This window comes from Helianthus annuus, chromosome 8, assembly GCF_002127325.2.
Source record: "Helianthus annuus cultivar XRQ/B chromosome 8, HanXRQr2.0-SUNRISE, whole genome shotgun sequence".
In the NCBI taxonomy this organism is placed as follows: Eukaryota; Viridiplantae; Streptophyta; class Magnoliopsida; order Asterales; family Asteraceae; genus Helianthus; species Helianthus annuus.
In genome coordinates this window covers 23,806,882-23,878,970 of record NC_035440.2, presented here as the reverse complement: position 1 = coordinate 23,878,970, position 72,089 = coordinate 23,806,882, and the positions used below count along the sequence as shown (strand labels likewise).

Genomic DNA, 72,089 nt, shown 5'->3' with positions numbered 1-72,089 from the left:
TACTCTTCCCACGAAACTCCAAGATCTGGGAGCGCCTATTATTTCTATACAAGTTGGTAATTTTAAGATAGACCGGGCTTTATTGGATCTTGGAGCGAGTGTTAGTATTTTACCGGGGAGTTTATTTGATCAGTGTGATTTTGGTTCATTAGAAAAAGCTGACACAACTGTGGTTTTAGCTGATCAAACTCCTACAAGTCCTAGGGGGATTGTGCGGGATGTGATAATTAAAGTTGGTGATTTTTATTATCCGGTAGATTTTCTTGTTCTTGATTGTGTTAAAAATTATCAACCAACAGTTATTTTGGGAAGACCGTTCTTAGCCACCGCTCATGCTAATATTAATTGTGTTGAAAGAACGGTCAAGTTTAGGTTTGGGTCTCAAAAGATGACAATTAAAATATTTTCCAGTTTGACTAAACCTAAAGCTAATGACAAAAGTGGACCTTCTGAAGAGAAGAGTCAGAAAGAGTGTTTTATGGTTAACGGGTTAGGCGAAAATAAAAGGAAGAGACAGAGAAAAAGAACAAAGAAGAGGAAAAGGAAAGGATCATACCCGTCGGATGAGGAGGAGGCATACATGTTATTCCTTGACAAATATTGGGGAATGGGTGCTGATGATAGTGATGATATGATGAAGAAGGCGTGCAAGCATCCCACTCAACCACCATGAGTGCCAGGTTAGGTCTGGCTGAAGACGTTAAACTTAGCGCTCTCGGGAGGCAGCCCGAGGATGTAGAGTATTGTATTTGTGTTTTGTTTTGTTTTGTTTTGTTTTGCTTTGTTTGGTTTTGCTTTGGTGTTGTGTTTGTGTTTTGGCAGGTTATTACGTTTCAACCCTCGCGGATGCAATGATTCAAGTGTGGGGATGTTTGGCAACATCCCCGTTGAGATATCGGCGAATCCAAGAGATGTTTATGAACCGGTCCGATTACCGCAGCTGCATCACTACCAACACTGCTGATTTACTAATCAGGTTGTGTCTTGTTCTCATTTTGTGCACCTTTGTATATATTCATGTTTAAGTTTTTGGTTGGGTGGTTGGGTGGTGTTTTGATGTGTTTGTTTGTTTGGTGGGATGTGTTAGTTGGTGGTGTGTTTTAAAAAAAATAATAAAAAAATACAAAAAGAAATTTGGGATTTGAGAGTATTAGCGAAAGCTAATGTTCTTGGTTAAAAGCGATCATCCCTTCAAAACTATACATTGGGACAATGTATCCCAAGTGTGGGGATGGGGGAAATTTTTGAGAAATTAAAAAGTTTTGTAAATCCAAGCGAAAAGTGTAACAATTTGAAAACTTGATATTGTACCATTTGACACACCGACACCCGTTCTTAGCCTTTTCTTGGTGAGAATTGAGCCACATATGAGAGTTAATTCTTTGTTTGAGTGGCGGTGTGTGTAGTGTGTAAATAGAACTTGTGTGTGAATACTTGTTAAATCCTAGAGTTCGCATGCTTTTGAAGATGATAGGGGACTTTTAGTTAAGCCTCGTCTAGATGTGTGAGAGTGCGGGATTGGTGGGTTGGACCTCATACGTTACATATATGAGCTTGGTATTGTGAGGGGTGGGGGTTTGGTCCATAGAAAGCTATGTTTGAGCCTTAAGCCATTCGATTGAAACCCAAAGCCTACTTCCTATATAAATTATACCCTATTGAGATGACCCGGTTTAGGAATTTAGTTGTGATTGTGATGTCTTTGTATATATTGTTGAGTTTTATGTGTTATGAAAAAAAAAAAGAAAAACAAAAAAAATATGAGAAAAATACAAAAAGAAGTTATTAGTGCAATAGTAGTTAGAAGTTTATGATGTTTTGGTACATAGTCGTTTGCTTTGGAAATAAAACCGGGTCAAATCAAAATTAGCTCTTATATATATGTTCCACCATTTTCCTACCTTTGCACCTAGCCCCATAACAACCCGTAAGTTTCTTTGATTCAAAAGCATGCTAAATATTTGTTAGAAGGAAACTTGATTCTCATACAAGCTTATTGTCGCACACACACATACATGCGTTGAGTGGTTTAGCATAACATGCTAATTTTTCTTGTCACCGAGAGTTGTGTGAGGGGTGTGTCTTGCGGTATGATTGAAAGTGAGTAAAAGGACGATACTTTAGCTTGGTTTGCATGATTGATCGCTTGAGGATTGAAAATAGTTTTTGAATAGGTTGCTTGGGACAAGCAACGGGTAAGTGTGGGGATGTGACGGGTGGTCCGTAGGACAACCCTTAAAATGTCTAAATACATATACATTCCATGCTTAATTCGGTTTATTGTTTGAACTTGGTAACTATTAGTTGTTTGGACGTGCAGGTGCAAATGGAGCATAAAAGAGAAAGAATTTGGAGCATCAATAAAAAATTAATTTTTGGAATTGAAGAATTAAGAGGATAGCATGATAGAGGACGAAATTACGAGAACGTAGGCGAAAACGGTGAAGAAAACGGAGTTGAAACGAAAAAGTTATGCTGAAAACAAGTTTTCAACGTTGCCTGCCGTAAAACAGGAGCTCCTGGGCGTAAGACTTCAATGACAGCCGTAAGCTACGGCTGGGAGGCGTAGCTTACGGCTCCGACTGATCCAAAAAGTGTAACTCCTCATTTAATTGCCAATTTAAGGGAATTTATGGGGACCTATCATTGCTATTCGGTTATGCTTCACTTGTGAACGAATTTGGTGAGTTCTTGGAGACTTTTTGGTGTGAAGAACACATTGGAATCATAAGTTAATTGTCTTTGATCTTGATGAACAATATTACTTTTGTTATGATGTTGCTTCAAGCCATGTGTGGCTAAATCATACGTGGCCTCCTCCAGACAGATGGTTCAGTTAGGTTTTATTTCTTTCCAGTTTTATTCATGTTTGGAATTACTTTTGGATTGACAAACCTTTATAAGTAATTTGATGTGTTGATTTTGTTTGAACTATTTGCTTGTGTTTTTGAGTCCTTACTTTACAATTTGTTCGGTTGATGACAAAACCTTGTAGCGGATTGGGTGACATAGAGTAGGTTGATTCACGCTAGTGAATAGGGTTAATTGACTTATAAGAGATCTGATGACAAAGACCCGTTTTCAGTAACCAATCAAACTAATCAACTTTTCCACACTATGTCTATGTGGTGTCAATTATTGAATTAAACTGAGATTTTGTAAACCTAGAACCTGAAGTTTGGAGGAGGTTACCTTTACCACTATTGTTTTCTAAATCACATTAGTTTAGATTTTATTTTCTAAAGAACAAAACAACCAAACCAATCAATTACTCATTTTATTTAGTTAATTTAGATAGAAAACCAATTCTGACCACATACTCCTCGTGGACCGACACCCTACTTACCCTAACTAGTTAAGGTATTTAGGAACTTTTTATAAATATTTTTTTGACCGACCAAACGACATCGATCACCCATGCACAAAGAACAGAGCAACCCGACACAAATCTCCATCACAGAAGGCTCAACACGGGCCGTGCCCAACCAACACGGCCCCGTGCTGAGCCCCCTGCAGAAAAACACCCAGTTCAGGTAACTGGACACGGGCCGTGTTCAGCGGACACGCCCCCGTGTCCAGGCTTCTGTTTCAATTCTCTAACTTTTGTTACTGGCACTTGACCACGGGGCCGTGCCCGGTCACCACGGGGCCGTGTCCAGGATGCCAGTAACAAAAATCTTTGCTTTTAAAACCACTTTTACACATCCTAATCAACCAAAAACCTTATTTTTGGACACATTGAGGACAATGTGTAATTTAAGTGTGTGGGGGAATGCTAAAACCTTGAATTTTGCAAATCCTAAACACAAGCCTTACACAAAACTCTATTGGAACCGCTAAACACCCCAAATTTTTTCAAAATCTTTTTCATTTTTTTTATTATTGTCTTAGTTTAAGTTGGGAATAACAAGTTCTAAAAAGATTATATTTTTTACAAGTTTACAACCGATAGCGTCGTGATAACAAAGAACCAACATAAGAAAATTATGAAACGGCATAACAAGTCTAGTTAAAAATTCGATTATATATACTTGATCACATTAAAAACCCATTCCCACAAAAGTGAGTTTTGAGCCTTTATTGAGCATAAAAATATACATATTTAGACTAAATGCTCATTTTTCGTTTCTTGTGTGAATAGCCGCTTGGTTCTTACAAATCTAGAACTTGCCACAACAATACATTCCCGATCCTTACCAACTTAAACCCAAGTAAGTAAATGATTGAGGCATTAGGACTAACCATTTTTCTTTCAAAACAATTATTTTTCATTTTTTTTACCACCTACCCAAAATCCCCCTAGATAGCCCCTTTGAGCCTAAACCTTTCATTTCATTACCCCAAAACCCTTTTTACCCACCAAAAACCATTTTTATTTTTCACCCTTTATTTTAGTAACAAGCTCGGTTTTTTTTTTCGTAAACTCACCTTTTTATGTGATGAATATATATATATATATATATATATATATATATATATGAAGTCAAAAACAAACAAATGCTATATAAAAGCTTGTTTGGAGAAATACTTCAAAATAAAAAGTCACTAAAGACAAGGTATTTCACGAAAACCGACGCTTTTTACGATTTTCGCCCTTTTACTAACCACTAACCCAACTACCCACCTTTAACCCAAGCCTAACCCTTCACCCCAAAAGTCCTCTTGATATTTACAAAGGTAAAAAGTTAAAAAGGAGGAGGATTGATTTCTTGGCAAGCCTATGGAAGGCGTAAGCTCCATGCCGCTCTCGAGTGATTCACTAAAAATATACACCTTCGGCCGAGTGTTGAGTGATCCCCCGCGAGGTATGTGAACTTGTATATAAATGGAATTTTAATAAGGCATGCTATGCCCGAATAAGTAATTTATCTTATGAAACGTTCAAAATAAATCATAACGAATAAGATTGTAAATAAATAAAGATAAAACTTACAAAGACCTTGGATTCCCGACACTTTAGGACAAGCTAAAAACTTTCTCTTCTACCTATTCCATTTGGGATGTGTAAGCCACATTTAAAGAGTTTTGCTTGAGGACAAGCAAAAGTTCAAGTGTGGGGGTATTTGATGTGTGTAAAATGCAACATATAAATCACATCAATTAAGGCATAAAACTAACCCTTTTTAAGTACTAATGTTGGAAAAAGAGTGTTTTTGTCTTCCTTTTGTATTTTCAGGATGAAATGAGCTCAAAATCACAAAAGAAGCAAAAAGACAACTAATTCTAGCACAAATACAAGAAAAGGAATAAAAGTAGACTGCCCGGATCCTCAACGGCACCTCCCAAGACAAAGAAGAGAAAACAGAGACTGAACACGCCCCGTGTCCAGCGAACACGGGGGCGTGCCCAGGAAGCAGCAGAAAAGACAAACCAGTAGAAGCTTCCATTGCCCACCACGGGGCCGTGTCCAGCGGGCACGGGGGCGTGGTGAAAGTACAGCAGGCGCATTAATTGTAATTGCGAATTACAATTAATGAAGAGAGAGAATGTCAGACGGGCACGGGGGCGTGTCCAGCGGACACGGGGCCGTGCCCAGCCTTCTGTTCAGCCTATAAATAGGGGAGCTTGGTTTCATTCCACTTCATCCCTTGGCACACCACATCTCTCACACTTCATCCACCACCCACCACCACCATAACACCATCATCCACCACCATCATCCATTGTCCATCATAGAGTGTGTGAGTCGTCTCGGGATCCAAGATTGATCGTAAGAGTTCTTGACAATCAAGGCCATGTTTGCCTAAGTCTCTTACATCACTTGGTGAAGACAAGTGTTTAGTATAATACTTTTTATTTTTAATCTTTTGCACTTTTTATTTGGTTTTGTATTAATGACTTTAATAACTAGTTACTTATGTTGAAGGTGATCTTTTCTTATCGTTTGTCCGTGGTGTCTTGGCGTTATTTTACTGTCTATATAAAATAAAAGATTTTCACCATTCATATCTCCACGGTCTATATGGAGGTATGTTGGCTACCTGGTCGGGGGTTAAGGGAACGGTTTGGTAAGGGTCTTGCCCTTGTTCAGCGTTTAGAGGTCCTGCTTCGGACCTGGGTCAAATTTAGTAGGATCTCCTTCAATACCCATAGGTATTGGATGGCGGGGATCCAAACTCTTTGACCCCCTCATAAGTTAACTACTATTAATACTATATCCCGGCTATTTAGGACTGTATCCCTGCTGACTCAGACTACTTAGCCGAGGGTAACGTCACCGCCAAAAGCGGGGCCTACCACAATTTGCATTAATAACTTAATTCATTATCTTCCAATAATCCGACCCTTTAGGATTGTATCCTTGCTGACTCAAACTACTGGGTTGAGGGTAACGTCGCCTTCAAAAGAGGGGCCTACTACAATAACTAAGATAATCTCTTAAACAAGTGCAAAAGTGCGAAAATAATCAAAGGTTATACTAATACACGTGTCGGATCCAAGTGATTCATCTTGTCTATCTGTTTTTATTTTATTTTATTTTTCAGCATTTAGTTAGTTTTTATTTTTCTTAGTTTAAAACATTTTTCTCACTTTTTGATTTGATTAGACGTTGAGGATAAACCGGTATTAAAAGCTCTTGTGTCCTTGGACGACCTTGGTATCTTACCAACACTATACTACGTCCACGATGGGTGCACTTGCCCATATGTGTGTTTAGTGTTAGTGAATATCGTGTTTTATAAATTTAAAACTTGGCTAAAAGTGTAAAAAGGGGCTTAAATATACATCAAAATTATAACACACTTCACGCACATCAGCAGCGTTGTCACCTTCCTTCTGCTGAATGTGCCAGAACTCGTCCTCCAGCTTTTGGCGCTCATGGGGAGGGCAGACCTCTTCGAGCATCACGCTCTTTAACTCGTCCCATGACAGACCATAGGCTGCATCATTTACGCGCTTGTTCCTTTCAGCCGTCCACCAGTCTAGAGCGCGGGACTGGAAGACGCCGGTGTTGGATCGTTGTTGGACCCGAATGAGTCGATCAGAAGAGTTGTTTATCCGAATCAAAGGCGGAATCAATGAAACGGACGCTCAAACTAATTATAATGCCTCTTGTATTGATTTAACACTGATTACAACCTGAGAACAATCTGGCAGCACTTCGTTACACAGTTCAAATTCCGTGCCAAATGAAACAAACAAGTGCACTATATATAGTGGCTTGATTTCGCTCCAAATGAACAATATACACTATGAGCGAAATCAGCACCTTAACACCTAAACTTTGATTCTCAAACCTCGTGCACTGATTATCCTAACCTATCCTATTACATGATACAAGACGAAGTCAATAGACGTGATGCACTAACAGACTCCCCCTCGGATATTGACGAAGTCTTCAGTGTCTAGTCTCTGTCATGACACCTCTTCAGTCTTGATCATTCTGCATTCTCACTCAGATTGTAACATTGAAAGCATCTTTCAATCTTTATCTTTGATCAGCTTCATTCTTTGACTTTTATACCAGAATCTCATCACTGGCTCTATCATCAACTGCTTCATCATAAGGCTCCCCCTTTCGTCAAGCTTCCGTGCTTTTAGGGATCGACACCTATCTTTCCAGTTACAAGCTCTTCCTAACTTCAAGCTTGTCTTCAGACTCCCCCTTAGACTCTGCTCTCGGGATCGTAGTCTGGACTTTTCCTGCAATCACTCATACACTTGATAAGTAACATCATTTTAAACTTCCAGATATCGTAATCTGACAAATCAAACCATTTAATCACTCCCCCTAACATCATACTATAGATAATTTGCAGTTTCAACAAACAGGATCGTAAACTGACTCTTTAACAATATAAACATCCAAATCCCCCACAGTTAATCATCCAAGTCCAACTTAATGACCTTGGAGATATCACAAACTGTTTTTGATTTTTGAATTTAATTCAAGTTTCAAATTAATGAACTTGTTTTATTTTCAGAAACACAATCAGATTACTTAGATTTTGAAACTCAGCATCTCAGACATCGGTTGTCGAAAATAAAGCAGACTTTTTGTATTTTCTGAAAATATAAAGCAATAAAGAAATATGTACAAACGTATTTACAAACAATATTTTTGTTTGAATATGCGTCAGAAGATCATATCAGTTTTGACAAGTCACAAGTACCGTTGAGCTTAAATTCACTTTAAGAATTAAACAATTCACTTAGATTGTCGATATACTGATCCACTTAAATTTTCATACAAACTTCAACTGATTCAGGATACGAATTAGATGTTTTACGAACTTAAACTCATTCATGTGTTCCACCTCTTGAATATACTTCCGTATCCAGAATCCCAAATATTCAGTCTTACAGGTGAGTATACCACAGATGATATCTGTCAGAGGTTAAATGCGAGGGCCGTGAGAGCTCAGGTTGATACTTCCATATACGCAGAGAGATGACGGCCTTGACTTTTTGGTGTGTCCCCTTTAGAGGATCTTTTAGTTACAATAGCACACGATTAGCATTTTGCAATGTTTCATCGTTTTTTATGCTGAGGGTGGTGCTATATTTCAAGCAATGCGAAAAGTATTATTCAGGGACTAGGTCAGAACTTCCATTCAGCAGAAGTCCTGGAATAATACCCCAGATATCACTGAGTATAAAGACCTAGTATCTCAGAATAAGGGACCTTTCAAACGAGATTTCAGGGGTTACCTATATATCCAAGTAGTGTTCCCCACTAAATAAGCAAGTATTTGAATTTAGGTTTATATCCCGAAAAAGTTTACTAAATGTATAAAAACCTATCGGCATATCATCAGTGAAACTGTTTAACACTATTTAATCATTACAATTCTTTAGCATATTGTAACTGTCTACTGATGTACTATCATTTCCTCTTTTTACGCAAAACTCAAATTTTTGAATTTTATCATGTTTTTGGCTTTTTCAAATTTTCTAATGTTTTTATATTTTCTGACAAATTTTTCTCCCCCTAAAATGCAAAAGCATTAAAAATTTGATAACCAATGTAGATAGCTTTGTCTCGCCATCCATTTTCTGCTGACTATGAATCATTTGCACAAAAAGCAGTAATTACCCCCGTGATTTACAACACATTGATTTTTACAGTTTGAAAACCGTTTTTCAATCCTGTGAAAGTAATCATGTTTGTTCAGCCGTGAGGGTTTCGGCGTATTCATTCAACGTATATACAAAACAAAATTAAAAACAAACATAATTTCGGTTTTTAGTTTTTCAAGTTTTTAGGATTTTAAAAATATTGTTTATTTATGTACAGAAAACAATCAAACTAAACTCCCTGTTCAACCAAACCAGGGTCCAGCAACCTCTTCCTCCTCTTCAAGTGCCAGGCTGCTCCTGTTTTTAATCTCACAGTCTTTGTTGTTCTTGAGCACCTGCACATGCAACAAATCAATCATTTGAATAATGCAACCCAAGCCTGTTTAGACTCAGGTAGTTGAACATGAATCTTTCCAGGTAAAACTGGGTAGTTTCTTTCATTTTTCTCAAAAACTTTATCAATTTTAATCTCAACTTTTTCATCTTTTACCGAATTGACATTTTTCTTAACAGACCAGGTTTGACCTGTCGGTGTTCCTCGTTTGTAAAAATGTGATTCTTTTTTAACACTTTGTTTCTGAACAACATTTGGTTTCCAAAAGTGTTGAGGTTTTGTCATATCAACTAATGTTTTCCAACTCTGTGTTGTTCTGAATCTGGGTGTGTGAGAATTCCAGGTCTGTTTTGAATCGAACCTGTTCGGGTTTGATTTCCAATTTTGATTTGAAGCAAACTTGTTTGTATTGTACCTCCAAGTTTGTTTCGAATCAAATCTGATTGACCTTGGTTTCACATCCTCAGATTTTTGTTTTTCAACAGTAACAGGCTTTGGATTTGGACACTTTCGTGCTACATGTCCAATTTGATCACATTTAAAACACACTTTCTTTGAAACATCCTTGGCCTGTTGTTGTTTCTTTTTCTTAGCAACAAACTCCTCATTAGGCTGTTGTCCAATTTTGAGTTTTTCTTCTTCTGCTAAGCTTTTTCCTTGAACAAAACTTATTTTTGCCTGAACATTCTGTGTTTCATTTTTCTTCCAGTTTTGTTTCTTTTTATAACCCAAACCAGCCTTCATGTTTTTCTTCTTAAAACCAGGTTTGTTATAAAAAGACTTATGACTTTTACCAGCAAACTTTGAAATTTCCGACTTCTCAATCTCAACCATTTTGAAAACTTTATCAACCTTTTCTGAAATCACATTCTGAATCGGGAAGACAACATCTAAGAATAGTTTGTCCGATCCAATCATGGTATAAACCAATCCCTTTGAATCATCATCCCCAACTTTCTCAGATTTTGTGTTTTTCAGATAACCATCATGAAAATTACCTTCATCTTCATCCTGTGATTCAGACTTACCTTTTGTAGACTCATCTTTCAAGACACTATCAACAACCTTACTCACCACCTCTGAATCATCAGCTTCATCAGATTCGGTGTAAGTCACATCGATACTTTCAGGTAATTGGTCAACTATGTTCAAACCCTTTGCCACCTTTTCCTCATCATAAAAAGTATAATTGTTTCTCAATGGTGGTGGTACCTGATGAAATTCTGAACCAATACCCTTTTTGTTTTTGTCAGTATCTTTATCATTTGGTGCGATGTTGAAAATGCATTCGAGAATGTACGAAGAGTTATGATAACTTTGAAGTTTAGTTACAACCTTTTCTTTTTCAGCCAAGACTTGTTTAAGATTAGCAATTTCATCAACACATTTGTTCAATTCAAGTTGCTTTTCTTTAAACTTTCTTTCATACATTTCTTTAGTGACTAAAGTTTCAGACAATCTTTGATCAAAACTTTTGACTTGGCTTTTCAAAGTATCATAAGCTTCTTGTACTCTCTGACTCGACCACTTCAAAGAATCATACTGTTTTTGTAAATCTTGAAATTTAGATTCTTTTTCGACACAATCAACACATTTAGCAGTACACTTTTCTCTCAAAATCTTATTTTCTTCTTCAAGACCATGACATTTCTGTGTTAACTTTTCAACTTTTAATTTCAAAATTTCTTCTGTTTCAACCATTTCTTTACATTTCATTTTGAAAACATTTTCAAGTTTGTTTGTTTCAACTTCTTTTGTTTTCATCAGTTCATCTTTTTCAATACAAACTCTGCATGTTTCCATGCATTTCTTGCATTGTTCAGTCGGTTTTAAGATTTTAGAATCAGAATTTACTTCAGTGATTGGCACCTCGGTGTTTTCAGCTACCTCTGTCTGCTTCAGCTCTTCCTTCTCAGTGATTGGAACCTCGGTGTTTTCAGCTGCCCCTGTCTGCTTCAGCTCTTCCTTCTTCTCGTCACCAGCACCATCATCACTAACAGGCTTCAAATTCTCAATCTTTTCCTCAATCTCTTTCAGCACGGTTCTTCTTTCTTCTTCTGTCCTTCTTCAGTTTTCTGTTCCTCTTCAGCAGCAAGCTTTGCGACAGTCTTCACTTCTTCAATCATCTTCTTCCATTCTTCTTCTTTTCTCTTCTTCATTTCTACCACCTTCGGTAGACTTGCTTCACAAACCTCTCTTATCTTGCTCTCCAAATCCGGTAGATATGTTTTATCCGATAACCTTCTTGTGTTGAAAGTAGCCTGATTTGGAAGCAAATTTGTTACAGCTTCGAAATCCACTTTTGATGGGTCAACAACTGGATTTCCCCGTGGATCCATGTAACATTCCAAATCATCATTCCATCTTTTTGCTCTCTGGGCTTCTTTGAATGGTTCATTTAATTTTTCGATTTCCCATTTTGCATAATCTGCTTTCCACCATCTATCAGAATCAGCATCAGCTACAAAAGCATATCCAACTGCATCTTCTTCAGGGCAAACTTGACTCCAGTCGTAACCTTCATCGTCATGAATAACTGCAAGAGCCCTTGATTTTTCTTCAGGCTGCTTCAATCTTGGAGGCTCAGACTTGTTCTGATGATAAATCGCTTTCTTGTAATAATCTTCTTTGAACGGATTTTCAGAATCATCAGCATAATCATTTCTGCGCTCGCGCTTAAAGTGACCTTTCTGTTTACATTTGAAACATGTCACCTTTGATTTGTCAAAGCCTAACTTGGTAGAGGGTCCACCAATAGACTTCCTTCCTGTTATCTCCATGAAGCGCTGTGCCCTCCTCCCTGCACTGGCTATGCACCATCTTATGTCGATCAATTCCATCTCCTCAGGATCGATTTGATCGTAATCTTCTTTTGTCAAGTTGGTGTTGCCTATCTTCCCTGCAACGAGACTTTCATACGATTCAAGTACAGATGCCAAGAAAACCATCTGTTGTTTAGCTGACTCTTCACTGAAATTCTGCCCATTCTTCAAATCCACTGCGATATTACACTGAAATAAATTCTTGGAAGCAGATTGACTTGAAGTGTTTGAAGAAGATCCACTGTGAAGACTTTCATTGTTCATTGAGTTTGAGCTTTCTGCAGAAAAAGCTGTTCTTGGAGACCCAGCCTGTGGTACATTTCCTCGGTAGTAAAGTTCTACATTCTGCTGATAAGCTGGATTGTTGACTTTAGATCTCTTTATCTCCAACTCATGGCTTTTAAGCCTTTCAATCAGCAAATTCACTTTTAAATCTTCAGGCTTGATTGTATTTTTCAACATTAGAGCGAAGTATTGCCAATCTTGATCATTTGGCAATGAATCAAACAATTTATCCACCAGCTCCTCTTCAGTATATGTGATTTTGTGTCTAGCCAGCTCCATTTTCAGATGTCCAATTCTTTCGATCATTTTACAAACAAATTCATTTTTCATGCAACTGAATAGATCAAACTCTTTACGCAACAATTTCTTTTTGTTTTTAACAATTTCATTACTTCCTACACACTTTCTCTCTAACGCTTCCCACAAACTCTTCGAAGTTTTCTCTTGTTCAAGTAACGAAATAATATCCTCTCTCACTGACTGTTTGATCAATGTAATCATTTTATATTCAGCCACAACATTTTTTATATCTATGTCTGTGAAATCTTTTTCATTTATCAACTCTCCTCCCTCTTTTACAGGTGCAGTATATCCATTTTTCAATTTTAACCAACTTTCAGGAGCGAAAGCTTTTACCCAACCCTCAAAACGGTTTTTCCACCAGTTATAATCTTCAACCTTCATTAGCTTCGGTGGTTTCTGTTGGCTTCCATACATGTTCTCAAACTTCAAATTCTCCGAAATCTCTCTTGAATATTCTCTCATCTCAGATCTTCTATCTGTCGATTCGGAAGTGAACGCATTGTAAAATTCTTCACCGTTGCTTGACATCTTCAATCACCTGAGAACACAAACAAACACAATCAGTTTAAACTTGTAACAAATAATCTGAAATACACTAACACTCGGTTGTCGTGAAATGATCTTGACGCGAAAAAGTTCACTTTCGAGCAAAATATAACTCTTGAGCGAAATCAGATTTTAACCAAGTATTCCCTTTTGAGCGAAATCAAAGAATAACACCATGAGCGAAATTAGACTTTAAGTCTTTAGAGCGAAATCAGTTTGAACTCTGGAGCGAAATCAGGTTTAATCTTTCGAGCGAAATAGCAGTCTTTGCTAATAGGAGCGAAATCAGATTGACATTTGGAGCGAAATAGCACTATTTGCTATTAGAAGCGAAATCAGAACAACAATTGGAGCGGAATCATCTATCTGCTAAACTTTGGAGCGAAATCAGCGAAATCCTTTGGAGCGAAATTAAGATCTCGAGCGAAATCAGAATACATTTTCGAGCGAAACCCCAAAGTTCATACGAGCGAAATAAGATCCGAGGTCAATTTTGGTCATTTTTAGGCCGAATTTTGTCCTGTAACTTTCAAGGCTTTGTTAATATCCACTTATACATAGTCTGTGAAAAATTGAACTAATTTTGACCGTTAAATTTGTTCTGTTGAAGAAAGAAGGTGTAGAAGACAGAAATCTGATGCAAATGAGCTAAACTCTTCTTCCTGAGCTCTGATACCACTTGTTGGATCGTTGTTGGACCCGAATGAGTCGATCAGAAGAGTTGTTTATCCGAATCTAAGGCGGAATCAATGAAACGGACGCTCAAACTAATTATAATGCCTCTTGTATTGATTTAACACTGATTACAACCTGGGAACAATCTGGCAGCACTTCGTTACACAGTTCAAATTCCGTGCCAAATGAAACAAACAAGTGCACTATATATAGTGGCTTGATTTCGCTCCAAGGGACCAGGTGGGTTTGGGGCGAAATCAGAACCTTCTGATTTCGCTCCAAATGACCAATATACACTATGAGCGAAATCAGCACCTTAACAACTAAACTTTGATTCTCAAACCTCGTGCACTGATTATCCTAACCTATCCTATTACATGATACAAGATGAAGTCAATAGACGTGATGCACTAACAGCCGGTCGCATTTAGTGTGCAGAGATTATCAGGACATCCGCTCTGTCGCAGGGTAACTTCGATCGAGTCAAACCATTGGAATAAAGCTGTAGGGCCTTCTTCGCTGGTGAACTCTTTCGGTCCGCATGCCTTGAATTGCTTGAAGCTGAAAGCAGCTTTGGGAGTAACCTTGGGAGTTTCGGTTCTGGATTCCTCGGATGATTTGCTCATGTTTTCGTACAGTTCGCTCACGCTCTGAGGAACAGTCTTTGCCACTTGCTTAGCGATCATGGCGGCGAGGCGTTTTTCTCTCTGTTCTTGACGAGAGAGTCGTGGGTGACGGGGTCCAGATAACGACATTGTCTGCAACAGACATCGTCATAGGTCTTAGGTACAACACAGTCGAATCTCACCTCACAATCCTAATACTGCTAAGCTTAGGAACACGTATAACACATAAACACATAGACACATAAACATGTATTCACATAGGCACAGAAGCACATAAGCACATAGGGCACAGGAAACACAGAAGGCACATAGAGCACAGAGGAACAGTCAGAATACAGAAACCTATCATTCCAAGTTTGTAAGCGTTCGAGAATAGCGATCACGAATAATATAGCGAATAGCATAGTATAAGCGTATAACCTAGCATAAGGTCATCCATAATTAGCGATTTGGTAGCGTTTTGAGATAAAGAGGCAGTGCGAGTTGTGTGTGTCGATCAAAGCGAAAGGCGAAAAGCGAATGAATCACCAAAAATCGTAACACATAAACAGGTAAAATCACATAAAACACATAAATTCATATAAAATAGCAAATATCAAAGTCGGCAGTAGCGATCTCAGAATCGAAACACATAAAAATTGAGAAATAGATTGTCTGCGGCTAGATAGACATCGACTAACCAAAGTGATTCAACTGTTCACAAGGACCTTTTGTACACACTTTAACTGTCAGGACTGTACTCTTGCCTCGAATCTGGGCGAATGGCACCTATCCTTCCAGTTATAGAGGGACTTCAAGTCGTTGGAGTCCGTCGAGACTTTGGTGAGAGTTTTGTAAGACAAAATTTAGGGCGTAATAAGTCGTCAAGGTTCGGGTTTCACCCCTAACTTAACAACTTTGCTCTTTTTTTGATAAAATAGTGACGAAAACTTGCGTTAAAGTATGGATTTCACTCCTTATTCAACACAAAGTTTCATGTTTACAGATAAAAATGCGGGTCAAACAAGCAATTTAGTCGAGAGTCTGTGGTTTTCACACCTGTTCTCGACCTAATTACCGGTTCGTTTTGAAAATTGGAATGCAGTGATAGTGTAGCGTGCGCGAAAACAACGAGAAGTAGTAAGCAAGCTCGTACACGACCCCTACAGGGTGTGCACAAGTTGGTCCTGTTGGTACTTAACTATAGACTAGGCCATTCCTAAGACATTAACCCGGACTAGGTCGAGTCATGCCTAATTCCCTATAGTTATGGCTCTGATACCAATCTGTCACACCCCAACCGATGGCGGAATCATCGGGGCGCGGCACTGAGCGAAACAGGTTGTCCAGAAGTTTCCATAACAACTATATTTACCAAATATTTAAAGTAACACGTCCCATACCATGTCATATAAGATAACACAGTTATTACAGAAAGATCTAATCAAATTGTTCTGTTCCGACAACTCAGATTTTTATTATAGACAAACGTTTATTGTTGACCTAGGTCTTTCCTAGCCTCAATTTCACAGCAAAGTAAGCAAATACGCATCCTAAGCACCTGTCACATACGTTAAAGTAAGAGTCAATACACATAGTGTAAAGGTGAGCAAACAAGTTTAATAGATATAGTAGAGTTCGAAATCGATTACGCATAACCAGCACGTACACATAGTGAAATGAGGCATGTTAGTTATCGACATGAACCTATCGATACCAATGACTGCGGGTTGACTGCCCAAGGCAGTTCGTGATACACACTCACCACTGTGAGCCATGTAACTAATTATCTTTAACAACCCCTGAGTGAACAGGTGTTGAGTCCAAACTATAGTACTATCATTGCTAAGGCAGGTACACAGCATTCCATGTGTAAACATAACAAACAAGCACTTAAGTCACGTATAACATGCGGTAACGGTTAGCGTTAAAAGTATTGCGTAGTGTGTTCGATGTGATTTAGAATAAGTAACGTATGTAACACCCAAAAGTGCATAAAGCAAAAAGGGATCGAGTATACTCACAGCGATTGATGGATTGAAGGGAGCACTAGAGAGTAGGGTTAGCCTGATCAGAATGATAGCATAATGATAAGCGACGCGTAAAACGATGCAAGTGTTAGTGGCTTGAACAGCAGGTCGATCGGATGGTAGTCCGATCGGCCGGCTGGTTGTACGAGTGGTAGTCCGCTCAGATGGTCACCCGATCGAGTGGCCTTTCGAGTGGATTGTTTCTTCCTTTAGGAAGGATGTATTTGTGTATGATGGCTTGACTTTTGAAGTTTTTGTTGTAGCATTTAGAAAACATAGAAGTATCACTACCTTTCAAGTCGGTCGATCGGACGGTAGTTCGATCGTACGACAACCCGATTGGTTGGACACTTTAGTGGGAACAAGTTCACAGCAGGACGGTCACTCGATCGAGTGACCTTCCGATCGGGTGGCAACCCTGGTGCATTGAACATGTTGAAAAATTGATTAAGTGCCAGAACATCTCATAATCAAAGTGACAAGCTGATCGGATGGGAAGTCGATCGGACAGCACTTCGTTCGATGCCCAAACCTTAAAAGTTTGAAAGTAGAAGTTAAGTGTGGGGCCAAGGTGCAAGTCGTTCGGTTGACAGCCCGTTCGGATGACAGTTCGATCGGACGGTAGTCCGATCGGACTGCATTCCGTCCTGGTCGCTCCGTTCGTCTTATACTTGGTTGTTTTGATAGTTTGTTGTTTTATCGAGATATATTGATATCATGCTAACCAACAGAACCCCATCCTAAACCCTAGTGAACCGATTGAACATGAACCACCCAGGTTCAGTCAGTCCACCGGTTCAAGACGGTTGGTCTTGGTTAACCCGGACTTGGTAATCTCGTGGATAGGATACGGATCTTGGACCAACTCATTAACAGCAAGAGTAGATGGCTAGAACAAGCCCGATTCTACCGGTTTTGAGTGCATTGAGTGTAAAAGAGTTGAAAGAAAGTTAGAAAACCATCTTTCATCCCTTTTCACCGCGAATATGTTGAGATCTATGAAAGATCTTCATTTGTTTATGTGGAAATCAGTTAGATCTAAGTGGTTCTTGGTGGATTGAGGCCAAAACATGGAGTTCCTAAGAACACCATGATGACGTCATCCTAGAACACCTCAAATCTAGTGATTTCACGGTTAAAAGTTGAGATTCAAAAGGTAGAAAGGTGTAGAATCAAGTGTAGATCAAAGATGTACAAGATTTAGGTTGAGATCTTACTGGAATTGAGAGAAATCTGAGAAAAAGCAAGGTTGAAGTGCTGGTCGGACAGAGAGTTCCAAAAGTAGAAAGTGTGATGGTGACATGGGGTATTTATAGGGTTACCCAAAGTGGAAAGGGGCTGGTCAATCGGTTGGCAAGCCGGCCGACTGGCTGGTCGATCGAACTGCAGTCCGATCGGACTGCTGGTCGATCGGTTAGTTGCCTGGTTGATCAGTCACTTGGTTTGACGAGTTTTGCTGTTTTGATTGCGATTGTGAGCGATGCGAATGCGATAGAGTTTCCTATTCAAATTACTTTTAATCCCAACTACTATATCTAACATACAATCATCTTAATTCACTTGCGTTTAGCGTTTGCGATTCGAGTTTCGATTGCGTTTCGATTGATTACCACAACACAACATATTAAACATGCACAAGTAACACATAAAAGGTACACACAAGTATAACAATACCCATAATGCATAATTCGAGCTGCGAGCGCGAGTGCGATAAGCGATAAAGCGATCAAATATGCGATAAATATCGAACAAACCTTGATTATAAATAGATACTCCACATAATACAACTAACGTTAAGCATAAATTAGGCTATCTACGAGTTAAAGAAGTCAAAACAGGAATTGAGCAAGGAGTGTGATGTGCGTGTAGTGTAATATATTTTTGATGTATATTTTAAGCCCTTTTGACACTTTTAGCCAAGTTTTAAATTTATAAAACACGATATTTACTAACACTAAACACACATATGGGCAAGTGCACCCATCGTGGACGTAGTATAGTGTTGGTAAGATACCGAGGTCGTCCAAGGACACAAGAGCTTTTAGTACCGGTTTATCCTCAACGTCTAATCAGATCAAAATGTTAGAAAAGGTTTTTAAACTAAGAAAATAAAAACTAACTAAATGCTGAAAAATAAAAATAAAATAAAAACAAATAGACAAGATGAATCACTTGGATCCGACTCGTGTATTAGTATAACCTTTGATTATTTTCGCACTTTTGCACTTGTTTAAGAGATTATCTTAGTTATTGTAGTAGGCCCCTCTTTTGAAGGCGACGTTACCCTCAACCCAGTAGTTTGAGTCAGCGAGGATACAATCCTAAATGGTTAGATTATTGGAAGATAATGAATTAAGTTATTAATGCAAATTATGGTAGGCCCCGCTTTTGGCGGTGACGTTACCCTCGACTAAGTAGTCTGAGTCAGCAGGGATACAGTCCTAAATAGCCGGGTTATAGTATTAATAGTAGTTAACTTATGAGGGGGTCAAAGAGTTTGGATCCCCGCCATCCAATACCTATGGGCATTGAAGGGAATCCTACTAAATTTGACCCAGGTCCCTTGCAGGACCTCTAAACGCTAAACAAGGGCAAGACCCTTACCAAACCGTTCCCTTAACCCCCGACCAGGTAGCCAACATACCTCCATATAGACCGTGGAGATATGAATGGTGAAAATCTTTTATTTTATATAGACAGTAAAATAATGCCAAGACACCACGGACAAACGATAAGGAAAGATCACCTTCAACATAAGCAACTAGTTATTAAAGTCATTAATACAAAACCAAATAAAAAGTGCAAAAGATTAAAAATAAAAAGTATTATACTAAACACTTGTCTTCACCAAGTGATGTAAGAGACTTAGGCAAACATGGCCTTGATTGTCAAGAACTCTTACGATCAATCTTGGATCCCGAGACGACTCACACACTCTATGATGGACAATGGATGATGGTGGTGGATGATGGTGTTATGGTGGTGGTGGGTGGTGGATGAAGTGTGAGAGAGGTGGTGTGCCAAGGGATGAGTTGCAATGAAACCAAGCACTCCTATTTATAGGCTAAACAGAAGGCTGGGCACGGCCCCGTGTCCGCTGGACACGCCCCCGTGCCTGTCTGACACTCTCTCTCTTCATTAATTGTAATTCGCAATTACAATTAATGCGCCTGCTGTACTTTCGCCACACCCCCGTGTCCGCTGGACACGGCCCCGTGGTGGGCAATAGAAGCTTCTATAGGTTTGTCTTTTCTGCTGCTTCTTGGGCACGGCCCCGTGCTGGCTGAGCACGGGGCGTGTTCAGTCTTCTGTCTTCTCTATTTTGCTTGGGAGGATGCCGTTGCGGGGTCGGGCAATCCACTTGTGTTCCTTTTCTTGTATTTATGTTAGATTTAGCTGTCTTTTTGCTTCTTTTGTGAATTTGGGCTCATTTAATCCTGAAAACACAAAAGGAAGACAAAAGCACTCGTTTTCCAACATTAGTACTTAAAAAGGGTTAGTTTTATGCCTTATTTGATGTATTTTATATGTTGCATTTTACACACATCAAATACCCCCACACTTGAACTTTTGCTTGTCCTCAAGCAAAACTCTTTAATATGTGGCTTACACTCCCGAATGGAATGGGTAGAAGAGAAGGTTTTGGCTTGTCATAGAGTGTCGGGAATCCAAGATTTTTTTAGGTTTTATTTTTATTTATTTACAATCCTAATCGTTATGATTTATTTAGAACGTTTCATAGGATAAATTACTTATTTGGGCATAACATGCCTTTTTTTTTAAATTCCATTTATATACAAGTTCACATACCTCACGGGAGAAATCACTCACACTCGGCCGAAGGTGTATTTTTGGTGAATCACTCGAGAGCGGCATGGAACTTATTCCTACCATAAGCTTGCCAAGCAATCAATCCTCCTCCTTTTTAACTTGTTACCTTTGTAAATATCAAGAGGAATTTTTTTTGGGTAAAGGCTTGGGCTAAAGGTGGGTGAATGGGTTAGTGGTTAGTAGAAAAGGGCGAAAAGCGTAAAAAGCGTCGGTTTTCGTAAAACATTTTGTTTTAGTGACTTTTTATTTTTTTAGTGAAGTATTTCTTCAAACAAGCTTTTTGTTTTAAGAGCTTTGTTTGTTTATTTCAAACTTCATCATCATTTTTTTTAGTCACACGAAAACCGAGCTTGTTACTAAAATAAAGGGTAAAAATAAAAAGGGTTTTGGTGGGTAAAAGGGTTTTTAGGGTAAAGAAATGAAAGGTTTAGGCTCAAAGGGGTTAACTAGGGGGAGTTTTTTAGGTGGGTGAAAAGAAAATTGAAAATAGTGGTTTTGAAAGAAAAAGGGTTAGTCCTAATGCCTCCATCATTTACTTACTTGGGTTTAAGTTGGTAAGGACCGGGAATGAATCGTCGTGGCAAGTTCTAGAGTCGTAAGAACCAAGCGGCTATTCACACAAGAAACGAAAAATGAGCATTTAGTCTAAAGATGTGTATTTGTATGCTCAATAAAGGCTCAAAACTCACTTTTTGTGGGAATGGGTTTTTCTATGTGATCAAGTATATATAATCAAATTTTAACTCAAGCTTGTCATGCCGTTTCGTAATTTTCATATGTTGGTTCTTTTTATCACGACGCTATTGGTTGTAAACTTGTAAAAATATAACCTTATTAATCTTAGAATTCCCAACTTAAACTTTAGACAAGTAAAGAAAAAATTGAAAATTTTGAAAAAAATTTAGGGTGATTAGCGGTTCCAATAGAGTTTTGTGTAAGGCTTGTTTTTAGGACTTACAAAATTTCAAGGTTTTAGCATCCCCCCCCCCACACACTTAAATTACACATTGTCCTCAATGTGTCCCAAAAATAAATTTTTAGGTTGATTAGATGTGTAATATGGTGTTAAAAGCAAAGATTTTATGTTACTGGCAGTCCCGACACGGCCCCGTGTTCAGGTGCCAGTAACGAAAATTAAAGAAAAGAAACAGAAGCCTGGACACGGGGGCGTGTCTGGTGAACACGGCCCGTGTCCAGTTACCTGAACTGGGCGTTTTTCTGCAGGGGGTTCAGCACGGGGCCGTGTTGGTTGGACACGGCCCGTGTTGAACCTTCTGTATTAGAGAAATTGATGTCGGTTGCCTTGTTCTTGTGCATGGGGTCATGTTTCTCGTTCCCCTTTTCATCCTTTACCACCATGAGTGTGTTTTATTTATTATGGACCATTCAAACTTTAAAACCATCATTTCATTGAAACCATAGAGAGACCTTACATAATATTCCTAAAATAAGATAAAACAAAAACTTAACTAAATAGGTCAGGAGGTACACGAGGTTATCATAAAGAGTTCTACTATTTTAAGAAAATTTTGAGAATAGTTTCCCGATACAGTAGGACTTTTGGCCGAAGGTTTTCTTCCCTAAATGTCGTTTAAAGCCATTCTTCGATCTCCCTCGGAAGGAAGAAAGCGACCTCATTTTCCTCAGTAAATTGTGGCTGAGGGGGAACATTCTCCGGGACTCCTTGCACCACCCTTTGTGGAGGCTCTTGGTGCATGGCGTACCATTCGGCCGGAATGATGACCTCGGGCACCACGTTCCACGCCCTTTGGGTTATTATAGGTACCAAGGGCGGGGAGGCGAGAAGGTTTAACCTCTGGTGCAAGAGGTTTACCTCTCGGAGACAGCCCTCCAGCCCTACCATCAGATGGTTGATACGGTCGACCAATGCTTCCTCCACTCCCGTCATTTCGTCAATAGCTTCCCTTAGGGCGTAAACATAGTTTACAAGAGAGTCCTCTGTCGTTGACGATCTCCTCCCTTGTCGGTTATTTCTTGAAGATGATCCGCTTGTTCTGCTTGCCATTTTCTGAGAAAGAAACCGAAGAAAGCTAAATTTTTACAAAACAGTGCCTCGGACACGGCCCCGTGCTCACTAAGCACGGCCCCGTGTCCATTTATCTGCAGGATTTTGGGCTAAGGAGTCTTGGAGTTTTAAATTATTTTTACGATTTTTAGCTGGGTTTTAAGCTTAGATAATTTAAAACAGAGTTATACAACTAACTTTAAATAAGAATCCTTAGCAAATAATCTTACAAACTTCTCATAGAAGGTTGGAATCATGTAGTTTCCAAGCTCCCCTGGAGGAAATGTTGAAAAATTTTGAAAGAAGAGGAAATGAATAAAAGTGGAAGGGACAAGATGGTCCTTGGGAACCTTCTTTTAGCACTTACCTAGGATGGTATGAGTGAAAATCCCAGGAATCTCTGTCTTTTGAAGTGGTAAAAAATGAGCAGGGATCAGGCTGCATTTAAAGAAAACGACAGTGCACTGGACACGGCCCCGTGTTGGCTGGACACGGCCCCGTGTGCAGAGGAAATCCTGAAACATTTTGTCCGTATTCTGACAAAATCAGCAGAGAATCTTTCAGGTGAGCACGGGGGCGTGTTGACCTGGACATGGCCCCGTGTCTGGAGGCTGTCTTATGGAGTTTTATTACTTCTAAGGATTTCGTTGATATCGGGTGGTTCCTTACTGGTTAGGACAACCCCAAAGTGCCTAAGATACCTTAATTGTCCTAGACTAAGGCGAGAACGCAAGAGGTTGTCGGTGAGGGTAATTCCTATTTTCATTCTAGGTGGACAAGTCCAACCCTTTCCCGGGCTCTCGTTAAAGAAGGTGTATGCCGAATCGCTCAGGTCTATGTATGCACCGAACGAAGTCGATGGAGAGTCCTTCACGGCATAATCGGCACAGGGACGACTATCGTCCAAGTCTTCGCTAGGAGTGAAGGTATTTTTGGGAGCAACGAGGTTGTCGGAATGCGACCCCAACATTTCTTCATGGTCATCGTCTTGGGGCGGATCAATGAAATCCTTCCTAAGCTCTTTTGACCAATTTAGAATTAGCTCTTCTAGTTGAAATAACTCGTCAAGGAGCATTTCTCCTAGAATATCTGGCTGGGCGCATTCGAGGGAGAGATAGTGCTTATTTTTACTTTCGCCCCTCTTAAGGTTATAAGGAATCGGTGGGTCTATGTAGTGGGGCCTATAATTTAGAAAGTAACATTCTAATTCCTTATGTTCGCCTCCACATAATTGACACCACGTACCATAAGAGTGCCGAAAGTAAAAAAGAATTACTATCACTCATATTTATGTCAGAAATTACCAACCGCCGGGATCTAACGGTTCTGTTTTCACTAAATGAATCTTGGGCACGGGGGCGTGTTGAGTGAGCACGGCCCTGTGTTCAGCTTACTGTCTGACTTAAAACAGGATTGCCAGTTCCAATTATTGAGCACGGGGGCGTGTTCAGCGGGCACGGCCCGTGCTGAGCTCTGCAGAAGCTGAAAAACTAAGAAAAATCCTAAAAATTAAAAAGAAAAATAAAAATATGATTAAGCCGTTGATTCCTAACTTTCTTAAAATCCTTGTGTCCCCGGCAGCGGCGCCAAAAACTTGATGTGCGTGTAGTGTAATATATTTTTGATGTATATTTTAAGCCCTTTTTACACTTTTAGCCAAGTTTTAAATTTATAAAACACGAAATTTACTAACACTAAACACACATATGGGCAAGTGCACCCATCGTGGACGTAGTATAGTGTTGGTAAGATACCGAGGTTGTCCAAGGACACAAGAGCTTTTAGTACCGGTTTATCCTCAACGTCTAATCAAATCAAAATGTTAGAAAAGGTTTTTAAACTAAGAAAATAAAAACTAACTAAATGCTGATTAATAAAAATAAAATAAGAACAGATAGACAAGATGAATCACTTGGATCCGACTCGTGTATTAGTATAACCTTTGATTATTTTCGCACTTTTGCACTTGTTTAAGAGATTATCTTAGTTATTGTAGTAGGCCCCTCTTTTGAAGGCGACGTTACCCTCAACCCAGTAGTTTGAGTCAGCAAGGATACAATCCTAAAGGGTCGGATTATTGAAAGATAATGAATTAAGTTATTAATGCAAATTATGGTAGGCCCCGCTTTTGGCGGTGACGTTACCCTCGGCTAAGTAGTCTGAGTCAGCAGGGATACAGTCCTAAATAGCCGGGTTATAGTATTAATAGTAGTTAACTTATGAGGGGGTCAAAGAGTTTGGATCCCCGCCATCCAATACCTATGGGCATTGAAGGGGATCCTACTAAATTTGACCCAGGTCCCTTGCAGGACCTCTAAACGCTGAACAAGGGCAAGACCCTTACCAAACCGTTCCCTTAACCCCCGACCAGGTAGCCAACATACCTCCATATAGACCGTGGAGATATGAATGGTGAAAATCTTTTATTTTATATAGACAGTAAAATAATGCCAAGACACCACGGACAAACGATAAGGAAAGATCACCTTCAACATAAGCAACTAGTTATTAAAGTCATTAATACAAAACCAAATAAAAAGTGCAAAAGATTAAAAATAAAAAGTATTATACTAAACACTTGTCTTCACCAAGTGATGTAAGAGACTTAGGCAAACATGGCCTTGATTGTCAAGAACTCTTACGGTCAATCTTGGATCCCGAGACGACTCACACACTCTATGATGGACAATGGATGATGGTGGTGGATGATGGTGTTATGGTGGTGGTGGGTGGTGGATGAAGTGTGAGAGAGGTGGTGTGCCAAGGGATGAGTTGCAATGAAACCAAGCACTCCTATTTATAGGCTAAACAGAAGGCTGGGCACGGCCCCGTGTCCGCTGGACACGCCCCCGTGCCTGTCTGACACTCTCTCTTCATTAATTGTAATTCGCAATTACAATTAATGCGCCTGCTGTACTTTCGCCACGCCACCGTGTCCGCTGGACACGGCCCCGTGGTGGGCAATAGAAGCTTCTATAGGTTTGTCTTTTCTGCTGCTTCTTGGGCACGGCCCCGTGCTGGCTGAGCACGGGGCGTGTTCAGTCTTCTGTCTTCTCTATTTTGCTTGGGAGGATGCCGTTGAGGGGTCGGGCAATCCACTTGTGTTCCTTTTCTTGTATTTATGTTAGATTTAGCTGTCTTTTTGCTTCTTTTGTGAATTTGAGCTCATTTAATCCTGAAAATACAAAAGGAAGACAAAAGCACTCTTTTTCCAACATTAGTACTTAAAAGGGGCTAGTTTTATGCGTTATTTGATGTATTTTATATGTTGCATTTTACACACATCAGAGTGACAGATCGCAATTAGCAATCTTTTCTTCCTTTGACTTCAATCTTGACTTTGACTTTGACTTTTGAAACACGGGGTGTTACAATATTGCCACGGCCATCCCAATAAAATATGACATGCGTCCATAGGAATCACCTCACACCAAACCTATGAGTGACTTTCAACACATTACCTTTTTTCAACCAAGTAAGCTGGTATGGCTCCAGGTGGTCCTGAACTTTAAGATTCAACTTGTCAACCTTAGTGCTAGAAACAATGTTTTCACAGCTACCTCCATCAATAATGAGGGTGCACACCTTCCCCTTTGATGTGCACTTAGTGCGAAAGATCGTGTTGCGTGACCACGTGGTGTCATCGGACGGATCTGCCACTGTGGTGTGTAATAAGCGCTGAACCACAAGGGCTTCACCCCTGTCAGGGTAAAGAACCTCAGACGGCTCATCAGAGTCATCTTCGGGGCTGGTGTTATAATTGGGAGTCGTGTTGTCAACTAAGGCAAGGATTTTCTTATTAAGGCATTCCCATTTGAGATGACCAATACCGTTGCATTTATAACAACGTTGTGCGGAAGAAGAAGTAGCCCCCGAAGGGATCGTCGGTATGGGTGACGAGGCCTTGGGAGGGTCGACACGGGGCTGTGAGGCAGCTGGTGGTTGTCCCCTAGCCGGCTGGAAGCATGGAGTTGGACGGGAGCGAGTTGAGAGCTGTTTTTCTACGTTTTTTTGCTAACCTGGATACATTAGCAAACGATCAATATTGTTGTAAAGAAACCACATCAGCGATGTCGGTACGTAAGCCCCCTAAGAACCGAGCGATGATCTGTTCCTCGTCCTCATCGATTCCACAACACATGCGGAGTTGTTCGAAGCCAACAATAAAATCTTCAACGGATAGTGATTGTTGTTTGAACGAGTGGTACTCCCAAAAAGATTCTTGCTTATGATTTACGGTTAAAAACTTAGCCCGCATCAAGCGTTTCATCTTTTCCCATGTCTCAACTTTGTGTTTACCCTCCCGGTAACGTTGATTTTGCACATGTTCCCACTATAAAGAAGCGGACTTACGCAAATGAATGGCTACGAGTTTTACCTTTAATGGCTCCGGGACCTGCCTGAGATCAAAAATTCGCTCCACGGTATGCAACCAATCGATAAAGTCATCCGACTGCATCTTACCTTCAAACTCTGGAATTTCCGTTCGGATCCCCAAGGATCGGAGCGGGTCTGGCGGGGGAGGCCGCTGTGGAGGCGGCTGTCGTCGATCACGATGGGCAAAAACATTCTGGTAAAGAGGATCCACGCCGTCTTCATCCCATATGATAGTTTCGGTCACCGATTCGTCATGGTTGTCATCATAGTCATAATCATTGTGCTGATTGAATTCGAGTTCACGAATCCACTGATTCAAACGTTCAATCTCGATGTCACGAGGATCACGTTGATCAGGACCGCTGCCTCTGGCGGTGACTCTGCGGGTTGACTGTCGACGATATCTCCTTGCATCTGACATCCTGACGAACCTGAAGCTGCTGATACCACTTGATACGGATTTGTATAAGTGGAGGCTAGAAAACCCTAGCCTAGATAACCTTCTCTTCGAAATTAGCCGAAGATGAAGAAGCCAAGAACAAAAAAACCCTTTGTTCAAGAAACTAAGAATACCTTCAAATCTTTATTGATAACCAACTATTTGTTCCAGCTGATTACATGCACTAAATAGGAATTAAGAAAAAAAAAAGATAAACCTAGAAAAGTAAGGAAATCAAACAAAGAGATAAACATCTAAATATTAAAATAAATAAATTTCTGGAACTTATTCTTCAATAATAACCATCGGCCCACACTAGCCACTTCAGTTAGTAATCGGTTCGAGTGCGGGTTCGTCCATTGGGCTTATTCCCGGATCCGTATCACTATGTTTTTTTCTTTATTAATAATTTATTTTATGTTTTGTGAGGATGTGTACAGGTACTTCAATGATGTTTGGATTGGGCTTGGAAGCTTGTAACCGGTCATGGGCTTGGTACTGTTCGTGAGATCATGGACTTGAAGTACTTTGTAGACTCTTTCAAGATTAGGGTCTGGCGTAGCTTGACTGTTGGTCACATGCTATAAAAGAGGTGGTCCTCTTTCCAGAAGCTTCAACACCTCATAATTGATTCTCTTGTTTCTTTCTATAACATCAGGCGATTAGGGTTTCTTATAGATCGTTGACTCACACTAAATCAACGATAACGTTTGTGAGATTCTAGTTAGATCTGTGAGATTATCACATTAATAATATCTGTAGGGTAGAGTTGAGAGATTTTGTGGTTTTGTAAACATCTTGTTGTAATCGTTTGAGTTCTTGTTGTTTTTTATATAAAATATAAGAAGTTTGATTTTGTGATTCTTGGATGTTTGATACCATGAAATTTTACATAAAGTTTTTTAATACATTATATGCGTTTAATTTATATAATTTAGGGATAATTACATGAAGTCAAATTGAAAACTATATAACTTTTTTTTTAATTTAACAAGATAAAAGTAAATACACATCCAAGAAAATGTGTGTGTGTAAGATTAAAATTACAATTAACTAAGTTTATCAAGTAGCCAAATATGGACAATCCGGACGTGTGCGTACCCTGTATCATCTAGGAAGCCACTTGAATCATTGTATCATCTAGGTCACCAAGTAACCAAGTGAGCTCAAACTAGAGGAGTGCATTCTAATCATGGCAAATGTTTGGAGACTTGGTGTAGTTTGGTCATTTTGTTACTAGTAAGTTTTCTTGGTAACTTAAATGGAATATTAACTAACAAATCAAGCAAGTGAAGTTGTGGAAACATAGTTGGAAAGCCAATTCCATGGTTCACACATTGTCAAAACATAAGTCTCACCACATTGAAGGTGGTGAGCTTGGATGATCTCACCACTTGTAGGTTGCTTGGAACTTTGTGAAAAATAGAAAGTTTAGGAGTTGTTTAGACCTTTAAACTTATGGGAATCAACCATACGCAAGCCCCATAACCATAGATTTGGTTAGAAGCAAGGTAGGTGTAAGATTACCACATAAATAACAAGTTTATGAAAAGTTTGTAAAAGTTAAACCGAAACAGAAAGTTTAGACCTCAAAACGGTGATGTTCCACCTTCGTTTACCATGGTAAACTTGTGAAAACACTCCTAAAGGTGTTCCAAACAAGTTTAAAGCAAGAATTCATGAAGAAAAGAAAAAAAAAAGTGAGTTTGAAGCTCACTTTTGAAGCTTGTAAGAATCTGCCCTAAAGGTTGAGTTTCCAGTAGTTTGAGGGTGTTTTGAGTGAGTTTAGAGTGTTGGAAAAGTGAAACGACGGTGTAGATGGCTTGGTTATATAGTGGTTGAGTAGGGTTTGTGTTTTAATGAAGAACGAGGTTGTTCAGGGAAGAAAGGGAGTGGAAAAGATGGAATTCGGATTGGTTAAAAATACATTATGCGGATTATGCATCCACGCGTCGCGCGACAGACAAAGGTTATGTGCCCGCGCGACGCGGCTTGTTAGTTTTCTAACCGAAGTTTGATTTCTTACACTTTAGCCCCTGAACTCTTAAAGATTTGCTAGTTTGTGTAAATAGTTTGGATGTTTTCAAGTATAAAAAGTGTATGCATGCATGTGTTACATATCATGCGTGTATGATTGATAGTATGTATGTATAATAAGTATCGGTTTCGCGTATAAACATGTATTTTAATGATTTGATTTATATAGCACAAGTATAATTGATATAAATACTAATTTCCCATTATGATCGAAATCTCGGATTACAAGGTTGGAAACGAAATACACATACAAGTTTTTAAAAATAGAAATGCGATTACAACTTTCTAAATGTAGAAAGTACAGAAATGCGAAGCGTTACAACTAGATTTGAACTCATTTCTCTCTCACTCGTCGGAATCGAAATCCACCGGATTTGTACCTAATGCTTAGGGGTTTTTCAAAAGAAAATTTGATGTTACACTTTAACAAAATTATTTGATTTTTTACTTTTAAGTCAAAAGTTTTCATCTTTTGCAATTTAACCTCGTAAGTTTTTTACTTTCAACTTTGGTCCCCTATACATTTCACATTTCACAAGTTTTTCGTTTTATGTTTCGTTCTAAATTTTTTTCGAGTTAACACGACGTAACGTGCTTGTGTAGTTCAATGTTTTTACATTTCGCTTATGCTTCATTCTAAATTTTGCGAGTTAACACGACACAACGTGCGTGTGTGGTTCAACATTTTTACGTCGTCTATTTTTTTTCTTGTCTGACAAGTTTGTTGCAATGCGTGGGTCCTAAGTCGACTTAGTTATTATTTTCTATATTTTACGTTTCGATCTAACTTCTTTGTATTAACACGTCACAACTTCAGTATTTTACGCCTCCACCGTAACAAGAGGAGATATTAGTACTAGTTTATTGTAAAGATATGCATCATATAATAGCACTTTAGTATTTTCTGTCTCTTTAAACTCACTAAAGAATCAAAAGACAAATATGCCTACATATTTTAATATATGCATGTCGCTCGAACTAAATAACCTTTTCTAGTTTTCTTCAGAATAATATAATTTTTAATTTCTAAACGAATCTTACAAAAATAGTATTGAAGACATGGGGCCATGTTGTTTATGTTTTTTAATACGCGAGTAATGAAAATAAATAAATGACATGAAATAACAACTCAATGTTATTGTTAAATGGCATGAAATAACAACTCATATTGTTAAAAATAGTACCATTCGACAGTTATATATATATGTTATTTCCAACATGATAATGTTAATTTAACTAGAAAAATTACAACGGTAACTTTTTAAAAATACCGTTAAACTCACCACTTGATTAAATTGTTTTCGGCTTCCTTATATCAAAAAAACACTCCTCCCCCTCTTCTCTTTCGCTCCTAACTTATCTTTCCCGAATCCTTATATACAAGACAAGAGCTCCTAAATGGAACGTCCCATAAACACTTTAAAAACAGAAAGAAAAAAACGCCACATAGGCATAAAAGTAAAAACACACTAAAACGTCCATTGTGGCCTTGTCGGTGAAGTTTCTTTTATAGTTAAAAAGATCTTATAACCCAAGGATATCAAGTTTTGCATTGTTGTCCATCTCCTAAAGTAGTAAAAGTTTTATCTTATTTACAGGCAAATGGTGTAGATTTTAAAAGTAATGGAGTTGATTTCCCGTTATATAACATATAAAACTTAAGCCCTTGTGTAATGGAGCGTGATAAAGGGGGTTATGTAACCCATAGCGGCCCATAGCACCCGGAACATCGCCCCTCGAGGCGTGAGGGGTTACAATTGAAGGGGTGATATATATAGTGTCGTTATAGGGAACTTTCTCTCATACAAACATATATATGTTTGTGTGAGATAAAGTTCCCTATAACGGCTACATTATATACACACACATATAACCCCCTATCTAGATAACCATCACTACACCCTCAAGTTACATAGCCCATTTTTTTACACATTTGCATGTGTCGTATAACCTCTCATTTACATAACCCAATACACATAGCCTAAAAATATCTGGATTTGATTTTTCCAAAAGCGTTCACATTGGAACATTTATCCTTTTCTATATAAAAACACAACTTTCTTTAAATTTTGTTAAGTTTCTAAAAACATGTCACATCCAAATTTCTTTCTCTATCGATTTCTTACTGACAAACAATTATTTTATTATTTTTTCTCTTTCCTATATACTCACAACAACATAAATATAGAGGGTTGAATATAACATTTTTTTTTATTATTGAGATTCCAATATGGTTATGTTTTTGTTGTTTTCTTTATATTATATAGAATATTTCTAAGAATCTTTTTTATTATATTTGACCGGAGCAGTAAATCGCAGGTCTTCCGAAATCCAAAAGAAACGACAAACAATCCATAATAAATAAAAAAATATAGGCACTAAACCTCCACCACACTTTCCATCATGTTTTCCCCTTTCTTCTCTCTCCCTCTGTAACAACAACTGTGTGAAAACGAAAGGGTTTTACAATCAATAATCAAACTTCAACATGAAGGAGATGATGAAGCACAAGATGATGAACAGGTTTCACCGCCGCAATTCTTCCTCATCTTCCTCTCTTGATTTTAAATCAGGCGAAAAACTCGATTTCAAGTTCTCCAGTCTTCAAGCTCTTCAGGTCTCTCAACCCCCCCCCCCTCTCTCTCTATATATATATGTATGTATTACATGATACGTGTAGTGTTTAGCAAGTTTTATAGGATTGAGAAATAAGATTAATGATAGTCTTGTAATCATTTTGTTTTGTTCTGTGTTAGCTTGCAACTTAAGTGAGTAAATAAAATAAAATATTGGAAAGAAATAGATGTGTTTTGTGCATAAATAAATGATAATATGTGTATTTGGTGAAAATATTTAAAATTGATTAAAAAAGAATCGCATAACTTTAAAGGTTTTGCTATGTTTAGAGTTGTAAATTAACAAAAATGCCTATGGTTTTACTCAAAACAGTCAAATTTAGATTGATTGATTGATGAAACCATAACCATAACCATATTCATACTTTAATAGTCTCTAAATCTGGGCATTTTCGTAATTTTACAGTTTTTCAACAAGTTTTTTTGGTGGAATTGGCATGAACAAAACCATATTGATAGTTTTTTTTTTTTTTCGGTCGAATTGGCGTGAACAATACCATATTGATACTCTAATGGTCCGTTTGGATATTTGTGTGGCCGCGTAACCTTTCAAATAATTATTTAGATACTTTACGGTTACAGGAACAAATTTTCAGTTAATATGATGAATGAAGGGTGCAACTGTGCAAGTAGTTAAAACCAGCCCATGTTAGATTTAAAGTAGCTATCATTTTTAGTTGTAACCACTATTTCTTGTTTGTTAAGAATTCATAAATGTATCGTATATTGATTGTTTGTATAACATGGTTACATATGAGATATTGAGATCTATGTATATAGTTTAATATTACACATAGAAACTTTCTACAATATGATAAAATAAATACAGTTAAATACATATTAGTCTAATATATAGTTATATACGCAGGTACCCGCAGGATGGGATAAGCTCACATTGTCTCTCATATCCGTAGAAACAGATAAAACCGTTACCAAAACAGGTAAAGCATCTGTGTATAACGGAAACTGTCGATGGACAGAAAGCTTATCAGAATCCATCTGGATCTCTCAAGATGACTCATCAAAAGAGCTTCAACAATGCCTGTATAAACTTCTAATTTCAAAGGTATATATATATCTCTACTTGTTGAACTCACATTTATAATTTATTAATTATTTCTAATACTTTTCTTTTAACAGGGATCAACTAGATCGGGCATCCTTGGAGAGGTTACCGTTAATTTGTCTAATTATTTTAGTTCTGAAACGTCTCTTCCTGTTGCACTACCGCTAAAAAAGTGTGACCACGGAACCATCTTACAGGCGAGTCGATTTTCCCAGAAATTTATATTTTTGAAGAATTATTAATTTATAATATGGATGGGATCATGGATTTTAGGGGTGTGCACGGTTTGGTTCGGTTTTTGAAAACTGTTCGGTTTCGGTTTTTTCAGTTTTAGCAACAGTTCGGTGCTGTTTTTCGGTTTCTGGAACAAAATTACTTGAGATTCAAAAATAAATTTGAAGATCGTTTAATTTATATATTACATTTAGTTATTTCTTGTAGGCAATAGATAAATGATTTCAATTATAAATAAACGTAGTAATGTATTTATTATAAATACTTAATATTCAAGAATAAAATTAATAATTTCTACTAGCGTGGGTTAAACACTTAAACAACTTAAACAGTTAAACCTAAACATAAAAATATATGGACTGGGCCTACTATTGTAACTTATCAGTTCGGTTTTTTTCGGTTATTCAAAATGGTTGTCCAAAAACTGAACCGAAATTTACGGTCATTAAAAATCCGAAAAACGAACTGTCGGTTTTTGTTTTGGTTCGTTTTTTTCGCTTATTTCGGTTACGGTTTGGTTATTTCGGTTTTTCTGCTCACCCCTAGTGGATTTATACTAGGATCATAACAATATATATTATCATACTATGGCTTCTCTAGTATTTAGTTTGTAATTTTTAAAAATTAGACCTTTATTATGAGACGAAGTCCTGTGTTTGCTCTCTCAGAAGGAAGAGTTTGGATTATCTGTTTGCAGGTGGCTATTCAGTGCTTAAATCCTCGAGCAAATTTGAGGTTTGTTTTCAAACAAAGTTTGTAAAGATTAATGTTCTCTTCCGATCATCACAAAGGTTGTAAGTCGTAACATGCTGCACGTTTCTTGAAAACAGATCCAGAGACTCTAATTCCGTTGCAGAAGATGTTAATTCAGAATATAGTGATTTAGATAACATGTCAGATGCACCTCACGGTACAAACAATAATAACGTTGGATCTTCATCAACCGATAGCGTTGTGGATGCATCTCCTGCAAGAGCACTTGGCAGCAGGGTATTTTTCACAACTTTAATTGAAAGGTTTCGGTTAACGATTCAGTTATTGCTCATCCTTAGACACTGTTAATCACGTAACATATCAATTTTTTAATTAAATAAACTATATAGCAATACTATACTCAAGTTAAAGAGAATAAAATACTCGTTTTTATGCTGTAATTTAAAAAAAATATTAACGTACAAAAAAGTTATCACGTCTTCAGAAAAACAAACAGTCTGCAGATGGCAATGTCTGCGCGGCGCAGACAGAAGAGCTTGCGCAGATCTTTTTTAGAAAAACAAACACCACCTAACTAATTATCTGTAGTTTTGTTAAAGATGAGGGATTAAAGTGTAACTAAGATCAGGGGATTAAAGTGTAATTAGTGTTTGAAAGACTGATTTACCCTCACTTTAGGTTGTAGTTTTTGCATTAAAGCGAAAAAAAAGTTCTTAACTTTTAGGTATCTTAAAATGTTTTTGTGTTATGCATTATATATAGTATAGATATAGATATCAAAATGTGCAAACTTTACGTTTTTTTGCAATCATGATGTCACGTCATTTTATTTCTGTTGCAGGCGACAAGTTCATCGACAGTGAGATCATATCATAGTTTCGATTCAATGGATGATTCTTTTGGGAGGGAAAGTTCTCTTAGTAACCTAAGTGAAGTTACAGTTGATCTAATCGGAAGACCAGAGTCAACCGGTTTGGTCAACGTTTACGATTCTCCTAAATCAAATCGCTCCGGAAAGAATCTTCTAAATCAACGACAAGATTCTGGAAAAGTTTCACACATTCCTGCATCACCATTACGAACCTTTCATTCATCATCCGAATTTGTTCTAGAAGCTGACGCGTCTACACCCGAAGAACTCCGCGCAGAAGCACGATCATGGGAAAGAAACGCTAGAAAATTAAAAGTCGATCTTGATTTATCAAGAAATGAAACTATCAATCAAACAAAGCATCTTGAAAATGTGACGATGGAGCTTTCGGCATTACAAAAAGAATGTAACGGGTTGAAAGACGAAAACAAACACCTGAAAATTCTGTTAGGTGAATCAGCGGTTAAAGAACGTGATGCCGTTAATCTAAAAAATCAGGTTCAAGATAATAAGGATATCCAGGTAAAACTCGAAGAAGAAATAAAATTTCAGAAAAATTTGAACGATGATTTGGCTTTACAGTTGAGCAAAACTCAAGAATCGAATCTCGAGCTTGTTTCGGTTCTTCAAGAACTAGAAGAAACGATAGAAAAACAGAGAATGGAGATCGAGAGTCGTGAATCGTCCGAACAACAACCGGCAGGTGACAGTTGGAACTCAGACGTCGAATTACAGAAACATCAGGAATCGCAAAAACGATTGGAAGATATGATCTTGAATCTCGAGAAGACTCTAGAAGAGAAAAGTCAAACTCTAGTGGATAATGAGTCAAAATGGCGACAAGAATTACACTTGAAAGACGAAGAAATAAATAGTTTAAAAGCAAAGTTATCGGAAACTGTTGCCGTACCGGTTCTGAACGAAACCGAGTCACGGGAAACCGAGTCACGCACGATAGAAACTCGGGATCTCGATGAAGAAGTCAAAGCGTTGAGGGAGAAGGTTCTAGAACTTGAGAGAGATTGTAACGAGCTTACTGATGAAAATCTCGATCTCCTTTATAAGCTCAAAGAATCAAATAACGATCTTTCAACCGATGGCGGTTCTGTTACTTCTTCGGTTCGGTTGTCAGATCTGAAACTAGTAAACGATCGATTGGAAGAAAGTTTGAAAGTTATGCAGAAAGAATTAGACGATACAAAGGATTCGCATATTTCGGGCACGAAGATTCTCGAAAAGAAAATACTGGAGTTAGAGACGCATAATCACGAATTAGAGATGCAGTTAGCGGAATTGGAAGAAGAGAATCTACATTTATCGGGGCGCATAGCGGGACTAGAACCGCAATTAAGATATTTAACCGATGATCGGGAATCGAGTCGGTTAGAAGCGGAGCATTCGGAATCTCAAGTTTTGAAATTACAATCAGAAATCGAAAAATTGGAAAGTGAATTAGAAAGTACGAAAGTTGATATGCGACAGAAAGTGCAGGACATGCAGAAACGGTGGTTAGAAGCGCAAGAAGAATGCGAGTATTTACGAAAAGCGAATCCGAAATTAGAATCGACTACCGAAAATCTCATGGAAGAATGCAGTTTGCTTCAGAAATCGAATAGTGAATTACGCCAGCAAAGATTAGAGTTGAATAATCGGTGCACGATTCTCGAAACGAAATTAAAAGAATCGCAAGATAATTTTATGAAGTTGTCGAAGAGTTCGGAAGATTTAGAAGAAAAGTTATCGTCGATGATCGATGGGATTGAATTGAAAGAGAAAACGTTCAATTCAGAAATTGATGGTTTACGTCAGAAATTTAAAGAACATGCGGAGAAGTGTGTGACTGACGAGAACGTGTTGAATAAGATGTATTCGGATAAGGTTGTTGAGGTTGAAAACCTTAAACAAGAAGTAGAACACTTAAATCGACAAATGTCGGCGACTCATGACGAACGGGATAAAATGGCTTCGGAAGCGGTACTCGAAATGCATGTTTTACGTGCGGAGAAGGATAAATTGGTAAATTCGATTGCGGAAGTTGAAGAAAAACTTAGATTGTCTGAGAAGAAGGTTGATACGATCCAGGTTGAATATGAAAAAAAGATTTTAGATCTAACGGTTGAGATCGATTCTTCCAAACAGAACCATGAAGAGCTAGTAACAAACCATGAGAAATTAATGGAATTGTTGGAGAATACGAGGTCTAGCGAAGAAAAACTGAAAAACACCGTTGGTGAGCTTTCTGCTAACGTTAAATCTTATGAATACAAAACCGTACAAGTTACCGAAGAGAATTCAAGCCTTAAAGACCAGTTACAGAGACTTCCGGTATTGCAAGATGAAATCGTGGCGCTTAAGAACTCGCTAAACGATATGAAATTTGAAAATGAAAGGTTGTCGGCTTCGTTGCAAATGGTATCCGACGATTATCAGCAGTTAAAAGAAGAAAACATTTCGTTAGTTGAAAAAGTATCTAGCATGCAGAAGTCTATGATTGAATTAGAGGATCATAAACGGAATAAAATTGTTTTGGAAGAAAAGATTTTGAGGCTTCAAGGGGATTTAACTGCTAGAGAAGCGTTAGGTGCACAGGATGCTGAGTTGAAAAACGAAGTTGGGCGATTAAAGCGGTCAAATAGTCAACTACAGTGGAAAATAAACCGTCTTCAAGAGGAAAAAGACGAATACCTAAAGAAAACAGAGGCTCTTGAGGAGCAAAAGCAAGATTTGAAACCGAATGAACACGAGGCTATATCTATATCAACTGGATCAGATAGTACAGAGGTCCTATCATATTCTTTCTTATTTTATTTTTTAATTTAATTTTTTATGTTATTATATTTTTGTGTTTTCATCTCTTATCTCCTGACATTGACTTTTTTCACACCATAGGATGCGGAAGTTAATAAGGTTGACTCGAAAGTCCAATCATTAGAAGTTGCACTTGCCGAGGCATTGGAGGCTAACGAAATGTATAAACTACAGCTTAAGAGGTTCGTTTATGTTTGTAATTGATCTTTTTTTTTCACTTGTATATGCTAATTACTGCTGTTATTATGAAATTTCAGCTTCGTGTCTGAGGGACCTGCTCGCGAGTCAGACGTTAACGAAGAACATAAGAATGAGGTTTCATCACTAGAGAGGGAGCTAAGCGAGCTTCAAGAACGGTATCTCCATATGAGCCTTAAATATGCCGAAGTAGAAGCACAACGTGAAGAGCTTGTTTTAAAGCTAAAAGCGATTGGTCCTGGACGGAGCTGGTTTTCATAAAATGCTCCTCAGATATTCATGAAAACACATTACTTAAATATGAGGAAGAAAACCAAGCTTATGTTGTTAAAGTATGGCAGTGATGCAATATATGAAATTGGTAGTGTGTATAAAAAAACCGGAGAGGTAGATAATTGTGATTTTTTCTAAAATTTATCCTGTTGAGAAGTTTTCTATCATTTGTAACGCATTGTTTGTGTTTGCATTCATCTTTTACCCTGTGCTCGAATTTATGGCAAGGAATATTGGATTTTAATAATACCAACTATTCGTCATTGGCCGTCAAAAGTCCTAACTTAAAAAATAATAACTGGCAGTCCCAACTATTGACATATTGGCCACCAATGGATCATGACTAACAGAATTCTAACGTTGTTAGTCTCCGGTCACCGGAAAACCGTTTTTGGCCAGAAAAAGGTTTCTAAAGGTCCGATCGAAGGTTACAAAGAGGTTTGGGACGGAAATGTTGAGTTTTTCAGCCAAAAAGTTGAGTTTTCCGGCGACTTCAATAATTGGGTCTTTTACTAGAAAAAAGTTATTAGAGGTCCATAATAAGGTTAGAAAGAGGTTTGGGACAAAAATGTTGAGTTTTTCGGCCAAAAATGAGTTTTTCGGCGAAAAACGTTTTTCCGACGACCGGAGACTAACGGCGTTAGGGTTCTGTTAGTCAAGGTCCATAGGAGGCCAATATGTTAATAGTTGGGACTGTCAGTGGTTATTTTTGAAGTTGAGACTGTTCGTGGCCATGACGAGTAGTTGGGAATATTAAAATCCAATATTCCTTATGGCAAATGCAACCCAGTTTGAAGTTTGAACTCTGGATTAACTACGAGAATCTGTTTAGTAAACTCGGGGATGTCATTAGAGGTGTACAAAACGTTTTTTTTTTAGAAAACTCGTGGGACGTCATTTGAGGTGCACAAAACAGATTTTTTTTAGAACGGTAACCTAAGAACCGGGTCCGGTTTTGGTCAACAATTGGTTTCGGGTACGTTCGGGTTTTGACCAGTTTGGCTAGGTTTTTTCTGGTTTTGGCCGGTTCGGGTCCGGGTTTTGATCGGATAGAGGTGGAGCCTCCGGTTCGGTTCCTTTTTCTTCGGCCGAGTCTGGAACTGGTTTGTACCTGCGGTTCAGGTATGGTAGAAACCGGTTCTGGGTCAGGTATTCTGGGTCGGTTCCGGGTTCTACGTGCACCTCTAGACGTCATAAATGTCTGTTAACCAATGAGAATGTGCAGGTAACTTCGCTTTGTTTGCATAGAAAATGAAAAACCTTTTTGGAGGAGAGATTTGAAGATGGATGTTTAATTTTGTTCAATATAATAATGAAACATTTCAAAGAAAAAAAAAATAATGTATATATAAATTGTAGAGGTTAATGTGTTTTGATTATCATATCCCTTCATCAAGTCCATAACTTCCAAAAAAGGACAATTCACTAATGATGTTTGCATTTATTTTCAATAATTGTTGATAATGAAAGAAACTTGATAAGGGTAGAATGGTCCACAAACAATAGAAGATTTGGTAGGAAAACATGAGCCATGACCTGGAAAAATATATTTTGACAACTCTTGCAAGACAGGCAATTGTGAAGCATGTGATGCTATTTCTCAACCACTTTGATAGTGATGCCTTCAATTAAATCAACTCAAATTTAAATTATAAATTTTAATTCCTTGGGAACTTTATTTACGACCAATCGTAACGCACCAACTGTCCTTCGTTTATACAAAGCATATCTTTATCAGAAAATGAAAAACACTATACATATGATTATACGAGACTTCGTGTGAGCGGCAGTAGATGATGGAAATTTTCTACCTCGGCCCGACTTGTAACTTTTTACAATATGGAGTAAGCTCGGATTACCTCAACGATAGGGGCCCGGCACAAGGGGCATTTCCCTCCTCCACGAACCAACTCGTTTGCGCACTTTGAGCACGTGCACATGTGGCCACATCTGTACCACATAATAAGATTACATTTAAAAAAGAACAAGAATTTAAAGCTCACAAGGTGGCATATTTGGTGGTTGTCAAGAGGGGATTACCTGTACAGTAGCGAGTCAATTTGACTATCGCAACAGACGCAACACGTTCCCTTTTTGACATGAACCCATTTGCATCCATCTTCAGAAGTTGTTGCATCAACACCTATATGACATTTCGCTATATTTAAGTTCCTTTATTCTGTATGCATCTAGTAGAGGTGCTTAACGGGTCAAAAGCAAAAATAGCTAAAAAGGAAACTGGTCAAACGGAACTAGTCTCGCTGACGTGTACTTTTGGTTCATAAAGGCCTTCTAAATCACTTTACTAAAAAGATTAAATAATTTAGATTTTTTAATGAAAGAGTAAAATGCCATTTTCGTCCCTAAGGTTTGGTCGGTTTTACGACTTTCGACCAAAGGTTTGTTTTTTCGCATCTGGATCCAAAAGGTTTGAAATCTTGCCAATTTCATCCGGCTCGTTAACTCCATCCATTTTTCTCCGTTAAGTCAGGGATATTTTAAATGCTTGTACATAAAGTGAAAAAGACCGAATTGTCCTTTAAGTTAACAAAAAAGACAGAAACACCCCGTTTATCATGTACCAGCCATTTGACCCGAACAGGCCGAACTTGTTCAATCACTAACCCCTCTAGCATTTATTACATATTAGTAATAGCAGTTTATATGTTAACATAATACCTTGTCCACCACTGGTCCGATTCAAAGCAGCAGAGACTTCTTGTCTAACCGAACGTTGTAACTCAAGTTGCATATCCATGCAAGCCTCAAGCATCCTCTGCATATGACTCATGCCTTGCTGGAGCCTCGTCATGTCAGCCCTCAAGTCATTAATCATCTCCCATTCCTAATCCACGAATCCCAATTTAAAATTAATATTATTATTACCTAATCACGAATGAGATCAAAATATAATAAAACGGTATCACATGCTTGACTTACAAGTTCAGAACGATGAATACTGTGACGAGACCAACTAGAATGTGGGATATCATGGTGCCACATCGGTTGTGGTGGCGGTACTGGCGGAGATGGTGCAGCTAGTGACGGTCTATCAATGGCTTCATGCGGTTCTTGGCCGCCCTCTGGCGATGTTGGGGTGGGTAAGTTTCGGTGTAGATCCCAATCAACGGGACCGCTACCTTGTCTTTCGACATATGATTGAATTAACTGGTCCAAACTCTCACGGAATCCGCTTCTAAGAAGATTAGAAACACTTCTCCTATATAAAAACAAAAAACAAATTAAAGCACAAATTATTAACGACTACAAAAATAAAAAAAGTTACCTGCTTAAAAGTTCTCTTAATTCCATACTATACACGTTATCATCTTCCGGTGCGTGAAATCTGTTGGCTCTCCTGGTAGGAACGGTTTGTCGGGTGGTTCTTAGCGGTTCAGAAGGTCCATCAGACCAAGTTTCAGCCGGTTCACGTGTTCCAGCCGGTTCAGTCCCTGAGGTTTCTTGTACCCAATCATTACCTGAACTTTCTTGCCAATTATGATCAATGTCTTCTGAAGCATGGTCCTGCCAATCTTCTCCGTCAATGCTGGCTTGCTGATTTGGAACTTGAACGGTTGCACCCGGTTCCGAACTCCCCGTATGGTTTGAAACCTGATGAATGTTGTTTTCTTGAACCGATGATTGAGCTTGCTCCGTATTTTCATACTCAATCTGTTGTGGAGTGTTTGCATGAGTCCCATCGGTTCTAAAATCAGTGGTGGTGGTCGTGGTGGTGTTGTCGGATGAATTTTCAGGTTGACTGCTTGCTTGACCACGAACAATGGTTTCTAGCCTAGACCGAAACCCTTCCCTAATTAAGAATAAGATGCATGCACGAATCAGAATATGAATATCACAAGAAAATACATATATCCCAGCTTGTGTTGACCGGTTTCGACCTGTTACCCAACCCGCCTGACCCGTATGCCAAAACGTACCTGAGACCAGAGACGGTGTGGCGTTGTCTCAGCTGGACTAACTCACTTGCTGCTACTGATGGAAGCCGCTCTTCCTCAACGGGCCTTTCGTTTCTTAAGAATCTGCCTCTCAGTAACGACTGTCGCGATGAAAGCAAACGTCAACACTTATCTTATAAAAAAAACTTTCTGATTGCTAATATAACAGCACGAAACGATAAAAACAGAAGATGTTGAATCTTGATTAAAAAAAAAAAAAACTGACCTGAATACGGTTTCTATGAGCAAAATCAGAAACAGCACGGTGCTCCGTTAAGCCCTGAAGTTCTCTTTGGCGTTCCCGCTCGGCCCTAACAAGTAGATCAAGTAAAGCTTGTCTCCCACGCAACCGCAACATATCCCGTCTAATATGCTCGGGTTGACCTTCATCCTGGTCTCCACCTGTCCTATCTTGACTTTGATCATGACTGCCACGAGACCCCCTTTGTTGGCTAGTCATTTGAACCCACTCCCTCACAATCCGAACCCTTTCGCGCTCTGTTTCACCGAGCCACTCAGCTCGTGAGCTACCACTTCGCTCAGGAACACTAGATGAATGTTCTGCGACACCGGTTTCCCTCCATCCTTGAACTATAAGCCTCACTCTCTCCCTCTCTCGTTCAACATCAAGCTCAACTGAATCAGGAGACTGCTCACGGTTAGAAGCGTCGTTTTCTTGACTCTCGTTTTGTGCTTCCATTTGATCATTGGACCAATCCCCGTAATCGTTTTCACTCCCGCGCTCACTTGCTCGGCTTTCCGACATAGTCGAGTCCACACCGCTCTGTTGCCGGAGTCTTTCTCTAACTCTTTCGCGTGCCCGATTCAACACATGCTCGTCTTCCAATTCCCGCCACATCTGCAAAATAGACGACGCACGGGAGCTCGGTCTCTCAACATTCCCCTGTCTCCTAGAAGTAGGTGACTGCGACGGAGATTCCCGCAAGAACGAAGAATCGAGCATGGAAACCGTGTGCAAGCCAGCAAGCGCCATCAACTCATTCTCCCGAGTCCTCCGCTCTCTCGTGGTGATCATCTCCTGCGCTTGTCGAGCAACCCACCTGCTCAAAATCCGCGACTGTCGTCTTCTCGCCGCAGACGTCTCCGCTAGATCATCGCCTTCGAGATCCGACCTCCTCCTCCTCCTCACCACCAAATCACCACCACCTTCACTCTCATCCTCATCTTCATCATTCCTCGGCGAACTGCACGATTCAAACGACATACAATCATCCAACTGCCCCCTCATCAACTCTTCCAACCCCCTCTCAAAATCACCATCCCTCTCGTATTCCGAACACGCATCCGTCGTACTCTCCGGCTTCTGTAACCGTTGTAACCGAACATCCGTCATCTTCTCAATTCTCACTTACCCTCCCCACCTGAATTCACCAAAATTCACCAATTCCAAACCTCATGCCCCTAAATTCAGATCAGTAAATCAAGAATCCATCCAATTCACAAACATGATCAATCAAAAGAACACAAATTGAGATCTACCATAACCCAAACAAGGATCTATGAACCAATCAACCTAATAATCTATAACAAAATCGAAACTTTAGATTGAGAAACATTGAGAAACAAAGAAAAAACGTACCTTTGAAGCTATGTGTGTGTTCTTTTCAATATGTTAAGTGTGCGGGAAACCCTAAAATGTTAATGGGCCACAAAAAAGCGAAATTGAATGGATTAAGAGGAATCTACCGACAGATTCAGATGAAAAAGTGTAAAATTGGTGTTTTAGATGATAATCTTGTTTCCGATTGAGTGATTGTTTGTGTATTTGGGGGAAGAACTAAACCTAATCTTGGTTTTTCTTAGAATTTATTATAATAATAATATTTATAATTGACACGACATCACTTCTAATGGACCAGAGAGTGTTCCGTATGGTGGAGTGCTACTTGTAACTTGTGTATCGGTGATGTAAAACTTCAATTTACGGTGATGTAAAACTTCAATTTACAGTTTTACACAATGTGTGAGAAATAAACGGTTTAAAAATGGATTTTAATAATCTAACTATACGAATGGTCGTTGTGGCTATCAAAATTTTGGATTTGATCTCTAGCTTTTTAAAACTATACGGATAGTCCATGCAGTTTACATTTTGTAAGACATTTAGTCTTAGCCAATAAATCCAAAGGTTTTAGCAGGTCCAAGTTAGTAACTAAATGCGTTAGAAAGTGCAAAAGCTGGGGACCATCCATGTGACTTTTGGTAAAGTTGAAGACTAAATACGTAACAATGTGCAAACCCCTAGAACTATCCATGTACTTTTGGAAATCTATGAACCAAATTCAAAATATTAATAAACCATAAGAACCATCTTTGTACTTTACTCTAATCAAAACTAGGGCTTCCTCCCTCACATTTTTTTAATGGTGGGTCTCATGTTTAGTACCACTCGTAATAATTCACATTGATAATGTGACTATTGCTACTCTTATTTTAACTTTGTTGCCAACTAGTGGATTTCTTCACGTGTTGTGACAGAAGTTTGATCGGTATCGGTTCAATTCATTATGATGTTGTTCTGATACCGACACTCACTCACTCGATATAACAACCGAAAGATAAAATCAAAAAAAAAAAAAGTTATCATGAAATTAATCATATTTGACCTTTTCAATTGTAAGTACAAATTTTATCAAAGTTTAAATAAAAATAAACTAGTCATAATATAACATATATAAAACTTGTATAAGATATGTAAATATTTGGCTTTTTCTAACATGAAATAACTCAAGTGATAAAATTTGTTAATACAAATAATGAAAATTTATAATCAACCAAATTTATTTAAAAAAACTACATGCTTTATAAACATCTTAATTTTATATAACTGATTTGAGTTCTTACATTACGTCCGGTTACGGTATGCGCATATAATGTATATATGTGTGGGTCATCAGGGGCAAAAGTGAAAGTGCACTAATTTTGACGTTATTTTACTAATTTCGTGAAAATATCGTTAAAAGTTGAGGACGGTTAATCATGCATCATGTGGTGGCGTTGATGACTGAAAGACAAAAGGGTACATGCACTAATTGATCTTTGTCCCGATTGCTGAGTGTTATGTGCCTTATGTCCAAGGTTTGATGCAAAATTACTATCGAGCCGGGGTCTCACTGGAAGTAACATCTCTATTCCTACGGGGTAGACTTAAGGTTGTCTACATCTTACTCTCCTAAGACTCTATCTTTGTTTTGCTATTGGTGAGATTTACTGAGTATGATGATGATGTTGAGTTCTTACATCAATCTTAAATATTTATGCATTTTGACAATTAAATAAAAGGACGTATTTTTAAACTTTAAGATGATATAAGGAGTAAAATGCCTGAATAGTCCCTGTGGTTTGTCTAAATTTCATCTTTAGTTCATAACTTTTTAAAATTACACCCTTGCTCCCCGTGGTTTGCTCAGTTGTTACTCGATTAGTCCCTAAAATGGATGAAGGTTAGTTTTATCAGTTAAGTAGGTGTGTAATTATAACAACCCTAAAAAACGCCCTAAAAACACCCGCAATTACAAAACCAAACCCGTATAACCTTATTTTATTAAAAAAAACAAATAAAATAACAATTTTCATTCAGTCGCGGGCCGCGACGGGATCTGCCCGGGTGTGTCGCGGGGTGCGACGGGCCCCTTTATTGCCGGTCACTCATGTTGACACGTGTTGGACCTACCTGATGATCAGGCAACCCTAGTCGTAGCTAGGGTGCCCTCGCGGGGCGCGAAAAGAATGAGGGAAGGGGGTCGCGGGGCGCGAGAGACCTCGAAAACACCTATAAATTGAGCGGAGATTCAGCAGTTCATCCTCGTTCAACATTTTCTTTCTCTCTCAACATATGAATCCGTAAATAATAGCTAAAATACCCCCTAAATCACGAAGCTCTGCCCCGTTGTAAGTATTTTAACCTCCGATTACTAATTCGATACCATGTCCGATTGATCTGGAACCCAGAAACTGATGCCAAAGCGCTGCCTGTTTAGGGCTATGCATTGTAAACTAAGTTGGGATTCTGTCTCATGACGTATTGATAAAGTTGAATTTGGTTATTATACTAACGCGCGTGCATTATATATTTTTAATAGGAACTCAAGAAAATTAGCAGAAAATATTTCCATGAAGCCTGTAGAAAAACATAAATTTACAATGTGAGTCATTCTCTTTTTCTCACAGATTGTGAGCCATATTATTTGTGCTTTACAAAACCCTAAATGTTTTTCAATTATACTACAGTGATTAAGCCTTTGTATTCTACAATTACTGCCGGTATGTGGGGTTTTGTATACTAATCAAGCGTTACTATTGGACCAAGAGTTAGCCAATAGTAATATGACCACGGTCATTGTAACTGCCAACGTGACAAATACTGAGTGAGTAATTGAGTAGATATAAACATTGTAATCGCTCTTAATACTGTTGTTATGGCTCATTTTCTAAGCATACATATCTTGAACTATATCCTGCTTTTAATTGTTTATCTGCGATCAGGATACTGGACGGGGATATTGCTAACATCCTGGGTGATATCCTGAGGTATATCGAATTAATCACGTGCAGGTTAAAGACTGGGACTTGCTAACGGTCAAATGGACTTCATCTCCTCAAGACTCGGGCGTATTTGTTAAAGGAGAGACGTTGAACCCGAAAGACCAGGTCTACAACGTTCGGCTAAGGAATATTCGTTGGATCCCGGTTATATAGGATAGTTAGTTACATTCGTTTTACTATAAATAGATGGGGGCGGATCAGATTAAGGCACTCAACTTACACATTTTCGAACACTTTCTCTCTAACTCATCGCAAACACTACACACAACACTTGTATTCGAATTGCATTGTAACACGTAGTCGATCCGCACCACATCCTGCACTGTATCCTCATATTTGAACCAATAGAAGAACTAGGCAGCTGCGATTGTCAACTCCCGAGGTTTTATGCCGGCGATCTAGATTGATCAAGGGCTTTCCTCGTACATCACGTGTCAACATTTACCTTTTTGCTCATTGTTTGATTGTGGATACAGTTCGATATCCCGAGCCGTATCCTGAAACTGTTTTCATAACTAATTTGGTTAACGCATTTTTCACACGTAATATTAGCACACTACCTCACTTAACTAATTTGATCACTAAATTGCTTCGGTAATTTTTGACCAAAACAATTTGGCGCCCACCGTGGGGCAAGTGGTGCTACTTTTACTAAAAATCTTTGTAAAATCGTTAATCGGTTTTCTATTTTCAAAACTTTTTGCCACATTGTTTACAATGGCCTCAAGATCAAACATGAGCTCCTCCACTACGTCTGCTGCAACCTCTGCTACTATCGGTTCGGTGCTTCCACCACCTCCTCCAAGGATGCCATTTTCTTCACAATCTCAAGATGTTATCCCTACTCGGAGTGTTCAGGGATCTGCTCCCGTTTTAGCCTCTAATGATGAAATTCTAACTTTATTTGGAAGTGTGCAGGAACAAATGAGGCAGCAACAGGAAACTAATCAAATGCTGTTAAGAGAAATACAACTCTTAAAAGCTAGCTCGAGTAGACCCGCTGAAGAAACTGTCACTCCTATACAACCCAGGGCTTTGAATTTCAGTTCCGCAGTTTACACTGAGGACAACAGGGGGAATATCGTCCCAAGCCATTCTCAGAATCATACCCCTGAGATACCCTCCTCGGTCAGGATGTCGACTGTGAGGAGTTCAGGATATGCTTCAGGATATGGCCAAAATCCTCAGACCGGTAATGTGTCAAATAATAATATTCTTGCTACTAACAACAATGGCTCTTTGCAGGATGCAGGTATGACGTCAACATTTACCAGGGAGCTCCAGAAATTGAAGAACATGATATCCAGTGTACCTGGGGTGGTCCAGCCAATTCCGGAAGTATCCCAAGACAGCCACAGGATATCCCGCTTTGCATATCCTATCTGTGATGCTGAAATCCCAAAAAGATTTCAGACTCCCAACATGAAGCTGTATGATGGGACTACGGATCCTGAAGATCATATTGCCCAGTATAGGGAAAGAATGGAGATTAACCCTATCCCTCCGGAGCTCAAGGAAGCATGCTTATGTAAGGGTTTTGGGTCTACCCTGACAGGATCAGCCTTAAAATGGCTATTAAATGTCCCTCCTCACTCAATTACCTCGTTTGCTCATTTGGTTAATTTATTCAATAGTCAGTTTTCTTGCAGCCGGAGTTTTGAGAAACTAACCAGTGATCTTTACAGGATAACTCAAGGGCCTCAGGAATCCTTGAGGGATTATGTGAACAAATTCAGTCGAGAATCCTTGGATATCCCACATCTTGATGTTGCAATAGCTGTGCAAGCTTTTAAGATGGGGTTGCAAAAGGATTCTCAGTTTTATTAGGATCTTGTAATGACCCCTGCAGGAATCTCGACGAAGCTCTAACAGGGCTTTGAGATATATCCATTTGGAAGATGACAAGAAGATGCAGGAGAGGATGAATTCTACCTCAACCTATGAATCAACTAACAGGAAATCAGAATCTTCATATAAGCCATATCGCTCCAAGCCATATGCCAGAAATGACAACAAGAAAGTGAATGCTGTTGAAGACGAGGATCCTGAAGAATATCCTGACTTATCTTAATACTGCTTTTCTGTTAATATACCTGAGTTAATGTATGCTATGCAGGGTTTAGGGGACAAAGCTAGGTGGCCTCGAAAGAACCAGCAGAAAGCTGATTGGAAGGATAAATCTAAATGGTGTGCCTTCCATGAAGACTTCGGACATATGACCAAGGATTGCATTGCTTTAAGGAAAGAGATAAGTTACCTGTTAAGCAAGGGGTATCTGAAGGACTTGCTGGGAAAAAAAGAAGAATAAAGGGCAGGATCCCGAGAAGGATCCTGAACGAGCAGCATCACCCCCAGCAGATGCCAAGATAATTAACTTTATTTCAGGAGGATCCGACATTTGTGGGACTTCGTATTCGGCGGCTAAGAGGCATGCAAAGGAAGCTAAGAGTGAAAGAGGAGACAAACCGGCCAGGATGACTACCCTCACAACTGATAAAGTGATCACTTTCGATAGTGATGACAGGGATACTGTTCAGGATCCTCACCATGATGCTTTGGTAATAACATTATATGTGGCTAACCATTTCGTACGCAGGATACTGGTAGATAACGGTAGTTCTGTCAATATAATTCAGCTGGAAACATTGAAGAGGATGAATGTATCTCCGATGGACATTACTTCGAAGTCCACTGTGCTCGTTGGTTTTAGTGGAGAAGCTAGAAATACTGTAGGAGAGATAAAGTTACCAGTATACGTTGAAGGGGTCAACTCGATACAACGCTTCTGTGTGATAGACTCCTTATCCTGCTATAACATCATACTGGGAAGACCATGGATTTACGATATGAAGGCTGTGCCATCAACATATCATCAATGCATCAAGATCCCTACCCCTTGGGGAGTTGTCAAGGTTGAAAGTGATCAGCAGGAAGCGAAAGAATGCTACTCATCTTCGATGAAATCTTCAACTAAGCCTAATCAAGCATAGCAATTAAAGATGCGGGCCCAGGATACCTTGGAAGCTTCGGAGCAGGATGTGAAGAAAATTATCCTGGATCAGGATAATCCTGATATCTCGGTGCTCGTAGGAACCAATATCCCTCAGGATATTAAAGTGCAGTTAACTAACTTTTTGAAATGCAGGATGTCAACGTTTGCATGGAAGCTTGAGGATATGACAGGCATATCCAAAGACATTATCACTCACAAGCTTGGAATTGACAGATCATTCAAGCCTGTTCAGCAAAAGAGAAGAAAATTTGCTCCTGAGCGGAATACGATCATCCAAGAGGAAGTTGAAAGACTATTGAAGTCCAAGATGATCAGAGAAGTCAAGTTCCCAAGGTGGTTGGCAAATGTGGTCGTAGTTCAGAAGAAGAATGGGAAATAGAGAGTCTGTGTAGATTACACGGACTTGAATAAGGCTTGTCCTAAAGATCCGTTCCCCCTTCCTCATATCGATGCAATGGTGGATGCTACTGCTGGGCATGAAATGTTAACGTTCATGGACGCATCCTCAGGATTTCAGCAGATTCAAATGGAGCCTTCGGATCAGGAGGATACTGCTTTCATAACACCAACAGGTATATATTGCTATACTGCTATGCCTTTCGGTTTGAAAAATGCAGGTGCAACATACCAGAGATTAGTAAACATGATGTTCAAAGATAAGCTGGGGGACACCATGGAGGTATATATTGACGATATGGTGGTGAAATCTAAAAAGGCTGAGGATCACCTCCAGGATATCAAGGGAGCATTTGATATCTTGGATCAGTATAACATGAAGCTGAATCCTGCTAAGTGCCATTTCAGAGTGGGGGCAGGAAAGTTTCTTGGTTTTATGGTGACGAAAAGGGGGATAGAGGCAAGCCCGGAGCAGATTAAAGCTATCTTGGATATAAAATCACCCTCGAATATGAAGGATGTTCAACGGTTAACAGGACGAGTAGCAGCGTTGAACAGATTTATTTCGAGATCCTCGAAAAAATGTAAGGAATTCTATGATATCCTCAAGAAGAATAATAAATTTGAATGGGGAGCAAAGCATGAAGCAGCCTTGCAGGATTTGAAGCGATATCTCTCAACTGCACCTCTATTGATGAAGCCTGAAAATGGTGAACCGCTATCCCTATACCTCGCTGTATCAGGGAATGCTGTAAGTGCCGTTCTTATAAAAGACCATGAAGGTCAGCAATATCCTGTTTATTATGTTAGTAAAAGTTTGTTAGATGCGGAAACTAGGTATTCTCATTTAGAAAAATTGACATTAGCTCTAGTCATGGCATCGACAAAGCTTAGACATTATTTTGAGACACATAGGATCCATGTTAAAACGAATTATCCTGTCAAAAATGTGCTTAGGAAACCAGAGATGTCAGGCAGGATGGCCAAGTGGTCAGTAAAGTTGAGTGCTTATGATTTAGTATATGAACCTAGAAATGCCATAAAGTCTCAGGCTTTAGCTAACTTTGTGGCTGATTTCAGTAGTGACATTCAGGATGAGGTAGACCTAGAAGTTCAACAGTTAGGAGAATCTTCAGGATCATGGACGTTGTATATTGATGGTGCATCCAATATAAGAGGTGTAGGTTTAGGTATACTACTAAAATCGCCACAGGGGGACATATTACCCCAGGCTATTAGGTGTGAATTTCCTGCTACTAATAATGAGGCAGAATATGAAGCTTTAATTGCAGGATTAGAATTGGCTAAGAGTATGAGTATCAAGAATTTGCAAGTATATGTTGACTCCTTGTTAATTACTAACCATTTTAATGGATCCTATGCAGTTAAGGGTGAGAAATTAATCGAATACCTCGATATTCTCAAAAAATTAGCAGGATATTTCGATGTTTTTACACTTGAACAGGTACCAAGAGAGGATAATGCTGAAGCAGATGCCTTAGCAAATCTGGGATCATCGATCAGGATACCAGAAGGAACCCAAATACCAATATTACATGTCTTGTATCCTGCAACGAATCCTCGGGATAAAGAAGTAGCGGGTATTCAGGATCCTGGAGCAGCGTATCCTGAAGAGGATCCTAAATCTTGGACGGCTCCAATCATGAGATATCTCAAGGAAGGACACATCCCCGAAAATGAAAACCCTAAGGCATTTAGGATGAAGGTATCATGATTCACTATTATAAATAATGTTTTATACAAGAAATCTCTTGCAGGACCGTATTTGAGGTGTTTAGAGGATCCTGAAGCCAAAGAAGTACTTCAGGATATACATGAAGGGGATTGTGGTAACCATACTGGGGGCAGGTCATTATTCTCAAAAGTATTAAGGACAGGATATTATTGGCTGACAATGAGAAAAGATGCCGCAGAATATGCTCGAAGATGTGACGCATGTCAAAGACATAGTAACATATTACATTAGCCGGCTGAACCGCTGTATCCTATTATTTCCTCTTGGCCGTTTATGAAGTGGGGTATGGATATAGTGGGAAAGCTTCCAAAAGCTCCAGGAGGAAAGGTTTTCATGTTGGCAATGACGGATTATTTCTCCAAGTGGGTTGAAGCAGAAGCATTTGTTCAAGTTAGAGACCAGGAAGTAGTATCCTTCATAAAGAGAAATATCCTGACCAGATTTGGAGTACCAGCCGAGATAATCTGTGACAATGGTTCTCAGTTTATAAGCAAGAGAACTACTGACTTTTGCAAAAGTTGGGGAATCAAAATGATAACATCTACTCCGGTACATCCTCAAGCGAATGGACAAGCAGAATCCTCAAACAAGATAATTGTCAATAACTTAAAGAAGAGGCTTGGAGCCAAAAAAGGAAGATGGGCAGAAGAATTACCCTTTGTCTTGTGGGCTGATAGGACAACGGTAAAGAATGCAACAGGTCAAACCCCATTTTCCTTGGTATTTGGAGCAGAAGCAATGATTCCAATGGAAATGACAATACCTACTGCAAGATCTACCCTACAGGATCCTGAACAGAATCCTGAAGCCTTGAGTCAGGATTTGGATGCTATAGATGAAAAAAGGGATGCAGCAAGGCTAAGGATGGCAGCATATCAACAAAGAATATCCAGAGCATATAACAAGAATATTAGGACCAGAAGATTTAAGGTTGGAGATTGGGTGTTAAGAAAGGCTTTTCAGAATACTACTAATCCTGCCGATGGCAAGCTAGCTCCAAAATGGGAAGGACCATATGAGGTTGAATCAGAAGCAGGGAAAGGAGCATATAGACTCAAGAATATGGAAGGGGATATGCTACCGAGATCTTGGAATGCTATACACCTTAAGCTTTATTTTAAGTGAGTTTAGAATTTAATTTCTAACTCAGGATGGTATGAATTCTATCTTTTTTAAATATGTTTGGTTTAGTTTGTTCTTTGAAACCCAATACTAACTTAAGCATCGGAGGGGTGTTAGCCAAGCTAACACCCACCTTAGTTTAAGGATGTTTTGCAGTATATGCTCCAGGATATAGCTCCAGGATGCTCACTCAAGATACTTCGGAAGATTAGAGGATTGGCACCCTCTCTCACATATAAGGGATTCCGATCCCTTCACAGGTTTAAAGGTATTCACCTTTCTTCCGAATTGGGTTTAAACACTCCGCCTGGAGCGCAAGTTATTCAGGCATAGTTCAAGGTGGCGGGACCAGTCCATGTAAAAGTGGCTGACAATTTCGTTACTGTTGGCTATATCCTGAATCCTAAAGGTATATGAGGATTGATCACCCTCTCTCACGAAAGGGTATTTTCATACTCTCTAAGGTTTAAAGGTTTTCACCTTTCTAAGTCTTGGAGTTTATACACTCCCGCCTGTAGCGCACGAAAATTTGGGATTTTCCCCAGGATACAAGGAATTTATCTCTAGTACATTCTTGGGCTTTACCCCTGTAACATGAAAAATTGTCTATACAATGGGAACTGATATCCAGAAGATTTCTAAGTATTTGAAGACATTGTACACAGGGGACATTCCTACTAAAGCAATGGTGTAAAGCTAAAAGGATAAGGTTCGGAACTAATGTACTAAGTATCTCAGACGGGGGACATCTTCATTGGAAAAAGTTACAGAGGGATTGAGGTTTGATAATAGGGTTATACCCTATTCCTGGTATGATCTTTCCTTTGTAAACATCGTTTAAGTTTTTGATAATACTATGTTTGGTAAAAGGTTAAATATCCTGATATATTCTCAAAATATATTTTCAAATACTTCTCAGAATATTTGATTAAAATATTTGAAACTAATACTAGTTTGAAACTTTGATCATTTAAGTATTATCAAAACAGGTTTTGGAAAAGTGGATTGTTTTTCACTCTTTAAAAAGCTTTCTACAAAGTTGAACGAATATTTGGAAGTCCTATCTAATAACAGTTTTTATAATATATCACTGATCATATTGATCAGGATATTTTTGAAAGATAGTTGTACGAAATTTTGCAAAGCTAAGATCTATGCTAAGAAAGACGGAAGATAATAGCAAGAAAAATGAAAGATGAAATTATTTTTTGAAACAATCAGTACTGGTTGATAACCGAAGGTTTCATCCTGAAACCCAGGACCCATCCACCTTCGGCTGTCAAATTGTTTTGATAAAAATTGTTCATAGGACATAAAATTGTTCAAACAATTTAAAGGAAATAAGCTTTAGGGGGCAGTGCCTTCTTCGTCCATAATGACTTCAGCAGCATCCGTCTTGGGATCCTTCTCAGCATCCTTCTCAGCATCGGTTGCTTTTTCAACTGCTATGGAAGATTCTTCGGCAGCTGGTTTGGAAGAAGTGCCGCCGAGGTTCTTTAGCTTGGATTCCCAGGCACCAACGTCCCAAGAAGGGCATTCGAAACCTAACGTTTTGGCTTCATGGGCCATCTTCAACCTGGCTTGAAGGAGAGAAATGACGACGGAACTCTTAAGGCTGTCCCGGTAGCTGACCATATCCCGTTCATGTTGCACATGGGCAGTTTCAAGATCGGCTTGGGCTTGAATAGTAGCTTTGTTGAGAGCAGTCTGGTGTTCTTGAATCATAGCTTTGAACTTCTCCTCGTAATGACGAGATTTGGCGGCTGCGATCATGCCTTGATCGGAGATTATGACTTCTGCTTCCTTTAGCTTGGATTCAAGCGTCTTGTTAAGCCTGCAGGATTCTTGATATAGATGAACCAGACGCTCAAGACCCTGCGAAGGTAAGAGGACGGGTATTAATATTGATAGATCTTTGTAAATGATGTAAGCTGCAGGATGTAATTTGAGAATACTAACCTGGTTAAGAAAGGAAGTCATAAACCCGCTAGCTTCAATGAACCCGTGCTTCTCATAAGGAAAAGTGTCTGAAATGACGGGGGAATCGGGCTCTTTCCTTTTACGAGAGCTGGAGCTCTGGGGCTTGGTAGTTGGCAAGGGTTTGCTGATGACAATGGCTTTGGAACCACTGGGTTTGGATGAGGCTTTGGCCCTGGGACTAGGTTCCTTTTTGACCTGAACCTGATCAGAATAACTGTCCAACTCGTCGAGGTCAAAGACTTCAGGGATCTTGACCGGTACTGCATAAAGGGAAAAGTTTTACATCATTATTACTCTTTATCTTATTATTATACTGTGTTGACTAATTATTTTAAAAGTAATCCTTACCAGACATTTCAGATGACGAGTATTGACTGGAACTCGGGACGTGTGTGGTGAAACTCCTGTCTATTGCAGGTAATTGGTAAACGGTGTTGATTCTTTCCTCTGATTCAGCGGTAGGGGGAGCTACTTCCTTGAAATTCACTGCATAAGGATCAAAAAGAAGGATATTAGTAGGAGATAAAAACCTAACGGTCCATGAGAATATTTATGACCCTACCGGTGGTTAACCACTCCACCGGAAGGTTGGCACCCTCAGCAATGGAGTCTCGTTTGACAAAGAAAAATTTGCGTTGCCATCCGTCCTCGTTTTTGGTGGCTTTAAGAATAAGAGGTTTGCTAGAGGTCGAGAAAAGCAAGAACCGGCTAGAGCCGTGGGATCGGAGGCGATAAGCTATAGGCAGATCCTCGATGCAGAGGTCGGGGCAATGAAGGTTTTTGATTTGGTTAAGTACGATTAACACTCTCCAAACCATGGGCATGGTTTGAGCAAAAGAGATGCCGGTGGTTCGGAAGAATTGCATCATGAATTCGGGAAAAGGGTATCGAAGACCTAGCGAGAAAGGGTATGCTGGGAAGCAAACCCAATCAGCGGAAGAAACATCCGATCGAACTGACCGATCGAACGGTCTAAAGACCGTGTTATCAGGGAAAGCACCGGAAGCTCTTAAAGCCGCAATGTCTGCGTTGTCAAAAGCACAGACCTCCTTTTCAGGATTTTTGAGGAGATTCTGCTGGGTGAAGGTCTTGGCAGCCATTACGAATAAGAAAAACTGACAGAAAGTAACTGAGAAATGGGGAATTACCTGGAGGCTCTGTTGGAAATATCTGCTTTTCAAACAAGAAGAGAGAAGATATAGGAGCATTGTGGATCTCCATTGAGCTAAAAGCGCGTTGGAGGTTATGATGTGATCTTGACCGTCGCTTCGTTTTAAATGCCTTGAATTATGGGATAAAAGTTTTAAAATATATCCGTTGGATTGGTATACCAACCGATATATTTGGGGACAATTGTTATGGCTCATTTTCTAAGCATACATATCTTGAACTATATCCTGCTTTTAATTGTTTATCTGCGATCAGGATACTGGACGGGGATATTGCTAACATCCTGGGTGATATCCTGAGGTATATCGAATTAATCACGTGCAGGTTAAAGACTGGGACTTTCTAACGGTCAAATGGACTTCATCTCCTCAAGACTCGGGCGTATTTGTTAAAGGAGAGACGTTGAACCCGAAAGACCAGGTCTACAACGTTCGGCTAAGGAATATTCGTTGGATCCCGGTTATATAGGATAGTTAGTTACATTCGTTTTACTATAAATAGATGGGGGCGGATCAGATTAAGGCACTCAACTTACACATTTTCGAACACTTTCTCTCTAACTCATCGCAAACACTACACACAACACTTGTATTCGAATTGCATTGTAACACGTAGTCGATCCGCACCACATCCTGCACTGTATCCTGAAATTTGAAGCAATAGAAGAACTAGGCAGCTGCGATTGTCAGCTCCCGAGGTTTTATGCCGGCGATCTAGATTGATCAAGGGCTTTCCTCGTACATCACGTGTCAACCTTTACCTTTTTGCTCATTGGTTGATTGTGGATACAGTTCGATATCCCGAGCCGTATCCTGAAACTGTTTTCATAACTAATTTGGTTAACGCATTTTTCACACGTAATATTAGCACACTACCTCACTTAACTAATTTGATCACTAAATTGCTTCGGTAATTTTTGACCAAAACAACTTGAAGTAATAACAAGTTATATTTTTATAAAATGGAACATACTGGCGAGTATTTCTTGCTGATAAAATATTTCTAAAATGCGTTTCAGGTAACTTGATGGGAAGTCATTAGAAGCCAGCTATGGAGCACTGAAGGCTTAAATAAAGTAGCTATAAGTTACCTAAATAAAAGGAGAAATTTATGTTTTCAACAAGTTAGGGTTTATCCCTATAAAGATATTATAAATGAAATATGGATTTTATCCCATTGGTTTAATATAAAAAGTTGGTGTTTTGCAAACTCTGAATTTATTTCATAACTACGATCCTGATGTTTTAATTCCGCTGCGTAATTAATAAACACCGATACCACCTGCTCGTGCTCGCGGCGCCCGCTCCCGGGATGGGGTCGGGGTCTGCGACAGAAGGTGGTATCAGAGCCACTTGCTTAAGTCATTTAGGTGTTCTTTTAAATACCTAAATTCTAAATAATTGTGTTAGGAAATAACTTATGTGTTATTCTGTGTAAATATGTATATTATGATTTTATGTATTTTGATGATTTTCGCAGTATGAGTGATCAGGATACCTCCGACGCTTATCGTCAACTGTCCCACTCTCCAATGGATGAAGGACCATCCGAGTTAGTCTCAGGATATGTAGCAGATTCTGAAGATACCTTTGTTTTTAGAGCCAAATCTGAGGAGGCATTCTCACCTAAGAAGAGAGGATGGTTTAGTAAAAAGAAGCGGGAGAGGAGAAAAAGAATCAGAAAAATTCAAAAGCAAAACAAGCCACAATAACCATAGCAGAGTGAACTGCCCAGATTCCAATGACTAGGCATTTATGGGAAGAATTAGATAGAAGACTAGCCAATCTGGATATGTTTAGAATTGCAGAAAATGCACCTGATTTTAACCTTGTAGCAGCTCCAGAACCACAACTACTACCATTATACCCCGAGCAACCCATGAACCTAGAACAAAACCAGGAAAACCCACTTCCAATCACAGCCTTTAATCCAAATGAAACCCTGAATACCAGCACCAAATCCCTTAGAACAGTGGTATGGACCAACGATTGGTCATTCCAGGATTTAATGAATGATCCCTATCCTTACATGCCTTACGGAGAACTAGAACCAGCTTACCTTGAACCCATACCAGCCCAAATGCCACCCATGAGTCACGAGAATGTAGAAGAACTTCGCCACTATGGTAAAGATTTAATTCAGGAAGGAAATAGGATCCGCCGTATCGGGGAAAATCTTGTATGGAAATACGACGAGAGGGAGATGCGATTTTAGAGAACCACCGCTTAATATATTATACGTATTTTCTTTAATTTGAGAAAAATACATATATATATATATACACTATATATCACCTATATATATGTATTGATGCATAACTACTAATGTTTAAATTCCAGTTCGAGTGAAATAGATGCATATATATATATATATATATATATATATATATATATATATATATATGAAAAAGAGTAAATGTCGCAATGCTCGACAATTTTGGTTCAATATGCTTGAGTGTTTGTTTGTATTAATTTATTATGTGATATTAATACCTGATAAATGTTTACAATTCAGATGGCAACCGAAGTAAATCAGGAAGTCCAGAATAATAATGATAACGGAAACCAGGTGGATAAAAGTGCTATAGAACACATAGTAGCTCAAGGAATCACAGATGTTATGCCATTTATTATCGACACTATTAATAAAAAGGCAGAAAATAATAATTCCATAATAGGCGGTAAACGTATGCCCACTGAGCCAAGTCACAACGTGAATGGAAACCACAAACTATTTATCCAAGCTCTGATTCCAAACAGAAGAAGGACCATCCCATATGGTTGTTCTTATAAAGAATTCTTATCTTGTAAACTGATAGAATTCTCAGGCAATGAAGGAGCTATTTCAGCTTTGCGTTGGATAGAAAAGACAGAAGCAGTTTTAAAAATAAGTAAGTGTGCATATGAGGATAAGATTATGTATGCTTCTAATCTTTTTAAGAATGCAACATTAGAGTGGTGGAATACCATTCTCCAGTCAAGAGGAAGTGACAGGGTTTACAACATGGAATGGAACAATTTTAAGGAAATAGTTGAAAGGAAATTTTGTCCTCCTCATGAAAAGGAACAGATTGCCAATAAATTCCTAAATCATAGAATGATTGGGGTAGATTTCAGAGAATATACTACCATATTCTTTGAATATGCAAGAATAGTACCAACCCTAGCCTCACCAGAACCAGTATTAATCTCCTGTTACATCTGGGGATTAATCAGTGAAATCCGAAATATAGTTAAGGCAGCTAGACCCCAAACAATAGAAGAAGCAGTGGAACTTGCTAACACTCTGACATATGAATTGGTACGCATACAAGAGGAAAACCAAAAAAAGAATCTAGCTCAAAAGATGTCGCAACCCCCGACCCCTACCCCAGAAGGCGGGCGGCCGCGGCTTACTTAGAGATGGTGGTATCGGTGTTTATCATAAATTTGGCAGCGAAATTTACATCAGTACCATAGTTAGGAAATATTTTATCAGAGTAAAACACCACCTTAGTATAATAATAAATACATTGGGATAAACCCAAGTTTCCGTTACAAATATGTTTATAGGGATAAACCTTAATTTATTGAAATATAACATCTTCTTTATTTAGGTAACTTTTTATAGCCATTTTTCCAAGCCTTCAGTGCTGTCTAGCTGGCTTCTATTTGGCTTTCACATTTTGTTACCTAAAACGCGTTTAAAAACATTTTATCAGCAAGAAATACTGGCGAGTGAATCCCAATTTAATCAAAACAGGTTTTATCATTTTACAGCATTGAGGGCAATCCAGTAATTACATTTGTTTCCATCTACTTTAATTACCACCACGGTACTGTCAATCCTGACTGGTGGTAATGTTACTACTCACAGTGTAGTAACAAATTTTGTATACAAAACCCCAACATACCGACGATAATTGTAGAATACAAATACTCAATCACTGTTAAATATAAATTAAAACAATTGAGGTTTTGTAAAAACAGTTTACAAAAAGAAGGATTAACTCACATTGCTATTTTACGTTTTTCCCTGTGATTTCCCGGTTATAATCTATCAAATTTAAACAATGCACACGTGTTAGTACAATAACCCAAATTTACATTAGTTATACCCTCCCTGAGACAAAACTCCAACGACTGAGTTAGGCAGAGCCTCGACATGTGTTACGGAGCACTAGATCAATCAAGCAGCGTATCTAATACGTAACCGAGGGTTATGATACTTACATCGAGGCAGAGCTTCGCTATTTAAGGGGGTATTATACCCGATATTAATTCTATAATTAGAGAATTCGAGAGAGATTGATATTCTGAACGATTTGCAACTGAAGGCCAATCCCGTCTATTTATAGGGTCTGATCGACCCTTTGTCAGGCCCCGCGAAAGAGAACAAAGGGGCTTTCGCGCCCCGCGAGCTAGGTCGGGTAGGGCCTAGGGTTGATCAGTCATGGGGTAGGTTCGACGAATGGCAGGACACGTGGCGGCCTAGGGTTTCGCCACCCGTTACTCGCTCGCGGCCCGCGAAGGATCAGGAACAGTCTGTTGCGCCCCGCGATAGACTTAAATTATTGTTTTTATTTGATTTTTTTTGTAAAAATTAAGGTATTTGGGGCCCACTTTTGGTATACGAGGTGTATTTTAGGACGTATAGGGGTGTTCTAATAATTTTAGGAGGGTTGTTATATCCTCCCCACCTTATTTTAGAACTCGTCCTCGAGGTCTACTGGAATAGGTGTGGATATTTCCTCTGCATCTCTGATTCAAGCTCTCATGTGTACTCTGGTCCTCTCTTGGAATACCATTTTACTTTGACTAGAACTAGTCTCTTGTGTTTGAGATTCTTGATCTTTCCGTCTTCAATCTGTGAATGTCTCTCTACGAACTTAAGTCTCTCATTTACCTCTATGTCCTTAAGAGGTACTGTTGGGGCTGGATTTTACTATAAATGATCCTTATACGTGATCCTGACCAGTGATCCTTGTTTCTTTGGCAGATAGTGATCCTCAGCCAGACTTCAGGATCAGGATCATGGGACGATATGGTGATCCTTACACTAACGGTCACTTCCACTTATTACAAAATTGTTTTGCAGGAACACCTAGCAGGATATGCCCTACACATCATGATCCAGGGACGCGTTTTCAAAAATATGGCAAGAGCTAAATTGGAGATAGACGTTGTACCGGATATGGAAACTTAGCTTGATTAATGGGCAGCAATTTAGGCTAGATTATCTTTATTTCTAAAGGGGTAATGAGCTGATTAGTGGTCTATCTACCTAAAATAAGTTACCTACACATGTATAAATACCACTCTTCCTCATTCGGAAGAACACACAACATACGACACAACTCTCAACACTTAGACACTCAGTGATCCTTGTACTCAGCTCATTATCATCCGAAGTTGTAACTACATTTTTATTATATTGAAGTTGGTGATCGGTAGTTGCCATCACCCGAGGTTTTTTATGCCGGAGATCATACATTGATCAAGGGCTTTTTCCTCGTATAAATCATTGTGTCTTTGTATCTTTATCACAGAAGTGATCCTTTACTTTCATAGCTAACCAAGCATCATACCCCGTTTACATAAAGTTTGGTTACATTATCCTTGTGTGATTTTTGACCAAAACAGTTTGGCGCCCACCGTGGGGCAATTGGTGCTTCATTCATAAGAAATTCTTTTGTTCGAAATATTTTCAAAGAACTACATGGCTTCATCATTGAAGAACACCTCCACGGCGATGTCTGCAGTCACCTCAGCACAAACCACTCTACCTCCTCCACCGGCAGGATCCCAGAGAAATGCTGAGAAGAGACCAACCCCTTCCTTCTCTAAACCTCCATCTTCTTCTGCTATGAATTCTTCTATTCCCAGTACTAGTGATGTGTTTGCTTTAATTTTGCAGATGAAGGATCGTATGCAGCGGCAGGATGAAACTAATGACAGGATCCTCAGGGAGATTGGAGATCTCAAAAGACAAAAGAAAGCGGCAGAGGATCATTCCCCACTGATGCCAAAATCCTTGAGTTTTGAGACTCCAATGGTCACCTCTCAGCCATCAGGGATCCCAGACGTACAGATCACAGGGGAGTCAAGAGGATCACGTCTCAACTCGGCAGCAATGACTCAGACATCAGATTCACATTTTCAGCCAATAGGATCCTATCCTTAGTACATGGGATCCTTCATGAATCCGGGAGCCTATCCGGGGGCACAGCAGTTTCAAGGATCCTACTTTATTCCAGGATCATTCCAGGGCCAAGGATCCTCCTTTGTTCCAGGATCATCCCAGGTTCAAGGATCCTCCTTCGTTCCAGGATCATCCCAGATACCAGGATCCTTACAGATGCCAGGATCCCTAAAAAGTTTGCAAACAGGGAGTCTAGATGTCCATCAAGGGGACTTCATTCCAATGCAGACCATTGCTTCCACTGGTCCCTCCGTTGTTCCAGAATCCCAGCAATATGGATTCCCTAACTTGAACCCAATGGGAGGTAACACTTTAAATAATTATCCTACCACTAACCATGGATTCATGCAGGATACAGGTACCAATCACGCTATGGCCAGGGAATTACAGAAACTAAAGGACATGATCTCAAGTGTTCCAGGGGTAGTCAAGCCTATCCCAGAGATTGCAGATGGAAGCCACAAGGTATCACGCTTTGCACCACCAATTTGTGATGCAGAGGTGCCCAAAAGGTTCCATATCCCTACCATGAAGCTGTATGATGGCACAACAGATCCAGAGGAGCATATAGCACAATACAGGGAAAGGATGGAAATCAATCCTATCCCAGAAAAGTTGAAGGAAGCATGCCTATGTAAAGGATTTGGATCCACTCTAACTGGATCAGCTCTTAAGTGGCTGCTAAGTCTTCCCCCTTACTCTATTACTTCATTTGCTAATTTAGTTAATTTATTCAATAACCAATTCTCTTGTAGTAGAAAATTTGAAAAATTAACTAGTGATTTGTACAGGATAACTCAAAATAATAATGAATCATTAAGGGATTATATAACTAAATTTAGTAAAGAATCCTTGGATATTCCCAACTTGGATATGGCTACGGCTGTTGAAGCCTTCAAAATGGGACTTCTTAAGGATTCATTATTCTATGATGATCTTGTTATGACACCTTGCAGGAATTTAGATGAAGTAAGAACTCGAGCACTCAGGTTTATCCGGCTAGAGGATGACAAGAGGATCCAGGAGAGACAAGTAGGATCCTCAAAACAAGATAAGCAAGGATCCTCCTTCAAAAGCAACAAGTTCAAATCCTACCATAGAAACGAGAACAAGAATGTGCATGCTGTCGACCAAGAAGAGGATGATGAAGAATATCCTCCAATCTCAGAATATTGTTTTTCCGTTGATAATCATGAACTAATCCTTGCAATGCAGAATCTAGGTGAAAAGGCTAGGTGGCCCAGGAAGAATGATAAACCATCCGGGACTAAAGACAAGTCCAAATGGTGTGCATACCATGAGGATTTCGGCCATCTGACTGAAGATTGCATAGCCTTAAGAAAGGAAATTGGATACCTGCTAAGCAAGGGGCATCTAAAAGAATTGCTGGGGAGAAAAAAGCAAAGGACCCAGGATCCTGAAAGGATCCCCGAAAAAGCCCCAGCACCTCCGGCAAATGCACAAGTGATCAACTTTATATCCGGAGGATCAGACATCTGTGGTACATCCTTCTCAGCGGCCAAAAGATATGCAAAAGAATCAAAAATGGACAATGGAGAAAGGCCTGTTAGAACATCAAGTGTTTCAGAAGGGAAAACGATAACCTTTGATGAGGATGACCGCATTAACATCCAGGATCCTCATCATGATAGTTTAGTTATTACTCTCTTTATTTCTAACCATTTTGTCCGCAGGATCCTTATCGATGGAGGAAGCTCAGTGAACATTATCCAGCTTGATGTACTGAAGAAAATGGGTATCCCAGAATCAGACATCACACCAAGATCCTCCGTGCTTGTAGGATTTAGTGGAGAAACGAAGAAAACTCTGGGGGACATCAAACTCCCAATCTATGTGGAAGGATTACATAATTATCAGAAATTTTGTGTTATTGACTGTTTATCTTGCTGCAATGTTATCCTTGGCAGGCCTTGGATACATGATATGAAAGCAGTCCCATCCACCTACCATCAATGTGTGAAGCTCCCTAGCCCATGGGGGATAATCAAGATCGAAAGTGATCAGCAAGAAGCTAAAGATTGTTATACATCATCCATGAAGCCAACATCGAAACCAAGGGAGCAATAGCAATTACAGTATCCTCCAAGAAACGTCTTGGAGGCAAGGGAGCAGGATGTGGACGAAATTCTTCTGGATCCTAGTGATCCTGAGTCAAAGATCTATATCGGATCAGGGATCCTTGGCAAGATGAAAGAAGACATGATATCCTTCCTCAAAAGAAGAAAATCTACCTTTGCTTGGAAACATGAAGATATGACAGGTATATCTAAGGATATTATTACTCACAAACTTGGCATTGACAGGTCTATCAAACCAGTCCATCAACAAAGGAGGAAGTTTGCACCAGAAAGGAATGCCATTATCCAAGAAGAAGTAGAGAGGCTACTTCGAGCAGGTATGATCAGAGAGGTAAAGTATCCAAAATGGTTAGCCAATGTGGTTGTTGTCCAAAAGAAAAACGGAAAATGGAGGGTATGTGTCGATTTCACTGATTTGAATAAGGCATGTCCCAAGGATCCTTTCCCATTACCCCACATTGACTCTATGGTGGATGCAACAGCGGGGCATGAACTGTTAACCTTTATGGATGCATCATCTGGATTCCAACAAATCCAGATGGAACCATCTGACCAAGAGGATACAGCCTTTATGACCCCAACCGGTTTATATTGTTATATTGCCATGCCTTTTGGACTAAGAAATGCAGGTGCAACATATCAAAGGCTGGTAAATATGATGTTCAAGGATCAAATTGGAAAAACTATGGAGGTGTACATAGATGATATGGTGGTCAAGTCAAAGAAAGCTGAGGATCACCTAAGGGACTTGGAAGAAGCATTCGATATCCTTGATAGTTACAACATGAAACTTAATCCTTCAAAATGCCATTTTGGTGTTAAGGCAGGAAAGTTCTTAGGATACATGGTAACCCAGAGGGGCATCGAAGCAAGCCCGGAACAAATCAAAGCATTAATAAATATCAAATCTCCTGCCAATGCCAAGGATGTTCAAAGACTCACAGGCAGGATAGCAGCTTTGAACAGGTTCATATCGAAATCCTCAGAGAAATGCAGAGAATTTTACGATATCCTAAGGAAGAATAAGAAGTTCGAATGGACTGAGAAGCATGAGAATGCTTTACAAGCCCTAAAAGAATATATGTCCTCTGCACCAGCATTAGCAAAACCGGAAAAAGGAGATGTGTTATCCTTATATCTGGCGATATCCTCAACCGCTGTAAGTGCTGTCCTTGTTAAGGATCACGAAGGTACACAATATCCTATCTACTATGTAAGTAAAAGTCTACTTGATGCCGAATCCAGGTACTCACACCTCGAAAAACTTATCCTTGCATTAATCATGGCATCCACTAAGTTAAGGCATTATTTTGAAACCCATACTATTGTTGTTAAAACTAATTTTCCAATTAAGAATGTCCTCAGGAAACCGGATATGTCAGGGAGAATGGCTAAGTGGGCAGTGAAGCTTAGTGCCCATGATATAAGATACGAACCGAGAACAGCCATTAAATCTCAAGCACTAGCAGATTTTGTGGCTGATTTCAGTAGTGATCTACAAAAGGAAGCAGAATTGGAGGTCCAGCAGCTGGATGAGACCAAGGATCCTTGGATCCTGCACACTGACGGATCCTCAAATATTAAAGGCACAGGGCTAGGGATCCTACTGAAATCGCCACAGGGGGACATAATACCCCACTCCATAGCTTGTGAGTTCCAGGCAACTAACAATGAGGCTGAGTATGAAGCCTTAATTGCTGGCTTACAAATTGCTAAGGATATGGGGGTAAAGTATCTTAAAGTATATGTAGGTTCATTACTGATCACTAATCACTTTAATGGATCCTACGCTGTTAAAGGCGAAAAACTAACCAAATATTTAGAGATAGTCAAAGAATTGGCACTCTCTTTTGTTTCTTTTAGCTTAACACAGGTACCAAGGGAGGAGAACACGGAAGCCGATGCATTGGCCAACTTAGGATCATCCTTGAAGATTCCAGAAGATATAAGTATCCCTATCATCCATATCCTGGCTCCTGCTATTGAAAATCAGGTGGCCATGGAAATAGAAGAGGATACTGCAATGATCCCTAGTGAAGAAGCCCAATCTTATTCAGGATCATGGATCTCACCAATCATGAGATACTTGCAAAATGGAGAGATCCCAATGGGAGAAAATCCTAGAGCTTTCAGGATCAAGGTATCTCAATTTACAATCTTAAATAACATGCTGTATAAACGATCCCTTGCAGGACCATATTTAAGATGTATTGAGGATCCTGAAATTGAAGAAGTGTTGAGAGACTTCCATGAAGGAGATTGTGGAAACCACACTGGGGGCAGGGCATTATTCTCGAGGATCCTCATAACAGGATACTACTGGCCAACCATGAAAAGGGATGCTGTAGAGTATGCTAAGAAATGTGATCCTTGCCAAAGACATAGCAATATCCTTCACCAACCAGCTGAATTACTACACCCCATACCATCCTCTTGGCCATTCATGAGATGGGGAATGGATATAGTTGGCAAGCTCCCTAAACCACCTGGTGGAAAAGTATTTATGCTTGCCATGACTGACTATTTTTCCAAGTGGATAGAAGCTGAAGCCTTCGCTCAAGTCAGAGAAAAGGAAGTCATATCCTTCATTAAAAGAAACATTATAACTAGATTTGGCATTCCCTCTGAAATTGTATGTGATAATGGCTCCCAATTCATTGGAAGCAGAACCACTAACTTTTGTGACAGTTGGGGAATCAAGATGATCACATCAACACCAGTTCACCCACAAGCCAATGGTCAAGCAGAATCATCCAACAAGATCATCATCAACAATCTGAAGAAGAAGCTAGGATCCAAGAAAGGGAAATGGGCAGAAGAGTTACCTTATGTGCTATGGGCTGATAGGACAACTCCCAAGAATGCCACCGGTCAAACACCTTTCTCTTTAGTCTTTGGGGCAGAAGCAGTGATCCCAACAGAAATGGTGATCCCAACTGCTAGAACAAGTGCTCGTGATCCTGAAGAAAATGCTGCAATTCTAGCTCAGGATTTGGATACTATTGAGGAAATCAGGGATCTAGCCAGAATAAGGATGGCAAGCTACCAACAAAGAATGGCTGGTGCCTACAACAAAAATGTCAGGATAAGGAAGTTCCAAGTTGGAGATATGGTATTAAGAAAAGCATTTCAAAATACTATTAATCCTGCTGACGGGAAGCTAGCACCAAAATGGGAAGGTCCCTACTTAATTGAAGCCGAAGCAGGAAAGGGGGCATACAGGCTGCTAACCATGGAAGGGAACTTGTTGCCAAGAGCATGGAATGCTGTTCACTTAAAGAAATATTTCATGTGAACATGATCCTTCATGCATGTGATCCTTACATTGGAGTATCCTTGAAGGATCCCGGTGCCATCGATGATCCTCATTCTAGTAATATGCTTATCCTAGAAACTATTATATTTCCCTATTTTTTACCTAAGGATAAGGATCACGTATCCTTCATCCTCTACTCACAAACCATTTGAGTTATGATAGTTCAGGTATCTTCAGCAAATCCTCAGAGATCTCCAAAAGCAGCAAAGATCCTTGGGTACAACCCCAGTTACCCTTGGGATTATCCCCAGTTTCCGCCAGCAGCGCACGATGATCCTGGTATAGTTCACGTCTTTGGGACCAGTACCCACTTTCGGGGCTGACAACCTCATCGTACTGGCTATATTTGGGATCCTACGTATAATGGTGGACGCACCATACATCCGTTCCTAAGGTTTCTAACGTTTTCACGTTAGCTAAGGTTTTGACATTTTCATGTCACTAAGTTTGGATAGTTGCCAGAAAGGGCCATACTCCAGTTTACATACGATCCTTTGGGCTTGTCCCCAGTTATCCTTCGGGCTTGTCCCCAGTGATCCTCCGGGATCATCCCCAGTTATCCTTTGGGCTTGTCCCCAGTGATCCTCCGGGATCATCCCCAGTTATCCTTTGGGCTTGTCCCCAGTGATCCTCTGGGACCGTTCTCAGTTATCCTTTGGGCTTGTCCCCAGTTACTAACCTATCTTTTATATTGGCTTAGTCCCAAGTTATGTTCCATTTTCTCAGGTTTTCAAAGTTAAACAATTAAGGATCCTTAATCCTTATTATCCATTAAAGTCTTACCTATGGTTGTTCCGATTGAAGGTTAGGATCCTAACGTGGATCCTCAGGTGTGATCCTTTACTATTTTTGATTATACTCTTTATCCTAACCGACCCTCACACTTTGACAACCAAACCCATGATCCTTGAACTACAATACTTTGAACATTTTCAACATCAGGATATTTGATCTAGGATCATATCCTGAATTTATTAAGTATACTTTCAACTCTTGCAAATATATTATAAAGACAACTAAGAAACAAGAAGATAAGGATAACAACACGAGATAAGCCAGAAAAGTTAAGTTATAATATTAAACAGAAGGATCATTAACCCTTTCAAAAAGTTGTCAAAATTGCCAACCCACATTTCTACCAGCAAAACGTGGCCCGTCCACATGGGTTGGCAAAGGGTGTCCACTGTCTATGCGGTCTTAGCATTTTGCAGAAAATAAAAGCGGCAGGATCACAAAGGCTTCATCCCCCAAACAGAGGATCCCTCCACCTTTTGTAATCCTACCTATTGTTCAAAGGATCCAGGATCCTTAACCCTAAGAAACTATTGTTCAGAAATTACAAACCATAATTGTTCACAAACACCACTACCACGAAAAACCACTGCCGATCCTAAAAAAATTGGGCTCCGGCCTAGTCTCGAAATATCCATCATCGCCCAATCATGCAGCCTACACCTTCGCTGCTTCATCACCACCAGCATCTCCACCTTGATCCTTCTCAGCATCACCACCTTCCAGCATGGGGATCTCCTCAGCATCATCTTCATCCTCCAGGTCTGCCAGCCTTGCCTTCCAACCTTCAACATCCCACGAGCTTTTGTCAAAGGTAGGATCCTGAGCTTCTTCGGCCATCTGAAGTTGTATCTTATACATAGCGATTGCCGCGGAGACCTTAGCATCTTGGGTGATCTCCTGCTTCTCGTTATCCATATCAATCAACCTTTGAGCAGCCTCAGTCTTCATGGCCCGGAATTCCTTCTCAAGATCTGCTATCTTGAGATCCTTAAGCACGCCCATTTGTTGAAGGTCGGCAATCTGGCTCTCTTGATCCTCAACATGGCCTAGATAGGTCTCGATCTCGGCAAGTTTCTGCAAAGAAGAGAAAGAAGAAGATGATACCTGATCAAGAGTCTTCAATGATGGTTATAAAGGGGGATACTTCGAATTTAAATACAAAATGATCCTAACCCTATCTCCTATTTATAATGATGATTTGCAGGGATCGTCACATCAGTGACGTAAATATCACAACGGCTAGTCCATATGTAACGGCTAGTAACCCGGAGTCGCCCGTTAGAGATAAGCTCAAAACAAAATATAACTCATCTATTTACAATTAACTCCTTATATTTTGGGGGCAATTGTTGGGGCTGGATTTTACTATAAATGATCCTTATACGTGATCCTGACCAGTGATCCTTGTTTCTTTGGCAGATAGTGATCCTCAGCCAGACTTCAGGATCAGGATCATGGGACGATATGGTGATCCTTACACTAACGGTCACTTCCACTTATTACAAAATTGTTTTGCAGGAACACCTAGCAGGATATGCCCTACACATCATGATCCAGGGACGCGTTTTCACAAATATGGCAAGAGCTAAATTGGAGATAGACGTTGTACCGGATATGGAAACTTAGCTTGATTAATGGGCAGCAATTTAGGCTAGATTATCTTTATTTCTAAAGGGGTAATGAGCTGATTAGTGGTCTATCTACCTAAAATAAGTTACCTACACATGTATAAATACCACTCTTCCTCATTCGGAAGAACACACAACATACGACACAACTCTCAACACTTAGACACTCAGTGATCCTTGTACTCAGCTCATTATCATCCGAAGTTGTAACTACATTTTTATTATATTGAAGTTGGTGATCGGTAGTTGCCATCACCCGAGGTTTTTTATGCCGGAGATCATACATTGATCAAGGGCTTTTTCCTCGTATAAATCATTGTGTCTTTGTATCTTTATCACAGAAGTGATCCTTTACTTTCATAGCTAACCAAGCATCATACCCCGTTTACATAAAGTTTGGTTACATTATCCTTGTGTGATTTTTGACCAAAACAGGTACCACTAATGATTCATCGGCTGAGCACTTTTTGAGATTACATACATGAAATACATCATGTATTCCTGCCATTTCCTCTGGCAGTTGTAGCTGGTAAGCTACTGGTCCTATTCTTCTAATAATCTTAAAAGGTCCAACATACCTGGGGCTTAGCTTTCCCCTCTTGATGAATCTGACTATTCCTTTCCATGGAGAGACTTTTAATAATACTTTATCTCCTACTTGAAATTCCAATGGCTTTCGCCTGTTGTCGGCATAACTCTTTTGACGATCGCGTGCTGCTTTTAGTCTATCCTTGACTTGAATAATCTTGTCTGTTGTTTCTTGTACTATCTCTGGTCCAGACAGTTGCTTTTCTCCAATTTCTGCCCAACAGACTGGAGTTCGGCACTTTCGTCCATAAAGTGCTTCAAATGGTGCAGCATTGATACTGGTATGATAGCTGTTATTATAGGAAAATTCTATCAATGGTAAATGATCATCCCAAGTTCCTCTGAAATCAATTACACAAGCTCTAAGCATATCTTCCATTGTCTGAATTGTCTGTTCGCTTTATCCATCTGTTTGAGGATGATAAGCGGTGCTTAGATTTAACTTGGTTCCCATTGCTTTTTGGAAACTAGTCCAAAAATGAGAAGTAAAACGGCTATCTCTATCAGAGACAATAGATAAAAGAATTCCATGTAATGAAACTATTTCATTTACATATAACTTGGCTAGTTGTTCCATACTGAAAGTTTCCTTCATTGGTAAGAAATGAGCAGACTTGGTTAGCCTATCTACAATCACCCAGATTGTATCATTACCTTTTCGTGTCTTGGGTAATTTGGTAACAAAGTCCATCGTTATCAATTCCCATTTCCATATTGGCATTTCTAATTGCTGCAATAAACCTGAGGGTTTCTGATATTCAGCTTTAACCTGTGAACAAGTTAGACACTTGGCAACATAAGCTGCTACATCCTTTTTCATTCCTATCCACCATAAATTCTTTCTTAAGTCTTGGTACATCTTATCACTTCCAGGATGTATCGTATACTTAGACTTATGGGCTTCTTCTAATATTCGATTGCGTGGGTTTCCTTGTTTAGGTATCCAAATTCTTTTCTTATGGAATCTCCAAATTCCATCTGTTCCTTGTTCTAATTCCTTAATCATTCCTTTCAATTTTTTAGTATCGTCCTTGATTACTGATTCCTATACTTCTCTAATTCGAACATTTAAATCTATCTGCAGAATTAACTTGAGAGAACGTACTCTTTTTGGCTTTTCATGATACTTTTGACTTAAAGCATCAGCTACTACATTAGTCTTTCCTGCATGATACTGGATATTACAATCATAATCACTAAGAATTTCTATCCAGCGTCTCTACCTCATATTTAACTCCTTTTGCCCAAAAATATATCTTAGACTCTTATGATCGGTGAAAATGGTAAACTTACTACCGTAAAGGTAATGTCTCTAAATTTTCAGGGCAAAAATTATGGCTCCTAATTCTAAATCATGGGTTGAATAGTTTTTTCATGATTCTTAAGTTGTCTA

The 72,089-nt window shown here is 39.3% G+C and overlaps 2 protein-coding genes across 4 annotated transcripts; one reads left to right on the top strand and one right to left on the bottom strand.

Annotated features, from left to right (window-relative positions):
- The first annotated feature begins 31,720 nt into the window (after positions 1-31,720).
- On the top strand, positions 31,721-38,384 carry LOC110872420 (CAP-Gly domain-containing linker protein 1). 2 transcript variants are annotated; one of them, XM_022121212.2, is made up of 8 exons: positions 31,721-31,948; positions 32,836-33,033; positions 33,108-33,230; positions 33,965-34,002; positions 34,098-34,257; positions 34,823-37,633; positions 37,742-37,842; positions 37,918-38,384. In XM_022121212.2, the coding sequence occupies exons 1-8, from the start codon at positions 31,820-31,822 to the stop codon at positions 38,117-38,119; spliced, it is 3,762 nt and encodes a 1,253-aa protein (XP_021976904.1). In that variant the 5' UTR covers positions 31,721-31,819; the 3' UTR covers positions 38,120-38,384. The 2 variants fall into 2 exon arrangements, with proteins under 2 accessions (XP_021976904.1, XP_035832416.1); XM_035976523.1 differs by having other exon boundaries at positions 31,776-31,948; positions 33,936-34,002.
- Positions 38,385-39,754: 1,370 nt separating this feature from the next.
- On the bottom strand, positions 39,755-43,960 carry LOC110872421 (actin cytoskeleton-regulatory complex protein PAN1). 2 transcript variants are annotated; one of them, XM_022121213.2, is made up of 8 exons: positions 43,688-43,960; positions 42,314-43,509; positions 42,070-42,188; positions 41,418-41,942; positions 41,072-41,351; positions 40,811-40,976; positions 40,172-40,274; positions 39,755-40,081 (listed from the first exon to the last, which is right to left on the bottom strand). In XM_022121213.2, the coding sequence occupies exons 2-8, from the start codon at positions 43,439-43,441 to the stop codon at positions 39,964-39,966; spliced, it is 2,439 nt and encodes an 812-aa protein (XP_021976905.1). In that variant the 5' UTR covers positions 43,442-43,509; positions 43,688-43,960; the 3' UTR covers positions 39,755-39,963. The 2 variants fall into 2 exon arrangements, with proteins under 2 accessions (XP_021976905.1, XP_021976906.1); XM_022121214.2 differs by lacking the exon at positions 43,688-43,960 and having other exon boundaries at positions 42,314-43,671.
- Positions 43,961-72,089: the final 28,129 nt, after the last annotated feature.

Coding starts and splice junctions, on each gene's coding strand:
- LOC110872420 (XM_022121212.2), top strand. CDS start 31,820: ATGAAGGAGATGATGAAGCACAAGATGATGAACAGGTTTCACCGCCGC. Junction 31,949..32,835: donor CCAGTCTTCAAGCTCTTCAG/GTCTCTCAACCC, acceptor TTATATACGCAG/GTACCCGCAGGATGGGATAA. Junction 37,634..37,741: donor CTGGATCAGATAGTACAGAG/GTCCTATCATAT, acceptor TTCACACCATAG/GATGCGGAAGTTAATAAGGT.
- LOC110872421 (XM_022121213.2), bottom strand. CDS start 43,441: ATGACGGATGTTCGGTTACAACGGTTACAGAAGCCGGAGAGTACGACG. Junction 40,977..41,071: donor GTATTCATCGTTCTGAACTT/GTAAGTCAAGCA, acceptor TTCGTGGATTAG/GAATGGGAGATGATTAATGA. Junction 40,275..40,810: donor TCGGACCAGTGGTGGACAAG/GTATTATGTTAA, acceptor AATGTCATATAG/GTGTTGATGCAACAACTTCT.